The sequence below is a fragment of the Triturus cristatus genome, chromosome 4_1 (genome assembly GCF_964204655.1).
Source record: "Triturus cristatus chromosome 4_1, aTriCri1.1, whole genome shotgun sequence".
NCBI classification, from domain to species: domain Eukaryota; kingdom Metazoa; phylum Chordata; class Amphibia; order Caudata; family Salamandridae; genus Triturus; species Triturus cristatus.
In genome coordinates, this window is record NC_140585.1 from 445,266,162 (window position 1) to 445,338,250 (window position 72,089).

Genomic DNA, 72,089 nt, shown 5'->3' on the forward strand with positions numbered 1-72,089 from the left:
GGTGTAGGTACACGGGGGGTACGACACGTACTGGGGTGGGGGTGCGACTGGAACGTACTGGGGTGTACATAGACGGTGGTACGACACGTACAGGGGTGGGGGGGTGTACATTGACGGTGGTACGACACGTACTGGGGTGGGGGTACGACTGGAACGTACTGGGGTGTACATAGACGGTGGTACGACACGTACAGGGGTGGGGGGGTGTACATTGACGGTGGTACGACACGTACTGGGGTGGGGGTACGACTGGAACGTACTGGGGTGTACCTAGACGGGTGGGGGTATACATATACGGGGGGTACGTGTCGGACGTACGGGGGCTGGGGGGAGTGTTGGGCGCGTATGCGGGCACATGTCTCCATGGTTGCTATGGGTGTTCGGTGCGGACGGTGTTTTTTCCATACGGTTGTACGCTCGGACGCACGGGATGGATCGTGATTCCTCGGTCGGACTTGGATTTTTACATTTGTAAGGTAAATCGTCCGAGGACGTGTCGGACACATTTTCCGACCCGAGGACGTGTGGGGAATGATTCCCAGTGCGGTTCGTATGGACTTTTTACCATGCGAATCGTGATTGCCAGTTCGTACGGCACTTGTACGATTCGTACGGTAATAAGACCCGATACGAGTCGCACGGGGGAATTTTTTACCGGATCGTGATCGGCACCCTAATGTGTATGTTTAATGATAAAAATGCCCGCCTTCCGGTAAACTCTATGTCCCCATGGGGACTACCTTTCCCATATATATATATTTTATAAAGTGAGTGGCTGCCCAAAATGTCTTCCCAGCGTGAATGCACACAGAGTTGAGAGGGCAGCATCATATAACTAAAATAGCCAGGTCTTCATCTTCTTTAAAATGAGCCTAAGGAGGTGGCGGTTCTAACTCCGAGGGGAAGCAAGTTGCATTATTGGGAGCCGAAATATATGAAATAGTGAACTCCCGTTTCTTGCCAATTTCTAGGCCTGGGCGGCAAATTCCGTTCCGCTCTCGGAATTTGCGGAATTTCGCGTTCCGCGGAGAACGCGAAATTGCTCAAAAGTCTGCTTTCCGCGATTTCGCGAAATTTTTGCTTGTTCGCGTTCTCAAAATGCATGTTCGCGAGATATTTCTCCTCGAGCACGCAAACAGCAATTGCGAACAGAAAAAAAGCATCGCGAACAAGCAATTCCGCGTGTTCGCGGAATTTCTGTGTGTTCGCGGAGATTTTTTACCGTTTCGCGGAGATTTGTGTAACGCAATTACGCAAATTCCGCCCACCCCTACCAATTTCACTCAAGGGATGACCACAAAATCGAGACTTCATGAGAATAGGGAGCGCTTAGGGACACACGGGGTGACCAGTTTATTTATATAATTAGGAACCTTCTGAGCCATAGCCCTATACATAAAGCACAGTGCTTTGAACTGAACCCATTTCTCAATGGTCAGCCAGTGAAGCTCACTCAAATGGCTTGAAACTAAGTCATGCCAAGGGACATGGCATAGAAGTCTGGCAGCGGCGTTCTATAACATTTGCAGTCTATTCAACTACTCTCATGTATAGAGCGTCTCCAAAGTCGAGGTGTGATGTTACTAATGCATGCACAACATCGTGAGTTTACTATTCAAGCAAAATCCCAAGTCTTTTACAGCCTGCTTAGTAGGAAAAGGGCCTAAATCCTCAGGCCAGCCCAACAATCCCCACAACCGAGGTTGATTATCCATCACCGAACAATCGGCTGTGTTTCTATTCAACTTAAAGTAGTTGTCTTTTACCCAACGGGCCACTGCCGTTAGGCAGGATCCTATCTCGGAGCTACAATTACCCTCAGTATAGGGCAGCAAAAAAATTAATTCAGTGTCCTCAGCAGAAAAAAATAAGGTGATATTAAGCGCCTCTACCATGTCAGCTAGAGGTCGAATATAGACATGGAGAAGAAAGAACTAGAGGTCTCCTGAAAAGTAAGTTTGTCTACAAAAGAGCGGAAACATTGTAGGCCAATACCCAATGCCGTTGTCGGCTCCAGAAAGAAGGATGGAGTGAGACACAGTGTCAAAAGCTGCACTAAAATCCAAAAGAATGAGTACAGCAGTGCCTCCAGGGTCAGGCGCATTGGGGCTGCTAGCTGAAACTCTAGATGGCCAGGCTGGAAAATTACCCTATTCATGGTCCATAGGATTGCTGTACTCGTGATCACGGTCTGACCACCACCACCACACTGTGGGCCCATCTGCAGTATTACATGTGGGCAGTGGCGGCGCAGCGAGGGAGTTCTGCGGGGCGGTGAGGCAGGGCAGGGACCAGGCAGGGTGCGGTGTAGTAAACTCCGGAGTTGGGTAGAACGGAGTTGAGTAAAGAAATAAGTAAAATGATTTGGCGTTGCAGAGCGCGTAATGTAACAATTTCGCATCGTAAATATTTTGTTTTTGGATTTCTCAAGAGTTTTTAATATGTCCATGAACTGCACCAGCCGAATGTTGAGCATGAATGTCCGTGGATTTGATGATTCTATTGCTGCTGGCCTGCATGTCCTGATTCAGAAGCTCTTGAATTCACAGCAGCAAAGCTCCCCGCTGTGGACCTCAGCAGGGCAGATGCAGAGGATGTGCAGCAGCGCTTCCTTTGTCTGGTCACAGAAGCGGCGGGTAGCGCTCACAGCTCATTGACAGTAACTTCTTCTTAACTTTATGGGAATAGGCGGCCTCAAGGAAGGGCTGGTCCTTTGGATCGTGATATGGATTTAGCGCCAGCCTCCCACGCTCTCCTTTGGCTACTGCTCCTTTGTTCTCCACCCGGTTCTGCAGTCTCATAGTTTTGTTCACTATTCTTTTGAACACTTGCTTGCTTGTGTCCAAGTGCCAAAGCTCGCCCCAGGCCAACATTTTAAAGTCACCCTTGCTTCTTTGGAGTTTGATTTCAGACCGAACGTATTGAGCAAGCAATTCTTTGACTTCATTTTTCAGTTTCTGGCAGCATTATATGAATGCCCCGGGTCTGGCGAGTATTCGCCTTACAATGCTGATATCGGTAGTTGGATGTTTCGCTTGATTATAAGTTTGTCCAACAGGTTGGCATCTGATCCCAGCATTATCTCACCTCCATATGAAAGGGTTGGCATTAATTTTACCTTGATTACTGTGACCAGAGGTTTCAGATTATGACCCCGGATGGATTTCACTGGAGTTCGGAAAGCGAAGTTTAGGTCCATCGCTATTTCTTTAATAACTTCTTCCTGTGGTGCGAACGAGGCCCTCGAGTCTATCTTTACACCAAGGTAAACATAGCTTGATGTCTCACCTACTGTTGTCCTCTTAAGAAGCCACCTGCTCTTCTTAGAGATGTGGAGATTTAGTGGGATAACCTTAGTGTTCTTCAGGTTAATCTCTAAGTGATAATGGGCTGCATACAGTGCCAAGCAGTTTATTAGCCTTTGTAATACTACTTTGGTGTTGCTAAGAAGAAGCAGGGCATCTGCATAAAGGATATTTGACAGCGGGAGGCCACCAAGGCTATGGGCGGAGGATATCAGCTCATCCAAGGCAGGAGACAAGTCCGAAATTTACAAATTGAATAAAACAGAGGCATAACAAGGAGAAATATCATTATTTCTCTGTGTTTTTACCCTCTTTCTATGTGTACTGCACTCTGCAGCACAATTAGAAAGAGGAAAAAGCTTCTCAGGATTATTTTTGTGTAGGAAGGGACACCAATCCTGCCTACAACACAGGCACCTGTGCACCATAGTGCAAGGATGCCTGCATGAGTGCTAGGCTGCCAAAATGATTCCAGGCCAAGGGAAGAGCACAGGAATGTGCCATATTGAAGAAATACAATCCTGCCCTTTCTCTGTGATGCAGGTGACTTGCTGTGCTGCCTTGGACCACAATTTTCATAAATATGCCCCTAAGTGTCTCGCATTTTAACAAACCATATAGGTTTTATCTTCTCAAATATTTAAATTAACACTACCATTTCTTCATTCGAAATATTTTGTCTAGCGCTTTACCCTCGCTGTGCCTTTCATTTCAAATCCTATTTAAAAATCGATTTGAAAAATGAATATGAAACTTAAAATATTGCACGTTATACCCTACTTTGCTTTCTTTATTGAGTGAATGTGCATCAAACTGCACATTCACGTGATCAAATTTTCAACATTCTCTTTTTGTCTCCTCTTTTCTTCGGGTATGGCCTTCTCATGCATCCAAGTGGAAACAAAACTTATGTCAGAATCGCTTACCTTGTCAAATAAATATTGAGAAAATTTAATGGCCCTTTTCTTTTACTCCAAACTCTGGCTTGGAGTTCACAGATGCATCATTTCTCGTATGTCTTCCCTGGTACCAACCCCTCCATTCCATATTATGCACATATATGTATATACGCACGCGCATGCGCACACATAAACACACACACACTTGGACAAGCAAAAGATCATATCTTAATACCTAAAACATTTTGTGCCGCCCAGACAAATGCAATGATTACATTTTGTACATCCTTGTATGGATAAAATCATCAGCTAGAAATGCTTTTCTTGTCTGCCCCTCACACTTGAAATTACACCACTCTTCTCACTTTACACAGAAACAGCATTATCTAACCTGCTTAACAAGCAAGGATGCAACCTTGAGTCTCATTGACCGCCTTTTGTTAATTCGACCCTCTCATTTCAATCCTTTCCTACAATTACTGGTATATTGTCCATTTACAACCTAGCAGCATCCCAGAATTCTTGAAAGCACTACATTGAATCTTCTGTCCAATGGGCTTCCCAGCAGACCTTCAAGAAGACACACTGCAAGTGGACTTTAACATATGTTTATTGATGAGTCAATTATTGTTATTAAGCTTTGAAATTATTCAATGTAGTAATACAATACGACAACCTTTTTTGCACTATATACATTAAGAGATTAATTCAGCAGCTTTAAAAAAAAAATTGGTATTAAGTAGTTGGGTTCGTCTTTGGGAAGTCCAACTTGAAAAGGGTACAGGAAATAGGAATAGACAAGCAGAGAGCACGATCAGGCAAATGAGGGAATAGAGGAGATGCTAGTTAGGGGAGCATGAGTATATAGTGTGAGGCCAAATCCTAGTGTTGGGCCAGATCCACTGTATGTCTTGTTATGCGCTATCAGGAGAAGACACAGAAGGAGTAGACTGATGTGAGTTGATAGAGGGGCACTCTGCTATATGCTCTTTGAATTGCATTAGCATGGTGTCCCAGGCTGCTGCTATGAGACGTTTTCTTACTCTTTGGGCTTCCTCCCAATGCATTGCAGCACTTTCAGCTTCACCCCAATGGAGCAAAGCACAACCCCACTGAAGAAAGGACGGGGCTGTGTAGCACACAAATGCTAAGTTAGTATGCTCTTAGCCAAAAGAAGGGCTAAATTAGCAAAGCGTATCTGCACCTTAAAACTTTTCCTCCTTGGAAAAATGCCAAGAGGGGTAGCTTTCCATGAGTCGAGTGTTGTTAGCTCTGTAACTAGCTAATAATGCATTTATCAAATGGCAGAAACTGCCAATATCCATGCATGTGCAAAGCATGTGCCGAAGGTCAGCCTACGGCACTCAGCATCTAAGGCAGGCACGTTCATCTGATGCGAACATAAGGTTTATTCGAGAAGGTGTGAGATAAGCCCTATGAAGAATCATGAACAGAATGTTATTAAATTGCGCATTTCTAGAGATAGTATGAGGAGACTCAAATGCTAGCGTCCATTCAGTGTCATGTAAGGGCCGTGCTAAATCCTCCTCCCATTCCTGACGGAGTTAGCTCAGAGAGATTCCCAAGGTGTGTAGCGCATGCATCACTGTGTGTGTTGGTGGTTCTCTGTCCATCACACCCCACCGTGTCCTGAGGGCTCCTAATAACTGCTTATGTAGTAGAAATTGAGTTGGAGGAATGCTATCTTCCTGGCATATCTGATCAAATGTAAGCAAGTGGGCATTCTGAAACAAATCCCTCACTACATCAATTGCATGCTCATAGCAGGTTTCTAATTGATCAGCAGCAAAGTGCAACTGGGGTCCTGGTAGGCCTTGTAATGGCATAACTGGAGAGTAAGGATGGTGTGCTTTGTAAGCTGAAAGACTCGTGCCAAACACTTCCAAGCTATCAAAACATGTAGAGTCCATGTTCAATGCAGCTAACTAGAAGGATGAAGAATTGCCTGTGTTGCATGCTGGGGCAGAGGATCATCTCCCCTACTGATTTCAAAAAGATTATTACCAGATAGCCATCTGGCCACCCATCGGTAACTGAAGTTTATTTAGGGCCACCCTATGTCGCCCATTGTCCCAGAGTAAATCTCCAAGTGCCCGGTCTAAGTCAAGAAAGAATCGTCACTTAGGAAATACTCGAACGTTAACAAAGTAATATAGTAGACGGGAAATAACTATCTTTTTTGAAGGGGCAACTCTACCTGCTTGGGCCAATGGCAATCGTTGCCAAAACTGCAAGTTACCAACTAATACGTCTCGTTGAGAGTGATAAAGGTGATAACGGTGTACCTCAAGATACCAGACTGCACCTGTCTCCCATGTCAATGGCTCTCCACCTAGCTGAATTACCTGAGTTGGAGCATTACAGCTAAGCAAGACAACGTTAGATCCCCCAGTTCACCCATAGTTCCGCCAACTGTTCATATGTCTAGTATAAGACAAGCTGCTAGGTGGTAGCATAGAGGGGCCTGATCCATAACTTGGGAAAAATGCATGAAGTTATTAAATGTGTTGCGCCCAGGGACAAAGCCATTCTGATCATATAGGCCCAGAGTTGGTAATAACTGCTCATACCACTCTGCTAACACCTCACCAAGGATTTTATAATCTGCACTTAATTTAGCTAGAGGCCTATATGAGGAGAGTGGAGTCTCTGCCAGGCTTAAGCAAGTGAATGAGAAGAGACTCATGAGAAGCTGGGGGCAAACCAACATATGTTTATTCATGTTAGACTTCTTAACCAATAGCCATTGATAATAGACAGCTGGTACCATACCAAGCATACAAATCAGAACACACAGTGGACATAATTTACCTGACTTAGATACTGCCAAACCTTTAGCTTAATAATCACTTCAGGTAAACGAATATTCGATCAACCAAATGGTTAAGCAAAAATGGTGAGTGAAGCGAGGTATGTTACTGGTAGGAGTTAGTCTTATGAGCTTCCGTGCAGCAGGGTGGGATGGATTGAAGGACAGTCTGTATAATACAGCCTTATAGAAGGCTGGTGAGGGCTATACCAGTATTTAAATGCCTCAAATCTGAGTTTCAAACCAGAGCTGCAGGTGAACGCCTAAAAACGAGGGAGAGGGCCTTTTACAACCAGTATAGTGAGAGCCAGAAGGACTATAAAGCTTTTAGAACATTCCACCCACTGAGGGTAAAATTTTATAAATTAAAAAGGGAGCAACAGAAAGACAATCATTGGAATGTTTTTTTTAAACACATTTTATTTCCTTTTACATATATCTCTCACAACACATTATCACTGTGACAAGTGAACTTTTGCAATTTGGCTTATGTCGCAGCCATTACCTCTTACACATACACTCATTTTTTGCATTATGAATGTTTATGGTGTTGCAGCACAGATACAAGGCTAACATGCCTTCAAGTCCCCCCCCTCCCCTCCATCTCCCTAACCCTTAACCTTAACCTCTACCCCCTCCCCCGGCACTGCTGTCTCCTATAGCTACCGGGTGTCTCTCTGTAATCACTTCTCTTATTTCTCGCTGAGTGCATCTCTATCACTCGGTCACCCTAACCTCGCCAAAACCCCCTTGGTGCATGGGCTCCTACGGGTGCTCAACCCCTGGTGCTTGCTCACCCAACCCCTCCTGACTCTGTCTCTGGGGGCCTCCCTGCCTTGAGGGGGCTTCAGGAGTGGTGGCTTCAGATCCAGAGTCCTTGTTCTTCAACTCCTCCATCAGTACCTGTGTATGCTGGGCCCTCCGGAGCCTTCCATCTGCTAGTAATCTCCCGTTTTGCCAATAGAAAGGCGAGGTCCGGGAACTTATCTGTGACCTTAGTCTTAGCCGTATGGGGAAACAGGTTACCCTAGCTGTCTCCCTCATTACGTCTTGTGAATATTGTGTCAGGGCCTGGCATTGCCACACCATATGGATAGAGGTCGCCCCTCTCTCCCTACACCTTGGGCATTCTGCATCTTCTCTGTGGAAGAACCGGTTAACACTTTCCGGTGTTATGTACACTCGGTGCAACATGTAGAAACAAATTAGGCTGAAGCGTGCTTTTCTGGATACCTTAGTCATACATGATAGGATGTTCTCCCAATCTTTATCCTCCAATAGTTTGTCGATATCTGCCACCCAATGATTCATCAACCTTACCAGCAGTTGTACAGAGTCCCGCCCAATGGCCCTATACAGGCACGTGACAGCTTTTTTAGTCCCCCCCCACCAAACTTATATACTCACAGGTGGTGTGTCGCATTGGTTCCGCTATGCCCGTGCCCCAGTGCCACCTCATCGCCCCAGTAAAAGCTCCATAGAGTAGAAAGTGTCCCCGCGGGATGTCACAATGTGTACTGAACTCTGCAAAAGGGAGTAGCTCCCCATCCGGGTATAGGTTTCCACCTTGAATGCTCCGGCCTGTTACCAATCTTCTAATCCCCCCCCCCCAATGTCCCCTATGTGGGAGGGCTAATGGTAATTCCGGTGAGTATGGGTGGCGTGTCCTAGTCTTTTGTAGGCACCTGCCGCAGGATCAGCTTATTACTTTATGCTCATTGCTTTGAACCAGTCGGGCCTTCCCGGTCCCCAACAGGGTGCGGAGCATGACCATCTTCTCTGGGGTGAAGAGGGGCATCCCCCTGTCTGGCGTTAAACTTCCCGCCACCCACTGTGTAAATCTTTGCAACTGTCCCGCCAAGTAATATGTTTCTATGTTTGGCACGGCAAGTCCCCCCTCTGACTGTATCCTCTTTAGCATGGTTAGGGCTGCCCTCCTTCTGCCCGTTCCCCATATAAATGCAGAGATGTAGGAATTCAATTCCGGGAACCATGCGCCCGGTATCCACACCGGCAGTGTGGTAAAAAAGTATAGCAGTCTGGGGAGAGCCACCATTTTTAGTAGGGAAATCCGGCCTGCCATTGAGAATGCCATGCGATCCTTGAGTGCCCGCAGCACCCCCCTACATTTCCTTCCTGTACATCTGCCATGGAGTGGAAAACTCGAACCCACAAGTACCGGAAGCATTGAGGCTCCCATTGCAGCCCTCTCAGGTCCTCCGGCGGTGGAGTGTCCGCTTCCATTGGGAATAGCCGAGACTTCTGCCACTTAACTCGTAGACCCGATAATGCCCCCAAACTTCTCCATCATACTCTTTGCCCCTCGCAACTCCTCTCCTGTATTCTTAAGGAAGAGCAGGAGGTGGTTGGCATACAGCGCTATGTGGTGCCTTTGCCCTCCCAGTTGTAGGCCTTCGTATGATTACCCGGAACGTGCCTTACATGCCAGTGGCTTCACTGCCAGTGCAAACAGCAATGGAGAGAGGGGACACCCTTGTCGTGTACCCCTCTCTATCCTGTACTGCTCAAATATCGTATGTCATGTACATGCCCAAGCCACTGGGCCAGTATATAGAAGCCGCACCCATCGCAGAAAGACCTGCCTGACCCCCATTTTTGCTAAGACAATGCAGTGGAACTCCCACTCAAGGCTACCAAATGCCTTCTCTATGTCGATCTCGAATATCGCACCCTCCCGCTCCTCCACCACCCCCAGCTCCAAGATAGAAATCAACCGGTGCATGTTAATGGTTTTATTTCTGCTCCAGATGAAACCCGCCTGGTCCTGGTGTACCAGAGCCGTCATGTGGGGTAGCAGCCTCGTCGCCAGTAGCTTACTGAAGATCTTGAAGTTGAAGTTCAGCATCGACAGGAGCAAGTACACCACACATTCCAGGGGAGACTTATCAGGCTTAAAAAGAGGAATTACTACCGCTTCCCTAGTGGTGTTTGGTAGCTGGCCTCCCCCCCCAGCTTCTTTATACCTCTCTGCTAGCCTAGGGACCAGTTATTTTGCATATGCTGCATAGAACTCCTTAGGGAGCCCATCTGTGCCCAGGATCTTCACTCTCGCCAGTTCTTTAAAGACTACTCTGATTTCGCGTTCCGATATTTCTGTCCCTAGTTGGTGTGCATCCTCCTCGGATAGAACATGGAGGGGAAGCTCTGATAAGTACTCCTCTATCTCCCCTTCCCTCTTAGGTTCCAAGCTCTCGTACAGCTGCTCATAGTAGCTATGAAATCTGGCATTTATGGTGTCTTGCCTGTATAATGGGAACCCATCCAGGTTTGCTATTTCAGTTATGGTGTTCTCCCTGCGAGTGGGGTTGGGGATCCATGCCAATAGCCTGCTCGCCTTTTTCCTCTTTGCATGTGTCCTATGTATATACACTTTATAATCAAAGAATCTTAATTGCGGGTGTTGGTGGCCTTCCAGGTGGGGGCGCACTTGCAGGGAATCTATGCGCTTGCTCCAGGGCAAAATATGGGGACAACCCTTCCTCCGCCACATCAGTATGGATACAATTTTCGAGGTATGCAACCATATTGTTTCCTTCTACTTTTTCCAGCAGGCCAATGACTCGAATATTATTGCGGCATGCCCTATTTTCTTAGTCCTCAGCTCTCAGCTCTAGCACCTGTACCCTTTTCTCAATGTCCGTAAGTTTGTGAGTAACAGTGCCCACTTGTGGCTTCAGCAGCCTTAGGTCTTCCTGAAGTGTATCAATCTTAGATTCAACCGCAATCTGAATGTTTCCATAGCATGTAGGATATCATAGGGGGACGGATCGTCGTGGGCTTCTTTCCACTCACTCTGGGTCCCTGCCCGTAATCTTGAGTCACTAGCCTCTTCTCCAGACTGCTCCTGCTGTTCCACATCTCGCCTTTTGGAGACTTTGCCCATGGTGGTGGATGTCTACTATCAGGGGGTTTCCTCCCACCCCATCTGCTCTATCTAGGCCTTGCCCACTGGTTCACCCACCTTTAGCGTCTTTCGTGTATCCTCCACAGGTGTTTTCCTGCGTTCTCGTCCTTGGCCACTGGATTTACCAGTCTCTCCATGCCCCTCCCGCTGCGATCCAGGAGTCATAAATCTGGGTCTCTTCTGGCGCTGTATAGTGCCTGTATGCTAGGGCGGTCCTCTTGTCAGCCGCCTGATTACCGCTGTCCTACGCCCAAAATGTCCCTCAGCTACTGGCCACACAGTCCATATATTACCGAGATGCTTCTCTGCCACGTAGTCCTCACTCGCAGCGCTTCCGGGCCCTGTCCTGCTGTTTGTAGGTTTGCCTCTCTTTTTCTTTGTGGACCACTTGGTCTCAGTCGTCGGGTGGGCCGTCCTGTTGCCACTCAATCTCTATGGGCCCCTTATTCCTTTCCGTGGATTATCCCCAATGCTCACCATGGAATCAGGACTCTCCACTTACTCGTGGGCCTCTGGCTTCCAGGACCTCAGCCACAGCCCTCTGGGCCCCTCCTATCACCTCCACTCCCTCGTGACCCCCCTTGCGCTACCTTCTCCTTGCTTCTCCGTCTCGCAGCATTTTTGGTGGTTATCGGGCAAAGGGCACTCTGGATCTCTGCCCCCGGTGGGCCGTGTCACAATGCAGTCTCCCTTGGGTACTTCTGGCTTCTGCAGCCTGTTCCAATTCAGGCCTCGACCGCCATCTTGCCCAGCCGGGGGGCTGCTTGCCTGCTATACGTTCTTCGCCCTCTGTGACAACTGGAGGAGTATCAGTGATGTCCCCGCAGCTGTTTGCCTCCCGTCCTCCCTCGCACTTTCCTCCGTGATGCTTCAGCCTTTCTAAATCTCCACCAGATAGACCGTGGCCGAAGTCGTCGTTCTGCCCAGCCCCACGGGCTGCTCTCAGGGCCGGACTGACAATGCCGGGCACCGGGCAATCCCCCGGTAGGCTGCCAGGGGTGGGGCCGGTTTTTGGGCCAGGGGCCGGTTTGGGGCGGGGGGACGATTTTTTGTACTGCACTCAGTACAATAGTCACTCACTGCTCATTGCTGCGCTGGCTGCAGCAATGAGCATTCATTATTAGACCCTCTGCTGCAGGCCAGCCGGCAAGGCATTCACGTGACGTGGTGGGGTCACGTGAGTGCAACTAACAGTGTATCCATTACTCTCGCTGAGTGAGCGGCACGCCAGTTATGTTGCTTTAGTTTGCGCTGCCCGCCACGCATTGCCGCAAAAATGATATTGGTGCCTCGATCATGGGCACCGGAGTTCACTGGACTTTGAAATAAGTCGCACGGAGGCAGGATCAGCAGGTAAACATTACGATAAGATCCGACTGCCTCTGGTCTGGTGCGTGCTGCAGCCCGTAAACCTCTATTTTTTAGGGTCGCGATCTGTACAGAAGTCCCTTTTCCATCTAAATTAATTCTTCCGTTTCGGTTTACCACCTGCTCTGACCAGGTAACACATGGAAGTGGGGGGCCCGTGCGTGGCGGGAGGGGAGGGGGTGGCGGTGTTAGGGATGGAGTGAATGTCAAGTCTGTGGCCCACGTGACGGAGCATTCTGCGCTCACTGTGACGTAGGAGAGGGTGGACCCGGGGCCTCCTACAGTCCGAGGACCCGGCCCATGTGATTTTACCTGCTCGATTTTCATCAGGTCTCCTTTTCCCGCACCCAGAACATCAGAGAACTGGAAAAACCTGGCCAGTTATGATAAGACAGAGTGATAATGCTCCTGGGAATATCTGTCCATCAGACTTTTAATCAGGGCCTTAGTATTAATGTATGCAAGGCCACAGCTTTCATGAGTGCAGCAGGAGCAGTGGCACCGGGATTCAGCGTGTGAGGAGGAGTCTATTGCCTCCTGGTTATGACTGCCTCCGTCTGCCTTGCCATGGACTTAAAAATGCACCAGGCTAGTTGGATTTCCTTCCAGCGTGGGTGCATTATGCCGTCCAATTTCAAAAACCCGAACTTTATGACTAGGGATGTGGACTTAGGAGCGGAAACAGCTTTTTGGTGCACTCAAATACCTCTTTGTTACACAAAACGTTTGTGAGCCAGATCCTGAATGGAAGGATATGTAATTCAACTCATCATTTCAAGGAAACAGTTTAAACACAGAAGAAAGCTAAACTGTGGATTATTTTTCGTATATCATTATATAGTATGAAGTAATGACATTTAGAACATTTCTGTAATGTCATATCCCACACTATAGAAGAGAATAGTCCTGCAGGACAGCTGGAGTAATGTGACATAAGCTTTCCTAATGCACTGTGATGCAGATGTGGTGGCCACTTTGTCGAGTAGCAACATGGCCGTCTAAGCCAATGATCGTTTGAATGCATTCTTGTCGATTTTAACTAATGACATTTGAATATCGACCATTCATTAATTAACAGTTTTTGACAACCTTAGAATGGCACTTTTTGCCATGACACACAAAAGGAAGGGTGATGCCTTAAGAATAGAAACAAATCATGACTGCCAGCAAGAAGAACAATAGTGACCAGAAGAGCAGGAGATTGATGGTGGACAAGGTCCCGCAATATGAGCGAATCAAAGAGACAGTGGATAATGCCTCTTGAGAGTGTGAGCAACGACAAAGAATAAAATAGTCACCTCAAACTGCTGGCAAGCTATCTCAGAATCCCGCACCATGGGATTTTGTAAGGGGACATTTAAAGCCTACTTGTCACATGCATAGTACAGGGCCTTATTTCCCTCTGCATTCTGGGACTTGTAGTCCCGATGTCAGACTAGGATAAACGCTAATACAAGTACCAGCATGCACAGGAATGCCTTGGCCCCGGAAGGGCCCTCACACACCCACGCTCCTCAGTGACCTTTGAAGAGGATTCTCATTACACATGGGTTTTTAGTAATAACATCTTTTAGGCATGTGCTTACTGGCCTGTGCCTAAATAGTTGTCTTGCACAGTTTCATAATGAAACATTACAGTTTAGAATTGGGTGGAGCGGGTCAGCGGGAGGTGGAATTTTGCAGGGCTGGGACAGTAGGTGGTGTGTGGAATTGAAGTGGGTCAGTGGGAGGTGGTATTGTGCAGGGCTGGGACTGTAGGTGGTATTGTAGAATTGTATGTTTTCTCTGCACCCCAAAGATGGCTGTATTTTTCTCACCACTTGGTGGCAGCTACTGGCTGGGGCCATTCCTTGCTTTCGAGCCCATGAGGCCATTGTTACGCCGCTGCTTGTGGTACATCAAGGACTCGGACATTCTATTTTTAGCAGACTTTTTTGCCTAAACACTTAGGTGGGCTGCGAACAATGATGAGGGGTTCACTTTACTGTAACAAAAGACTGGATTAGTGACATTTGTGTTAACATCCCTCTTACCCCACAGGAATTGTCTATGACATTCGGAAAATATTATTTTTATCAGCCAATAGTTCTGTATTAAAGGAATTTCAATAGATATTGGGCTGAAAAACATTTGCTCACCCTCAACAAGTTTGCACCTGGATTTATGACAGAAAGGAAAATGATGCTGTCCCACCATAGGCTAACAAAATGACAAAAGGGGGCCCCGTGAGCAGACTCAACAACAGGCTCCATTTTAAAAAGCGTGATACTAGCACTGGAGTGCTGAAACACATTGTGCAAACCAATATTATATGACTGGCCTCGGAGCGAGCACACATCTATTGACATTTTCTACTTAGACAATACCAGTAGGATATTAGTACTCACATCAGGCAGAGCAGCAGGAGGGAAATAAGGGATATAATACATGGGTAGACATTTTAAGTGTTGTCCGTGTGCAACTGAGAGGATTCATTGACTCTTGATATATTTTGGCCTAATAAAATGTAGACAGAGACTATATGATATAGTCTCTGTCTACATTTTATTAGGCCAAAAATATGATGAGAAGAAAAATATTTCAGCCATAATAAAAAAGACTGACCGTTTGATATTTGTGGATTTATTCTTCAAACATCTGCTACCGGGCCCATCTTGGACACCAAAACAAAATTGCCTGCCAGGTGAATTTATTTTCAACACGTTTCTATGACATGCTCGCTCCTGTGTCATGGTTACAAGAGGAACCAATACTGAATGGCTGGACCTCACCAATTAAAGGTTATTCAATTTACATGGAAAATTACTCAGCGCCATATATAAATATATAATTTCTAAGAATGACACCAGTCCTTCACTTGTCATTAAAGAAATCAGCACTGTTCTCTGTCCCGTTGCTGTGGCGCTGCAGGCAGCTCGAGGCAAAGTTGGAACTGTTGCATGCTTTCTGATTCAGGACGCCGATGAGAAATCATTTTCTAACCAGGCTGTTTATGCAGTTGAGAAGGAACATATCAGCAAGATCCATTGGAACTTAAATGCGTTTCATATGGTGAAATACTGAGAAACAGAAGGCTGGAGATGTAGAATTTGATTTTCTGGATGTTCACCCGGTGAAAAGTTTAACGATTCTAAGAAGCAACGTTATTTGGACTACTTTTCTAGCCACCCTTATGTCTATAGGGCCCTTATGCTCTCCCAGGCAAGATAGATTATACATTCAGCATCAAGCATTATCTACGTCATAGGCTTTCAAAGGATGTAATTGTCACACAGGAAGTTTATTCGCTCGAAGTCGACAGTTCGCCGTTTGCCCCATGTACCTGTTTCTATAATGCGTGCGTGTCCACCTGTGAGTGTGGGACTCTCGATGCTGGGAACAGGAATTGGGTGAGTGGAGCAGAGTGGTGCTCCAGATGTGTTTGGCGTCACTGATCGTTTCACTGGTTGAGAGACCTAGGACCAAGCTGGCCCCCGGATCTCTCACAATCTTGTTGGGCCTCTACGCGCCATTATTGGGTGTGCAGCGTGCAGGTGCATGTCAGGTCAAGCTGCCCTGGGCTGCCCTCTAGTCTTTCATGCAAGTTGGAGCATTGCCCCGCATACCTCAACTGCCCCCGGTTCAGACTCAGAACACAGACGTGTGGATATCCCTGCACCTCACACGCACTACTTTGTATGGGCCTGGGCCCGAACTGACCCTTGTGCCCCGGTCTCGTGCCTCTGCAGCAAATCTTAGGCCTCATCTAGCCCCGGCGTCCCATTCTGGCACCAACAATTGCCTTCAGAATCCTGGCACCCTCTCCATCTGGACACGCTACGATTAACTTGAGACCTCACCAGAGACTACTGCCCGGCCCTGCACACAAGCAGATTCACTCTGCTTATTGCACGGTATGACTTAATCCTCCCAGCGCCTCACATGTGCTCCACAGCAATTAACAAGGGATGCCAGATGCTTGACTTCAACTGCTAAATCATTACAGCAGCCATTTAGCACCGTTGTGTAACGTTCTACCTGTCTGTTCCTCTTCAGAAGCCTGTAGGGTCCTTTTTACACCTATAGGTAAGATTCTAACATTGGTAAATGTATTTTGTACCACCGGGTGCCACTACTTGTGATTCTTTTTCACACAACCTGTATCATAGCCTTCCAACTGAACGATGTTTCCTTCAAGTGTGTAAATCCTTAGCTCCTCGCCGATCTTCACAGGCAGCCCTCTGCTTTTAGTCTACGGTGCCATATTGACTGTTTGTGTACCACCCCACTATTTATCCATGAAAGTTGTTTCCGAGGGTTGAAATGCACAAATAAATAAATACATGCAATCCACTGACTTCCACTGTCCCACACCGAGGAAGATCCCTACAAACAGTCACTGGGAACAGAAAATGGATACTGGACAATAAATTAGCCTACTTTAAACCTACACCTATCTCCTAGGGATTAACTGACCAGACGTACTATATCATACACCAAGTACTCAAAGGACCACGGTGCAGTCTGGAAGTCTGAGCTTGTGTATGGCCATTACGAGCCCATGGTTCTAGCGTCTGTATCCTGTGTCCCTCTGCTCTTTCAACAATCTCAGTCTAAAGGGGGTGGTGTTATAAAAATTCAGAAGAGAGGGGCCCCGTGCCACAAAAGGGGTGGAGCACCACCAGACACAAGTCAAAACAACAATTCCCCTTTTGGAAGAACAGAATCTGTCAATACATTCACAACTTAATACACACGATCACCAGGACAAGACACCCAAAAATCATCTCCATAACAACATGTATGTTAAAAAGAATTTTTCATATATTTTTATTAGTTATAAAATTGATCAGATAAGAAAACACAAAAATTCATAAAAATACAATAAAACAATGAGACAAATGTTGTTGTTCAAAACAATGATGCACAGTGTCCTACCTATACATAGAACACACTACAACATAAATTAGTGCAAAATAAAGGGAGACTCAGTAAGTAACATATTTTGATCTCTTATCAACAGGCAAAAGGAGACATATGATCATGATCTGCTATTTTCCTAGTTGATTATGTCAACATTAGGGTAATTCGGAAACTAGGAGTCACAACAATCTATACTCTCCCTCCTATGAATGCGTCGACGCGTTTCGGTGGAGATTTGTGGATAACTGACCACCTTCTTCAGGACAAGTAATAATATTCTCCCATGTCGTCAGAAAACAGTCTAAATCAAATCATAAAGATTACATATTAAAACACTTATTACAATCATCAACTTAAAACACAGACAATACATTAAAACCTAAACAATGTTATAGATAAACCCTAGCTGAAATATACGGGTGTTGACAAATATTTTTAAGTTCACAATAAGGACAGAACAGGCCAAAATAGCATAGTGTTGTTCTCCTGGTGATCATCCATGCGTTTCTTCATACACACAACACACAATGATTTCACACTCATCGGGGATATAATAAAATCCCATCAAACCACAATTAAATACCTTATAGACCAGAGAAGAGTAGACAACGGCTACTGAAGGGATATTAGCCTCCTCCTTGTGCCTCATCCAGGCTACTCAATAGGCCAAATACTGTAATTAATAATAATTTCAGGCATTAGAGTGGTCTAAATCACTAGAATATATTCGCTAATCTAGCTATGCCCACAGCACCAAAGATTACCTGGTATAATCTTTTTCCGTTTTATTCTTTCGAAGCAGATGTGGGCGTTTAGTGGATAAAAGGTCTAAAAGTCTAAAAGAAAAGACAAAAAACTTCTATCTTATTTGTCTATTGTAGATTAGATTTTTTATAGGTATATCTCTAGGAATCAAACTCAAAAGTATATAGAGTTTACCTTAGCTGAATAAATGGGTCGAAACCTCAAAGATGATTTCAAAATATGTCGTAAACGGTGGAAGTATCTATTTTTTTCTCCTCATAGGTAAATACACGGTGGATACAATCCTATAGCCTAAAAACAGAAAACATATATTATAAGTACATTTATATCTTTCTCTGCCTGCTCGTTATATTAGATGAGACACAGTCCAGAAGCCCCAAGAAGCCCAGAGATTAGCGGTTTTACTTGGGCGAGGGACATAATTATAGGCATATTGGCAGACTCCTCGTTTCAAGTCAACTCCAATATTAGCCACCATATAGTCCGCGGAAAGCAAGACAATCCTATTACAGGACTCACCTAGTATGTGCTCGCCACCACAGGGAGCCCTATTTGAATTAAAAGTCTAACCTATTATTAACAGAACACTCAAGACAGCCTGAGCTAAGAACTCTAACCTTTAAGCCCATTGCAAATATTTAAAGGTACAAACAACGAGTACCTAAACCCTATCAGCAAGAATGCAATCAGACATTCAGACTATTTCAGGACTCAGCTAATGTGTGCTTACCACCCAAGGGAGACCTATTTAAACTAAAAGTGTAGTCTATTATTGTCAGACCAATAAAGACAGCCTGAGCTACGAACTCTAACTTTTAAGCCCATTGCAAATATTTAGAGTTACAGTCAACGAGTACCTAAACCCTGTCAGCAAGAATGCATTCGAACATGAAAAAGCACGAACGAACAATCCTCGTCGCTCTCACCGTGTCTCAGCGCGTACGCGTCAGGAAATGGTTCTACGGGTCCCACCAGCACGACTACGCAAAACCCATGGCTCGTGATTTATACTCGATAACCATGAGTTGATTGAAATCAGCTGTAATGTGTTAAGGCTGCACCGTGGCGGCCATGATGGATACCCTTGACACTGAAACACAGGGGCTGACGGGCCCTACAAATGCACCGTCTGGTATCGAGTCGAGACGATCAATGAGGCGGCCATCTTTGACTGCCCTATAATTTATTACCTACGGCCATCCATTCAATCTAATAGAAGGATTGATGCTCAATACCTCTGGAGAGTAGATGCAAAACTGCATATAATCCTATAAGAATAAATTAGGTAACTCTGCAAATGCTTGTACAAAATAACGGTCATTTTCATACACAGCATGTATCGTTTAGACTATAGGAAAGTACAGAGAATAGCTGAAGCATGTTAAAGTGAACATGTCCATAAACAAGCGAGCTAGAAACAGCACCGTAATTTGTCATATAGAGAATAGGGGAATGAAACATTTCGGCATACAACCGCATTAAGCATTATGGACTACATCGTCTGGTTGCAGGTAGAGACGACCAATGTGGCAGCCATCTTTGACTGCCCTATAATTTATTAACTGCGGCCATCCATCCGTTCAAAGAGCGGGATTGATGCTCGATACCTCTAGAGAGTAGATGCAAAACTGCATGTAATCCTATAAAAATTAAATTAGGTAACTCTGCAAATGCTTAAACAAAATGACGATCATTTTCATACACAGCACGTATTGTTTAGACTAAAGGACAATACAGAGAATAGCTAAAGCATGTTCAAGTAAACATGTCCAAAAACGTGCGAGCTAGGAACAGCACCGTGATTTATCATATACAGAATAAGGGAGATTGAAACACTTACGGCATACCACCGCATTAAGCAGTATAGACTACACAATCTGATGACAGCCAGGAATAAATAGCCTACTAACCCTCTATTCTCAAATATTCTATAGATTGGTGCTGTATAGAATATATTTACTGATCTGATGACCATGGGTGGTATTTAATCCAGAGTGTCACTAGAATTTCCTAGTATTGCAGTGACCACGGGTTCATTGATTGATAAGACGTTCCCATTCCTCCTTCGAGTTCAGACCATTACGTACTGTATCAAACAATGAAATGTACCACTGTTCTCTAGCCTTCCTTTTTTGTTCCATGTTGCCGCCCCGACGGCCAATCCAGATTTTCTCTAAAATGAACCACTGAATATCAGAGTCACTATGGCCCACTTCGGTGTAGTGAGCAACTAGAGGGGCATTTGGTTTTCTCGTACGTATTGCTGAGCGATGCTCCTGTAGTCTAATGCGTAACTCTCTCCCCGTTTCCCCAACATATCCTTTCCCACAGGGACACCTGAGGAAGTACACAATATTCTTGCTCCTACAGTTATTTAGCGATCTGGAGAACACCTGACGGCCATTATATTCAAGGGTATTGGATACCTGGGATAATGGGCAAACGTTGCAAGAACCACATCTCACATTTCCGAGAGCATGAGTTCCCTCCAGCGTACATTGGACATTGCCCTGGTTCTCTCTGTATGTATGGACTAGCTCATTTCTAAGATTCCTGTTTCTTTTAAATGCAAAAATAGGTCTATTCAGCTTTATGTCCTCATCATTATTGAGAATGTGCCAGTTGCTGTTGATCACATTTTTTATTCGATTGCTTATGTGTGAGAATTGACTCACAAACACAAGCTTCTCGAAATCATCTTTATCCTTTCTCGTCTTTGTCAGCATAGCCTCTCTGTTGTAGAATCTAGCTCGCTTAAGTGAGTGCGTTATCAATTTCCTGGGATATCCTCTCTCTAAAAATTTCTTTCTCATTATGTCAGCATGTTTATAGAAATCACCCAAATCAGAGCAATTTCTCCGCAATCGGAGAAACTGACTAAAAGGTATATTGTCTCGTTGTGATTTAGGGTGAAAACTGGAGTAGTGCAGTAGGGTATTTTTAGCGGTTGGCTTGGTGAAGAGTTCCACTGCCAAACAGCCCTCTACATCTTTAATAACAATGTCAAGAAACTCAATCTTGTCCTTACTCCAGTGAGATGTAAATTTAAGGTTGGGATCTCCAAGGTTGAGCCACAACAAAAATTCCTCTAGGGCTTGGGTTGGACCGTCCCAGATAAAGAAGATATCATCTATATAACGATACCAGCCCACCACATTCTCAAAAAAGGGGGCTAGTTCATTATAGATGTGTTTCTTCTCGAATTCACCAACATAGAGGCAAGCCAAGCTCGGCGCACAGGTAGCCCCCATGCTGGTGCCTTTCGTTTGTTTATACAATTGATCCTTAAAAAGAAAGATGTTATTCATTAGAACCATCCTGGCACAGTCAACAATGAAGTTCATCTCTGCACCTTCCAGATTAATATTTTCAATGGCTCTACGTACCACCTCGACCGTTTCACACTGGGGAATATTTGTGTAAAGGGACTCAATGTCGAGAGTGACAAGACACTGAGTCTCACCACAGAATGGTTTCCCCTCTAATAGAGATATCATATGTGCCGAGTCCCTAACATAGGAGCTCAGACCCATGACAACAGGGCGGAGAAAGTGATCAACATATTTGCTAAGTGGCTCTGTGAGAGAATTAATACTGCTAACTATGGGTCTCATCGGAGGGTAAACTGAATCTTTGTGGATTTTAGGGAGACCATACAATGCCGGAATCCTAGGTTCCTCATTGTTTAAAAACTTATACTCATCCTCACAAATCCATTTCATAAGGCCACCACCAGGGGGTGGTGGCCTTATAGTCCAGTTTTTGTGTCACTGATGTCGATGCGGTCAATCTTACAGAAGTAATGAGAAGAGTCGTTGGCACGTGTACGCCATGCCTGGACCTAAAGCAAGTGTGCGTTCCGCCGGCGGATGGCATGGTGGTGGAATGTCACGCCCCTTGGCCAATGGTGCACTTTTGCCCTACAGTTAGCCCAGTCCAAGTTGTGCTCTGCTGTTGTGTACGGGTGCTCCGTTGCAGAACCACCATGTGCAAGCTTCCCACCATCAGACTGCCGGCCTCAGCTCCCACAGGACCAATGAGTTGCTGCTGCTAAGAGGAACAACCCCACACCATGTGGCTTCCCTGTGAATGTGCTAGTAAGTTTGCGTAACATGACGTAGGTAATGCTATACTTGCTGGTTTGAAGAGGGACGCAGCTCTACAGAGGGTAGGTGTTAGATATCGTGGATAAGAAATGAGGAAGGATCATTGGGTAAGGAGTGTCCTAAACTGCACAGAGACAGGAGGGATGCGCTGTTGCAAGTGAGTGGTTATCGCCCGTCTATAGTAACCGAGTTCCCTTCCTTGCATCATGTGGTGAGAAGTTTCTCCAGTGAATCAGTGTACAAGCAAACCCACACCCTTAGTGTGATGAGGTGAGGTTGGTTGAAGGGAAGGCCTTAAAATATTGCAACATCCAAAGTAGCTTGCACCAAAGGGAAAGTTTTTACTAGTGCTCAAAATGGAAATATAGAATCGTAGGTTCTCCTCGTCTCAGACTGCCTGTTTGCTGCTGAGATGTGCTGGTACTCTTCCATTAAAAGAATTGAGGGCAGTGCTGAGAAGTGCCCGTACTACTCCTTCATAATTAAAGTGCAGGTAGCGAGTACCTGATAGTCCCTGCCCAATTAAAGCACTCTTGTTTAGGTCTAGCTACAGAAAAAGTCCCAGCGCCATTAGCACATGTAAAATGTTTTTTAGATACATATAGTTCATACTGACTGCTGAGACAAGGTTAGATAAGTCCCTGTTGTCCTCAGATTCCTCCAAATTAAAATCCGGTTTCATCTGTTTTATTACATCAAAAAAGGCCATTTTTGTTGGCTCTTAGGGCTCAGTGCACTTTACCACCACTAACCAGTGCTAAAGTGCTTGCGCTCTTTCCTTTCAAACATGGTAAAATTGGCTTACACCGAATTGGAAATTTGAATTTACCTGAAATGTGGTTCTACATGTACCCAGGGACTGTACATTAAATGCTGCTAGTGGGCCTGCAACACTTATTGTGCCACCCACTTAAGAAGGCTATTTAAAGATGTGTCATGTCAAGGCCAGGGCCTTTGTGTTAATTTTTCATGCTTTCTGGCCAGGGTGCCATTTGAAACATTTCCATTCTGTCTGTCAGCCTGGGTGTTTGTGTGACGTTTCCATGCTTTCTGGCCTGGGTGCTTAATTATGTGTGCTATTTCCATAGTTTCTGGCCTCAGTGACCTGGAGTTGGAGGCTCATGTGTGACATTTCCATGCTTACTGGCCTGGGTGCTTATGTGTGACGTTTGCATGCTTACTGGCCTGGTGGTGTGACCAGGTCTGGGTCAGTTCCTAGGTGCTTATGTGTGACATTTCCACAGTATTCTAGTCTCAGTCAGTGGCTTGTGTGCTCATGTGTGACATCACGTCAGTGCTTAATGTGTGACAACAGGAGTGACAATTTACTATGCTTTAAAAGTTAATACAATCTAATATGTAATGAAAAATGTGTTGGAAAATGCTTTGTTTTGGCCTGTCTCTCAAATTTTCTTGGGGGGGACACTACTTGTGTCTATTTTTGGTGCTCTCTGAAAGAATGTCTATGGGTACATATGACTGGGTGGATAACCTGGTGCTCTTTAAGGTCATCATCTACTATTTACAGTCCTTTGAAAGTTGATACAATTGAATATGTAATGAAAAATGTGCTGTAAAATTCCCCATTTTGGTCTGTCGTTTTCCAAAATTTTCTTGGGGGGAGAACCCCCCCAAACCACCCCAGTAGCGGTCGTGCTCGCTCGCTGCGCTCGCTATGCACCGGATGGGGGCTGGTCTGCAGAAATTTGCCAGGGCTGCTTTCAGTTCCCAGTCCGGCCCTGGCTGCTCTACCGCTTCCAGCCACCCGCTCACTATATCAACGGGAGGGGTGTCCCGCAATCGCAGAGCAGCACAGGAGCCCGTGCCAGCCCATAGCCACTTGCTGCCCTCCGCTCTCTTGTCCCCGGGCTCGGCTCCCCTGCCGCAAGGCTCCCTCTACTTTGGAGCACCGGCCTGCTGCCGTGCCTCCACCGCTGTCCCCTCGCTGTCTTTGCCCATGCCCTCCTCCCTAGGGCCTCCTTACTGTTCATTCATGGAGGGCACCAGCTCTTCGTCCTTCTGTGCACTTGCGGCAGTTGCCTGCAGTGCCCCCTCGTACTAAGGGTCTCCCTGTTCCTTTCCAATATCTCCAGTTAGCCCGCGGCCGCTATTTTGCCTGGCCTCGCGGTCCTGCCGCTCAGTTAGTTTTTACCCCAAAAATCGTCCATCTGCGGTTTCCTCCGCTACGCTGTACTGTACTTCGGAGGTTGGGGGAGATATTGCCTGTGTCGGTGGCCCTCTTATATCGGGCAGGATGGCACTGGATGGGGGATCACCGGTGGGAGCTCCGGTCTAGGCTGCTAGCTCCATCGGCGTCCGGTCATGTCCCCCGACAGTCATTGGAATGTTGGAGCAGAAGTGCTGCCAACATTCCAAATATCTAATACTGATTTGGAAAGCTGTACTTAACAAACAGGGGCTATCCCAGGATCATTTGAAATTATGAATGTCTATTTGTTCGAATTAACATTACATAATATGTGGATTTGTAAAGCACATGTTTACTTCTTTGGACCTAACTCAATGGTTCTCTATGGCAGGGGAGATGAAAGAAAACTCCTGAAATGTGTTGTCCTTTTCCTTCCTTTCTCTTTTAGCATTTTAGTATTAAATCTGTTTTCTTTTATCTTTTCCATGCATATTATATGTTTTTATTTTGTGTTGGTTGCTAACCAAAACAATGTTAAATTCTGGGTATTTGCCTTTTCTACTTCTTATTATCAGAAGCCTCTCAACTAAAATTAATCTATTTTGACTTGAAGAATGTGAAATGAAGAAATAAAAGTCCAGTTCTTTAGCTGTTAAGTGTTCCTCACAGTATTTCCCTGTTGTGATGAAAAGTAGGTTGTCATGCCAGATGCCAGTTCCTGCACCAACCCAGGGAAATAGGCTGCATTTGTCTTGATGACACAATTCGGAAATACATGCATGTTGTCTGCATTCCGTTTAGAACAGCAACCTGCAGGCAGATAGGGGGCTTTCTTATTTTCACTTCCCGCTGGGCACAAAGGACTGATTGAAAAGTCCTTCTGTCCTTTTGTTCAAGTATCATCCTGGAGACACCTGATGGCTAACACCTAGAAGCCAATGCAATGGAAGGATAAAAGGCACAAAGCTTGTTACATCACAAATACTTTAGAGAAATTATGGCTTTGAGACAGGTTTTTTACTTTGTTCACCTCCCCCTATGTAAGAGATATATGCAATGTAAGAATGCAAAATGTATCTGTGCGTATGAGCAATTACTCTAATAATGATTTAAATGGCACTGACTAATTTATTTTTTATTTAGTTATTTTATAGTCCTACTCATCCCAGTGTACTGTGTTAGATCACTTTACATCACACACAGAGACACAATAAATCATACTAGTGTGTAAATCAGTGTACAAGAAATGTTACTTAAGACGAGGAGGATTATAAGGTGCAGGAATCCCATATCATTCTTACTTGTGGACATTATTTGTTAGGAGTGAACACTCGAGAGAAACTCAAAGTCAGGTCATAAAACACAATGCAGTAGTTGGGGTTTTCTGTACTAACAGGACTTTAGTCATTCCCAGAGAAGCCCTTCTTTGTAATCTTAGAATAACAGCTTAAGTAAACAAATAAAGAGCTAAACCCATGACTTACAGTTTACATGCAGCTACTTGATGCTGGTAAATAGATAGGTAGTGTTATATTAAAAAGAATGCAACTTATGAACTGGAAGTAACAACATGATTTCAGTGGAAAAGCAGTAGCCCACTGACTTATCTACATAAAATACAAATCTGTGATCTGCATGTTAAACGGTGAGCTTTGCATCAGGCACATTAGACCTCTATGCTACTTCATGAGTCAAAACTGTGATTAGACAAAACACAGAACTTCATTAACCACTGAAATTATTTCACCACTATTGTAATCCCCTCAACGTTTATGGGCACACAAAGATCTCTGTAGAGGGTGTCTTAACCCTGTAAGATATTTTAAAATGCAGCCTTTTTGTGACCTAGTTTGTAAGCCACAACTGTTTTGCTGTCACATTTTTCCTGGTTGCAAATTATTTGCAGCAAATTATTTTAATATAAATGTATAAGTTGACTGTCAGACTTTTCTTTCATGACTCGTGACTCCACCCTCTTTCCTCTGCCACAACCTGACCCTCAATTTATGTGTTCCCTGAGTAAATGTTTTCTAAGTTCAGCACAGCGCATAATAGTCAAGTCCTTCTTTCTGTTCCTTTCTTAAGGTGCACCTTGGCTTCCTAGTTCCCTGTAGGGTACCACCCCCAATCTTCACCCTACCCTAGAAGGTTTTTAGTTACTTGATGAGAAAAGGTATTGCACATTCCTTATAGCAGCATTCTCGGTTTTTGTTCTTCATTTTCCTTTATTTCAACTTAAAAAGAAAAGGCATTAAACCCCCCTTATTACACCTCTTGCTGCTCTTTTTTTGTTTAACTAGTGGGATTGAGGTTAAAAAGTTATTAGAGTTCAAGTGTAAACTTTATCAGATGTTGGGTTTATCTACATTTCACTCTATCAAATTGTCATTAATGTGGTGGCACCCCAAGCCCCATACTGGTACTCACCAGCAGTCATTCTACATCAACTGAGCTGTGAGGAGGGCAGCAGTCCTAACTTCTCATTTGTATTGTCCCTCTCTTTCTTGCTGGCTTCAGTAGTGTGAGCTCCTCCCACCACACAAAGGTTATTTCCCAACAGTGTCTTTTCTCGCTGCCTTCAACCATAAGATCTCCATCGCTTGTTGTCTTGCCTACCCTCTCATTCACTGAACCATGCTGTATTTTTCTTCATCCCACTTAGGGGTATTTGTTTCCCTCATATAGGTATGTTCTGTTCTCTAATTTGATTTGATTTGATTAAAAAGTTTATAGAGTTCACGATTGCCCGAAGGCGTCTTAGCGCTTGCGTGATCCTGAACCACCAACCATCAAAGTGAGAGCAGAAAAGGATTATTAGGAAGCTGAAAAGAACTCTCTATATTCCATACCTCCTCCTCAGAATTCTGTTAGTGAGGCAAAAAAATTGAATTGTAGCTAAGATGCACATGTTAGTTTGCAGATTAACTACTCTCTGCATGGTCTTAAAAAACAGAAAGGTTGTAAAAAGACACATCCATGTCAAGCGGGAATGTTCGGTATAGTGACACAAAGGCCCTCCTAATAAATAATAATAATTTTAACCGACCATTTTAAAGCCAAGCATGCCTTCTTGATGGTTAAATATATAATCTCTTTTTGGACCATTATCCTGTTATTAAAGACAAAGGACATGTCTATTCTACCTCATCCGGTTTGTGAAACTACGTACCTATTCTGACTTCAGATGCGCCTGTCTGTACATGGAATGTCTTAGAAATATCTGATCAACTTAATCCGAGATGAGAAAAAATAGTCTCTTTTAGGGATTCCAAAGCCTGAATGTTGGTTACGGTGCAAATCATGATCTTCTTTAGACCTGATTGCCCCCAAAAGTCAGATCCACTGTGATGGTAGCAAAATCGTGGTACGAATCAACTATAACTAACCAGTCTGAAGAAACATAGGTGGGCTTTCTTTGAATCTAGGAATGTTACTTGTTGGATAGCTGCTATGTTCTCCACATGGGGGCGAATCATCCAATTTCTTCCCCAACTTATTTCACCTGGGTAACAGCTCAAATGCTTTATTTTGGATTTACATTCAAGCCATTTTTCAGGAGTGATGAGGTAACATAATTTAAGTGTTTGATGTCAATCCTTACTTTATATTACATAGTTGCTGAGATATCCTGCAGCATTTCCTTTATGGAGCAATAATGAGTGACTCGTCAAGCATTGCAAGTTGCCAGGCATATCCTTTATGGAACATTAAGAGATGATTCCTCAAGCATTGTAAGGTGGCAGGCACCCCATGTAAGCCAAACGGTAGGACCCTTAAGTGCTACAATCTGTTTGACATAGAAATATGTAGGGAATACTCTCTGGACCTGTGGAGCCACAGAAGAAGACTAGACCTGCTGTATGTGACGTGAGAGGAGACCTAAAGGATTGGACCTGCTCCTCCTTGTACCCAGGACAAAGAAGTAGTCCACAAGGGTCAGGTGGCTGACCTCCTTTGAGGGGCAAAGCTACCAAAAGCTACAAGAGGCTGTTGGACTAGGCCCTCTCTGCAAGGTCATCCCCAAACATTCTGCCTTCACCCCCTCCTCTTTTGCTTAATTCATTTGTGTTTGCTTTAGGAATTTGTGCACTTTAGCAATGCTAACCCGTTCTAAAGTGCTTGTGCATGCTTACTCTATATAAAATGGTAACATTGGCTTACACCTGATTGGTATATTTAATTTACCTATAAGTCCTTTGTAAAAATTAAATGCTACTCTTTGTGACACCTTCTTAAGTAGCCCCTTAAACATGTCCCAGGCGTGCTATTGCAGCCTGGGAGCAGTTTTAAACTGCCAATTCGACTTGGCTAATCAAACCCCTTACCAGGCCTAAAACTCCCTTTTTAATACATTTAAGTCAACCCTAGGGTAAGCCCTAGGCAGCCCACAGGGCAGAGTTTATTGTAATTGAAACATTGAACATGTACTTTTAGGTTTTACCTGTTCTGGTACTGGAAAACTCACATATTTGCTTTTCACTACTGTGAGGCCTATGCCACTCATAGGATTATATTGGGTCACCTTATTACATTTAAGAAGTGGTAACTATTGTTTGGGAGCAGGTAGAAATATCATGTTGGTGTCTATGGAATTGCACTACAAAATCCTCTTTAATGGTAAAGTCGGATATCAAGTAACAATTCTAAAAAATCCACTTTTAGAAAGTTGCCATCTTACTATCCTAACCATTTGATGCCTTCTGCCTGTTCCCTTGGTCACAGCTAGTAATAGTTGGCAGTTGTCATTTGTATATTCCTTCCAGACAGCCACAAATTTAAGGGACTGAGTGTTGGCAGGATGGGGCCAGAGTTGTGCCCAGCCCTACTTGCACCTCAAAGACTCTGCCTATTGTGCCTTTAGACACACTGGGACCATGGTAGGGAGGCAGGAAATTCCAGACACTTCTGTAGAGAGAACACTCCAGAAATTTCTTCCACCTCAAAGAGCACGAGGTATGAAAATAGGACTCTCCGGCCCACTCTTCAGTTCACTTCTAGGCTAGCAGATAGTCTCTCACTGGATTGGCCTGCTGCCTGTGGCTTTCTGTGTATTTCAGAGGACTGCCTTGCTGCAAGAAGAGGACTGCCCTGCTGCCTAAAACCTGCCCAGTGCCCTTGGAGGACTGCCCTGCTGCTTGAGACCCGATTTTCTGCTTGAACGCAGGACTTCCGGAGTAACTCCTAGAGGTAGTTGGTGGGCTCCAGATCAGAGAGTCTTAGGGACAGAAATGGCTCCAACTATCTTGAACCTGCACCTGGTCCCAGCCTAAGTGAGTCCTGAGCCTTCAAGTGGTGCCCCTCCAGCCCTGAACCCTTGAAAGTGGTGCTAAAGGTGCCCAGATAATCCAAACTTTGATAACTGAGTAGAGACCGGGACCTACCTGCTCTGCGGATCTGCCCAATGTGCAACACTGGTTTGCTTGACTTTGTTGCAGCTCCTGCTACGTTCTTCTCCACAGAGGCAAATCCTGTTCAGCGGCTCCTTGCAGAAGTAGTATCCAGCCTCATACAGCCCTCATCCGCTGCAAACTGCAGCTTTGTCCCACTCGAGATTTTTGTCTTCCATAAAAGAGACTAAGGGGCAAGTTTATATCTTGGGGGATCCATGTGGACCGTCACACATTGACGCACTCCCATCCGATTTATATGTTGGCAGTATGAAGTACAAAAGTCTGTCAGGGCCCGGCAGTCACCGTCGCTTGCAGACTCCTCCATTGACATAGTTAAGAGCAGAAAGCAGCTAACAGTGAAATAGCTGCCACAGCTCTTCCCTCAGAATCATGTTTTTGTTTACTGTCGGCATCTCTAAGGTGGCTAAATCTCCACACCTGAGTTGGGGGTTTCCATCCGATAAAAGAGGGTTATCTACAACTACAAATAACTGTACTGTTCAAATTACAAATAATCTGTTTTTGGGATGTGCGGGATATCTACTCTTCCATCAGAATTATGACCCACCACGTCAGCACTGTCATTAGAGGTATGTGTATATAAATATATTTAATGCTAGAAATCATCATAATAGTAGTCATAAATATAAGAAACATACTCTTTTGATTTTTCACCAAAACCTCATCAGAGCATGTAAAAATATTATTTCAATTGTGATATCTAAGCATAACATTTTATATGTGCAAATGAACTATCAATTAAATGTATTGTGCACATGTTAAGAGACAGGACATATCAAGAGTATGCTAAATCATGTCCATGGTGTCAATGTCCACCATCATGAAGTTAACACACGAAAAAAGAATATTGTAGCCACCTAAACTAACACATCATTATAGCAATAACTACATCAAAGAATCTCCAAAATCTGCGCAACTCGTGCAATTTTAAGTGTATGTCACATATACCAGATTTCACATTTGCTCAAACGACTATCACATAAAAAACGATATAATACAATTTTACACACATATGTAAGGATGCAGCTTATTCTATGTTAGATATTGTTGTTCATATCATAAATGCCTTCACCCTTTTAAAGGGTAAGCACAAGAAATGCTCTCCATCACCTCAACATGCCTGTGATATGTTACTGATATTTTCTCTTTACCTATGCAATTCTAGTATAAAATAATATGTTAAATTATTTTGGCTTACACCTATCGTGAAGATCACATTGACACTTACATGTACTTGATAAGTTACAAAAAATGTAGGCAAGACATATGCATCTAATCTGACATGTGTCACAATTACATTGGGAACTACGGGGTGAATGTAAAACCGTGGTTATTATGCCTGTCAATACAGGATAAGATAACCCAAGGGATTCAATATGTAAGAATAGAAGTGTCATCAAATAATGTGGTCTAAACCACATAGGAGCAAAATGCAAGAACAAAATATCCTAGTGTACCTTACATACCAAATAATATGATTAGTCACACCTACTTATGAATGTTATTTAGACAAACAAAGAAGAAAAAACAAGTTCAAGTTAGGCAGAAAATAAATTTATTACAGAATGAGATGCGTCTCTTAATTTAAAGATAAACAGTACAAAACTAATACAAACATAAAATCTGAAAAGAAAATACACTGTTTCAGAGAGATGTTGTGTCACATGTTCCAATATAGAAATCTTGCCTCAAAAATCAATGACACACAAATGACCTCCTGCAAAAAGAGCATATGTCACTCATGATTGATTCCAGGCACATCAGTTTACCCATCGGGAGGAGGGATGATCTTTTTTTGAGGGGTTTGGGAGGAGTAAGGGTGGCAGGAAAGGATTGGGAAGGTTAGACGGGGTGTGTGTAGGAGGCGTGTGGGAAGTAGAGTATGTAGGAGAAGTTGCAGAGGTGGTGGATGTGTGTTGTTGTATGGGTGAGTGTGTGTCAAAGGTGCCATGGAGATCTGTGGTTGTGCATTTAGGTGTGTGTTGTGTTTGCTACTATGTAGGTGAGGTTTTTTAGTGTGATAAAAGTGCTGGTGGTATGTGTTTGTCTAAGGATTTGTGTTTCTGTGGTGTTAGTTTTGCTGATGCTGTGTGCTTTTCTGCAGGTTTGGCCTTTTGTGGTGTACATGTTGCAGATGATGCATGATGCTTAGTGGATTTGTGTTTCTGTGGTGTTTATGGTTTAGGTGATGTGTATTTTGAAGAAGTAGTGTGTTTGGATGAGGGTGTGGTTGTGGTGGGTGTGGTAGTGGTGGTGGGTGTGATGGTGGTTGTGGCTTGATGGATGTGGTGGTAGGTATAGTGGTGGTGGCAGTGGTTGTGGCTGTGGTTGTGATGGGTGTGGTGGTGGCTACGGGTGTGGTAGGTGTGTTTGTGGGTATGGTTGTGGTTATGGGTATAGTGGGTGTGGTTGTGGGTATGGTGGTGATTATGGGTGTGGTGGGAGTGTTCGTGGGTGTGGTAGTGGCTCTGATTGGGAGTGTGATCGTGGGTGTGGTAGTGGTTAAAGCTGTGATGGTAGTGTTGTATCTGTCTTTTTTGTGTGTGTGTGTGTGTGTGTTATCTGTTTAATATGAATGTTTGTGTGGGTGCTTGTATCTTTGAGCGAGCCAGAGTTGTGAATGTATTGTTTGAAGGTCAAACACAGGAGGTTGCTGGTTTGGTGGAGTAGGTGGATGGTCTATTTAAGAGAAATTACCTCAAAATGAAGAGGCAGGTGGTTGTAGGTTGGGCCATTTAAGTCTGAGGGGTCTCTCAAACAACCTATGCCCATTTGTATGGCATATTCTACACTGTGGATGCCATATTGGAAGGCCTGTAATTGTGTCAACTGTTGACTCACCACCTGGATGGCAACCAACAGTGCAGTCTGGCCAACAGAAACACTGCACAGCACATCAAAAACCTCCAAAGATATCACTGCTGAATGGACTGGGGCAGGAGCAGAGGCGACTGGGGCAAAGGAAACGCAGCCCTTTTAGGGGCTGAGTGTTGGCCAACATAGGGGAAGAACAGTTGAGAGTGTGTTAATCTTCTTGGTGGTGTGGACAATGATATAAGTACGGGAGATATGGTTAGGTCCACCACCATTTGAGGCTGGTTTGCTGTAGGGGCCACTGATTCCAAGGATGTTGAGGCTTCCTCTCCACCCTCATCACCCTCAGTGCCATTGGGTCCTTTTGTTTTGGTCTTGACACCTAGAGACTCCCAGCAGACATCTGTTTTCCCACCTTCTTGGCCAACGCCTCCCTCGTTTGTTCTGGAGGAAGGTACTAATTAAAATAGGACATGATGAGCCTACATGTACTCGATGTTCATATGCTTACACCATTTTAATGCAAATTTTAAAGTTTTTTCATTTATCTGCTGGGCATAACACTAATGTACCTTGATAACATGTGTCTTTGAACTGTATAACCACTAACCATTGCTACGGTCTTATGCTAATGTGTTTGACACCTGAGAATATAGCTAAACATGCTTGCCGCATTATGAAAACTAATTAATCTGTCAAAGTTGCTGAATTGCAAATGCATTTACCCAACCCCTAACTTCAAGTCAGAAAAACACTCCAACACTTCAGATGGGTCACACCTCAAATGATTTGCTGGCAATGTGTTAGGGCCAATAAGGCATAGGCTCTGTGGTAATCTTAAAAATGGAGACATATTTCAACTGCTACCAATATTCCAATCCTTTAATTAATACAGTACTTATCATAAGTAACATATAATAAATGAAATATTCAGGCCATAGTCAATTGTTAGACTTGTCAGCCTTAGGGTGGTCTTTCCTCAAATGTTTTGCCTTCCTGCTCCATTTTGTTTTGCTGATCTCATTTTAGCTGACCTTAGGACTCTGTGCACTTTACCACTGCTAACCAATGCTAAAGTGCATGCACTCACTCTTTAAATCATGGCAACATGGACTTATCCAAAACTGGGATATTTAATACACTTATAAGTACCTAGTAAAGTGGTACTGCATGTACCCAAGGAATGTAAATTAAATGCTACCAAGGCCCTGCAGCACTGATTGTGCCACCCGCTTAAGTAGCTCTTCAAACACATCTCAGGCCTGCTATTGCAGCCTGTTTTAAGCAGCAATTTCAACGTTGCAAAATAAACCTTTTGCCAGGCCGAAACCTTCCTTTTTAAAACATATAATTCACCCGTAGGGAAGGTCCTGGACAGCCCAGAGGGCAGGGTGCCATTTAGTTAAAAAGTCGGACATGTGATCTAAAGATTAACATGTCCTGGTAGCATAAAACTCTTAAATTCACTTTTTACTACTGCAAAGCCTATCTCTCCCATAAGCTAACACTGGAGTAGCCTTAGTACATTTAATACGCTATAATTCCGAAATGGGAACAGGTAAGCAGTTCATGATTGGTGTCTTTGGAATTGTGATGAAACATCCTCTCTAATGGCAAAGTTGGATTTTAAATTACATTTTTGAAAATGTTACTTTTCAGAAAGTTGGCATTTTCCTCCATTAGCTATTTAGTGCCTGTATCCTGTCCCTGGATCACACGACTGAGTGTAGCTGACAGTTGGCTTTGTGTAGTCCTCCTAGACAGCCACAAACAATAGAGAGCTTATATAATAGGCTGTGTCCTGCATCCACACAATGGGCTGCATAGCCCCTGTAGTCGGTCTGGTCTAATGCCGGGACAGGAAAGGCAGGAAATCTGTAAACTCCAAAGGAAAACCTCTAAAAAGCTTCTACCACTTCAAAGGTGGAATTGTGTATAAATGTTGGACCTCAGACACCAACTCTTCAGTACACTTCTGGACCTGTGGTTACTCTGCCAGGCAGAAGGATTCCTGTGCTGCCTGAAATGACTGACATTTGGCTGGACTGCTGCTCTGAAGGACTTCTGACCTGATGACCTTCTGCCCTCCTGACTAAAGCCTCACGGACAAAAGTCTCCAACAACCTTAATCCCAGCACCTGGATGGTGCCATCTCTGAGTCCTACCCTGCTAAGTGGTGCCACACCAGGCTGGACCCTTGGAAGTAGGCCTAAAGGTGCTCTGCCAGCCCATCTATGGACTCAGCAGAATAGACACTCCTCTTTCTGCTGCGTGGTGCAATCCCAAGCAAAACCGAAGCATCACCTCCACTGTGTGAGTTTTCTCAGTGCAAGGATCCCGCATCAACCTTGCTGCCCGCATCAGAGCCACCGCCTGTGAGAAGCTTTCCTGACGCTGGACCTCACATGGCAAATCTCTAGTCAACAGCAGTCTCGATGACAATGCAGTTTCCTGCATTGCAGCCTCACAGCTCCTCACGACTGATGCATTGCTTCGACTCTGCAATGCATACTCGATGTCAGATTTTGCATCGCAAGCCCTCATTGACGGGATCCTCGATGATGATGCCGGACCTCGCATCACAGCTTTGCAAAACCTCTGAACTGACGCATCCTTGGGGCAGAATCTCGCAAAGATCTGCAACCAGGATTGAAGGTCCTCTTGTTCAGTGGGCCTAACTGGGTCCATGTTGCTAGCCCACGCTCCATCGCATTTGGCCTGAACTTATGACTTTATCCCGGCCCGGCGCTACCAGATATCCACAGTTGCACTTTGTGCTTTTTGACACTATTTTTACTAAAATCTTTAAACCTGCATATCTCTGGTTCTACTGATTGGATTTTGTCATTTTGATCTTGGTTTATTATTTTTAAATGACTCTTTTTTTCTAATATAGGGTGGTATATTTTTGTGGTATGTTTTCACTGTGTTACTGTTTGAAGTGCTGCACAACTACTTTACACATTGCCTCTGAGTTAAGCCTGACTGCTCTATGCCAAGCTATCAGAGGGTTGAGCACAGATTAATCTAGGATGTGCTTGTGACTTCACCCTGACAAGGATCGTGTTTACTTCTTGAGCAGAGTTTCACCCCCCCAACCAGTAACTCAGTTTCTTCAATATTGATCAGCATTCATGCAAGTTGATCAATATTTACAGTTCTGGAAGATTGTAAGCTACAGCTGATATTACACTAATAAAATGGTTATGTCTATTACAACTATAAACAGAGGAGAGACGTGACCAATTGTCACCTGCAGGGATTGGCCTCTATAACAGCTGACTCACTTACAGCAGTAGGATAGCTCAGAATCCTTCATTATTTACATCACGTTTGGGATCATTGTTAATGGATAAGAGTAAAATGCTATCCTGGCTGTGTGTGTTAGGTATTTATATGGCATATTATTTTTCACATATAGTAAGGTCACATACTGAGGATCACCATCTCGATAGTAACCTTACACCAGAGCGGTGAATCACATATGGAGGTATGGAGAGTATAATTTCAAAACAACTTTAATAATGACCGTGGATTGTATCTGAGTGTTGAAATCAATCTGCACATATGAGACAATGAATGACATACATTGCATTTGTGACTATGTGACCACACATGCGGATACTCCATAGTCTTATTCTTGACAGTGTAAATAATAGTGCTTTCATTATGATCAATCCTATACTTAGCAAAAACCATAATGTGTTTTTAGTAAAAGGTTCTCTTAGGGGAGATATAAGTCAAACATGACAGTCAAGCAAACTAAATTAAGAGGCTACCTAGATGTTGCACAACATATGTTACTTCGATATTTCATCCTTTTACATATGAAAATGTTGTGTTTATTTTGCAAGTATACACTTAAATTCAAACATGTTTTTTGTTACATGTATTTCAGAAGCTTTACCATGTTACACCCCATTTAGACATAGTGACCATTCTACTAATCTGTTTATCAACTGGCCAACCATGGTCATGTTTCCATACTGAGGTGAATATGTGAAAAAATGGAAGTATCAATCATATATATGTGGATGACAATGCTATGTTGTCTGATATACACCATATTCACAATTGTTTATCTCTTAGGTCCATGTAACCAAACAAATACTGACTGAGGTTCATCTTTTTTAAATGAGTGAAAACTCAGAAATAGCTATACACACACACAACATACTCACATATTACATACTTACTTCTACATAACTATCTCCAATATCAATGTTGCTGTCCAACAACACAAATTACTACTTATGTAGTTCACTTAAAACAGAAAGTGTCAAAACATACAACAGCTCATACACTGAACAGTATACTTAACTTCCTGTTGCTGATCTCTGGCCTTCAGCTACCCATCAAGGAGCAGATAGGCCACCAGTAGTATGCAGGCCATGGAGGGAGGGGGTGGGGGTCAGGGTGCTTTGCACCCGCTTTCATTGCTGAGAGGACTTCACCAGCCAGGTCTCTGCCACCATCTTGGTACAGCAACATAGCTCCTCACAGCTCTTGCAGTGGTGCAGGCTATTGTACATAAGGACCCCAAAGATCCACACTTTAGCGGCGGTGGCCCTCCACGTTTCCTTCTTCATATGGGGGTTGACCTTAGAAATGGGGAAAATAAAATAATTACAAAAATGGTTAGTTCTCTCACCATTTGAACATTTCTAACTTCTAAACATCAGATAACAAGATACTACATTTACATTTTGAATGTAGCAAATTGAATTGCTCAGAAAGCATGCATTCTCCATACTCTGCAACGTGATGTTTATAACAATTTCAGATTGTTATAAACTTGATCATATCTATTTATTTAGTTTGGAATCATAGACATAATTTATGAATTATTTTAGACAAAGGCTATCCTTCATGATCCGTTTATAAACACACAAACACACACATATATATATTTACATTTTTAGCAAAATAATCTCTTACAAGAAGTTATATATATACATAATTGCATTGAAGGACATTCTCCGAAAAATCACAATTCATAAATATAACTTGTTGCTGATCACCTGTGAAAGTTACAAACTATATATACATAAATATACAAAAATACTCCGTCGTTCCTGGCTTCACTAGCACAGACGGAAACGGACCACTGTATTGTGCTTAAAAGTAAGTTTTTATTACTGCTTCGGCCTGACGCGTTTCGGCTCCAAGGTGAGCCTTGATCACATGACACGGAGGAAAGCATTTTGCTCGTTTTTAAAATGACAGTGCTTCGTAACACATGACACGTGATATTTACAAATTCATAGACATAAAAGAAATTTCCCATGAATAAGCACATTTTGTAATTAGTGTTTATCAAAGTCCATTATTCGAATTAAATAGGATATGATGTATTAAATACATTTTAAAACACGATAAATGAATTTAAAATCATCTGTGTATAAATATTACATCAGTCACAGTATCCATATTATTCACTTCTTGATCCCAAATAGGTATATGAATTTTGTCTTGTATGTAAATATGTGACCTTTCTCATTATAATTACGAATAATGATGAATAATGAGTATGGTATTTAACCCTGTTGTTGGTATATCCCCTAAGTTCTGGTGGGTACTCCATGGTTAATGTCTAATATATTGTAAATTATTTGTTATGTGTTGGTGATTAGCATGTGCAAAATATAAATAGTGGTTACGTGCATAGTGAATAAAGTGCTAGTGCATTCATAATGCATTGCTCAGTTGCTAGTCAGAAAAGACGTAAGTGTCCTGGCATAATGCTTGTTTTAGCCTTGTTATGGTAAAATACCCAGATAAAAAAACCTATTATAGGCAATGTATAGTATGGTGTTATAGAATTGATCAATTTCCACTCCTCTCATAATAATCTTGTGATACTCCAATTAGGATTCACCGACAACTGATAATCATTGGGCCGACCTTTTTTTGATTGCATTTATAATTATAGTTGTAATTATATTTTATAACTATAAAGTCCTGGATATTGAGTTCAATGTAATATCGAATATTTCCTAATTTTGTGGATGTATATAATGTTTCCAGGATAGTTATGCTATGTGCAAATATGCCAATGAAGTAGATGTATTCATATAATGTCAGTGTCCTAAGTTATGTATATTTATGTATATGTCCCTGTCCATAAAAAAGATAAAATATGTCACAGACATTTCCTCCTAAGATGTAGATAATAACAACCATGAAAACTTACACTTGCAATCAAATAAATAAATAAATAAATAAATATATATATATATATATATACATAATTAAATATAGACTGTTTAAATAAATAATATAAATATTAATATACAATATATCACTGTATGAGCTTATGTGAGACAAAAATTACATTTATATGTACATATAGGGGATGAGAATCCTATTGTATCTAATATCATATAATCACCATTACATTGCAATATCTGGTATCTTATTAATTATTTCTTCGACTAATGTTACTCTTTTGAAATTTAAGAAATGCTTGCAGTTCCAATTCTTATATTACTCTCTGCTGTTGTTTCTCTAATGGTGATGCTTTCACATATATCCTTGTTAATCTATATGGATTCATAAATCTAGGGTTCAGCTCAAAATCATGCTTCAATCTACCTCAGATAACGTTTGTTTATTTTCAATTATCTGATGATGTTAACCGATAACTGTAGAGCTCCTTTCATGTAAGGTATTACAGACAAGTGTATAGGTCCTCAGATATATTGAGGCCATTTGGATGTTTGGTATCAAGTGCAATAATGTAGCAAGTTTCCAGCTTTCTCAGGGCACTTTCTCTGTCTCCACCACGTCTACTCTGTGGGATAGCGTCAATTACATAATATTTTAGATCTTTATTATTAGAGTTGTGATTTTCTTTAAAATGACGTGCCACTGGGTAGGTGTTGTCCTGATTGCTGATAGCCCTGAGATGTTGGAGTATACGCTTATGCACTGCTAGTTTGGTGCTTCCTACATATAGAAGGTTGCACGGACATGAGAGGACATAAACTGCATGGTCTGTCTTGCATGTGAGCAGTTTATTGATGGTATGTTTTTTACTGCTGAATGGAGTACAAAATTCTGTCTTATTATCTCCGTGCTGACATGCCTTCTAGGTTTTACACCGGATAAAACCTTTCCTGTTCTGAAGCCAGTTAGTCGTGTCAATAGTCTTGGGGCTTGTTGTAACCAGTTGATCCCTCATGGAGGGACCCCGACTGTAAGTTAATGACACTTCTGTGGTAAATCTGGACCAATTATAGGGTCACTAAGCACTAATGGCCAGTTTTTTTGTATAATAGCCTGTAATTGATTGTGTTGATTATTGTACTAGACTATAAGTCTGAAGCTCTTATCTTTGGCTGTCATGTTTGCACTGCAAGGGTCAATATCTTGTACATTGTTTGAGTCTGTACTCTTAAGTAACTTCTCTCTAGTTTTACTCATAGACGTACTTATGGCAGACTCTATAACCTTATCAGAGTATCCTCTTTGTCTGGATCTCTTCTTACATTCTGTCTGTGCCTTGATGAGGTCCTCATGATTACTGTGAAGCCGCCTCATCCGCAGCATCTCGCTGTAAGGAATACTATTGACAAGGTGCCATGGATGTGCACTGTCTGCATGTAGGGTGGAGTTCCCTGAAGTGGGTTTCCTAAAATAGTTTGGTTTCAATTTTGTTATCAATGATATAGATTTCTATATCTAGGAAAGATAAATATATATATATATATTCACTGAAAAAGCCATAGGTTTCAGGCCTGATATAGTTAGGAATTAGCATTTAAAAAACCTTTGAAATTCACTGAAAAAACCATAGGTTTCAGGCCTGATATAGTTAGGAATTAGCATTTAAAAAACCTTAGAAATTCACTGAAAAAACCATAGGTTTTAGGGGTGTTATAGTTAGCTGGACATTTCATTCGAACAAAACCATTGAAATTCCTTCGATATAGTTAGTTGTACTAACTACATCTCGCGTGCCCGCAATCTACTGCTGATGATGTCACATATTACATCATTCATGACATGGTCAGTGACATCACTGATGACATCTCAAATGACATCACTGATGACATCACTGATAGCATCATCCACGTGACAATCAGATACACCTCATCATACACTAGTGTAACCTTTCATCACTCACTGTAAAATACAGAGTGCCAGATTTAAAACCATTGACACACCAATACAAGTTTCTAAACACCCACTCAGTGATTCCTAGATCTATACAGACATCTAATCTCTAACCTATAGATTCACTCATACATTCTGTCAATGATCAATAGAACATGTATTTTCAGTGAAATTCTAAGGTTTTTTAAATGCTAATTCCAAACTATATCAGGCCTGAAACCTATGGTTTTTTCAATGAATTTCAAAGGTTTTTTAAATGCTAATTCCTAACTATATCAGGCCTGAAATTTATGGGATTTTCAGTGAATTTCAAGGGTTTTTTAAATGCTAATTCCTAACTATATCAGGCCAGAAACCTATGGTTTTTTCAGTGAATTTCAAAGGTTTTTTAAATGCTAATTCCTAACTATATCAGGCCTGAAACCTATGTTTTTTTCAGTGAATTTCAAAGGTTTTGTTAATGACAATTTTTAATGTATTAATTATTATACTGATTTTTTTAATACTCATTTACTACATTTTTTAAACTGTTTATTTTTAGATATTTTATTTTTCTAATTACATTATACGTTTACAATACAAAATATACTTTCTCAGAATGAATTACTTTAGTTTAAATACTTTGCAAATAGGCAATAGACTTTTAAGTACAGTAGTTACAGTTGTTGCAATGGGCAACACAATTTCAAACACAATGCAACATTGAGCTCAATGTGAATTTCTATTCAAATGCAAGTAGTTACTTTATGGATTACTTTTCTAACCACAGGACTGGATCCTAGATTTAGTCCTTGGACATCTCCTGTAAACAGTTGAGTAAAGCGTTTTGGTTACAGTAGTTATTTTTAAGGAATATTATTGTATTTTAAAAGTTGACAGAAAATTTTTCACATAGAATCACCAATGTTATCCTATGGCAGAAATTCACTTAGCAGGTAAGTAGTGTTATCGTTACTTTTTCTTACTCAGTGGTGGATCCTGGATCCAGCACTGGCCAATCTCCTGTAAACAGTTGAAAGAATTTGTTTAAGTCAACAGACGATTTTTTAGGAATATTTTTAGTTTGTGAAAATAGACACTTAGAAACTTTTCTGGTGAAAACTACACAATGGATTCCTATAGAAGGAAATACAAGTTACTGGTAAGTACGCTTAGAATTACTTTTCAGAGTCAGTGCTGGGCTAAAAGATGCAGCCCTGGGTTCTCTCCTGATAACAGGTGAGTAAATCGGAATTCGTAGTTTGGCTGATTTTAGAGGAATATTTGTACGTTTCAAAAATGGACACTTAGAAACTTTTCTGGTGAAAACCACACAATGGATTCCTATGGAAGGAAATACAAGTTACTGGTAAGTACGCTTAGAATTACTTTCCAGTGTCAGTGCTGGGCTAAAAGATGCAGCCCTGGGTTCTCTCCTGATAACAGGTGAGTAAATCGGAATTCGTAGTTCCGCTGATTTTAGAGGAATATTTGTACGTTTCAAAAATGGACACTTTAAAAAACTTTTCTGCTGAAAACCACACAATGGATTCCTATGGAAGGAAATACAAGTTACTGGTAAGTACGCTTAGACTTACTTTTCAGGGTCAGTGTTGGGCTAAAAGATGCAGCACTGGGTTCTCTCCTGATAACAGGTGAGTAAATCGGAATTCGTAAATCGGCTGATTTTAGAGGGATATTTGTACGTTTCAAAAATGGACACTTAGAAACTTTTCTGCTGTAAACCACACAATGGATTCCTATGGAAGGAAATACAAGTTACTGGTAAGTACGCTTAGGCTTACTTTTCAGGGTCAGTGCTGGGCTAAAAGATTCAGCACTGGGTTCTCTCCTGATAACAGGTGAGTAAATCGGAATACGTAGTTCGGCTGATTTTAGAGGAATATTTGTACGTTTCAAAAATGGACACTTTGAAACATTTCTGCTGAAAACCACACAATGGATTCCTATGGAAGGAAATACAAGTTACTGGTAAGTACGCTTAGGCTTACTTTTCAGGGACAGTGCTGGGCTAAAAGATTCAGCACTAGGTTCTCTCCTGATAACAGGTGACTAAATCGGAATTCATAGTTCAGCTGATTTTAGAGGAATATTTGACCGTTTCAAAATTGGACACAGAAACATTTCTGGTGAAAACCACACAATAGATTCCTATGGAAGGAAATACAAGTTACTGGTAAGTACGCTTAGAATCACTTTTCAGGGTCAGTGCTGGGCTAAAAGATGCTGCACTGGGTTGTCTCCTGATAACAGGTGAGTAAATCAGAATTCGTAGTTCGGTTGATTTTAGATGAATATTTGTACGTTTCAAAAATGGACACTTAGAAACTTTTCTGCTGAAACCCACACAATGGATTCCTATGGAAGGAAATACAAGTTACTGGTAAGTACGCTTAGGCTTACTTTTCAGTGTCAGTGCTGGGCTAAAAGATTCAGCACTGGGTTCCCTCCTGATAACAGGTGACTAAATCGGAATTCATAGTTCAGCTGATTTTAGAGGAATATTTGTACGTTTCAAAATTGGACACAGAAACTTTTCTGGTGAAAACCACACAATGGATTCCTATGGAAGGAAATACAAGTTACTGGTAAGTATGCTTAGAATTACTTTTCAGGGTCAGTGCTGGTCTAAAAGATGCAGCCCTGTGTTCTCTCCTGATAACAGGTGAGTAAATCGGAATTCGTAGTTCGGCTGATATTAGAGGAATATTTGTACAATGGTGAAGAAAGGGGGCGGGCCTGAGGTGACTTGTGCAAACACGCCCTGTGGTGCGTTTTACGTTGGGGAATTAATTCCTCTTCAATGCTGAGGTCCCTCTGCAATGCGCCAGGGAGCTGCATTGCAGAGAGGTGTTCAGAGGCCATTCCCCTTTTTACAACACTCTGCAAAGCAGCTCCGTGGCGCTTACTGGAGGTACCTGGTGGGCTAGTTGGCCCCTAGGGGACCTCTGGATTGAAGAGGAATTAATTCCCCAACTTAAAACGTGCCACAAGGCGTGTTTGCACAGTATCACCTCAGGCCCCGCCCCCTACCTTCACCACTGTGCAAACGCACCCCGTGGCGCGTTTTAAGTTGGGAGATTAAGTCCCCTTGAATCCTGAGGTCCCCTGGCGGCCAACTAGCCCACCAGGTAGCTCCAGTAAGCGCCACGGAGCTGCGTTGCAGAGAGGTGTAAAAAGGGGCGTGGTCTCATTACACCTCTCTGCGCATACTCGAGGTTCCTGGTGGGCTAGTGTGCCCCCAGGGACCCCCAGTATTCAAGGGGATTTAGATCCCCCTCTGCAAACGCGCCAGGGGGCGCGTTTGCGGAGTTTTGCAAGGAGGGGGCGTGGCCTCCAGGCCCGATCCCGTCTTATTTTTTTTTTGTTTTTTTGGAAGGGGGCTGTGTAGCCCCCTCTTCTTTTTCTACTTTATTGGCCCTGGGGACCCCATCCCCCAGGGCCTGCACCCATTTTTTAAACAGTTTTTTTTAAACAAAAATCGGGAAGGGGGCCGCGTGGCCCCCTTCCCGAGGCCCTAATTTGCCATGGGGATCCCATCCCCCTGGGCATGGCCTTTGTTTTTTTAATTTTTGTATTGTGGAGGGGGGCTGCCTTTCCCCCCTCCTGTGGCCTCTTTTGGTATTTTTTAGGAGGGGGGCCGCGTGGCCCCACTCCTGGGCCACTACTGGCCCCAGGGACCCCATCCCCTGGGACCTGGCCACCTTGTTGGGGACCATGGGGGGGTCCCCAATCCCCCCACGGTCCCAGCCGGCTCCCCGCTTCCTGTGGGAGCCGGCATTGCTTTTCCACATGGGGAGCAGCTAACATGCTGCTCCCCATGTGGAAAAGCAATCTGCTTTGCTTCATTGAAGCGAGAGCAGGTTTCCCTGCTCTCGCTTCAATGAAGCAAAGCAGTTTGCAATGGTAGGGTGGGAGCCGCGAGGCTCCCGCTCTGCCATTGCAAACAGCAGTGTCCCGGGGGTGGGCACCCCGGGACACTGCAGGAGCCGGCCCTGGGGGTGGTGGTCCCCAGGGACATCATTGGCTCCAGGAGGGGGGCCGCGCGGCCCCCCTCCCACTTAATTTAAAGCCCGGGAGGTGATGGTCCCCGGGGCTTGGGGGTCCGTAACGGACCCCCTATGTTAAATAATTAGTGCGCCGGAGAGGTGGCAGTCCCCGGGCGTGTCAGGGGGGCTTGAGCCCCCCCCCCCCCCACACTGGGATTTTAGTTTTTTTTTTTAAAACAAGCCCCGGGGGGTGGCGGTCCCTGGGGCTGTGGGGGGGCCATGAGCCCCCCGCATACATTGCCATAAAGCCCCGGGGGTGGCAGCCCCTGGGGCTTGGGGGCAGCCTTTAAGCCCCCCCACCCATGTGTAAAAATGCCCTGGGGGGTGGCGGTCCCCGGGGCTGGGGGGGGTTGAGAGCCCCCCCATAATTCAGATAAGCCAGATAATTCAGATAAGCCAGATAATTCAGATTTTTTTAAAAACAAGCCCCGGGGGGTGGCGGTCCCCGGGGCCCCTTTGGGTCCCCCATTATAATATACATATTGCCCCTGGGACTTGGCCCCCCCGGGGGATAAATAAAAACAAAGCGCGGGAGGCCGCGCTTCGTTTTTTTTTCGGCAACAGGATGCGCAGATCCTAAGTGCATCCCGTGATTTTTAAAAAAAATCAACAAACAAATTTGGGCCTTCTGGGACCCCCTGAGCATGCCTAGGGGGTCAGGGTGTTTCTACCCTGCCCCCTTGTCACGTTTGGTGCCTTTTTTGGGGGGTTGTCTTAGATGGCTGCCAACACGTCCTGATTCAGAGTGTTGGCAGCCAATTAGCATTCAGCTCGTGCTCGGGACGGTGCGGGGAGGGTGCGCAGATCCTCCGAGGCCATAGATATATCTATCTTTTTAACTCTAATTTTCTCAGGAACTACTGAACGGATTTACACCATTTAAGCCAAAGGCACGAGTCTAAACTGAGGACTACCTCTTTGCCAAATTGGCTGTAATTCCATTCAGCAGTTCGGGCTGTAGCTGCGTCAACAGGTCCTATGGGAAAATGCATGGGGAAAATGCATTTTGGGACCACCCTTTTTTCTCAGCCCCTGCTTGACGAATCACTGTGAAATTTTCAGGATACGAGCGGACCGGAGCTGGCCAAAAGTTTGGAAAATTTCGCGAAGATTTGTCAATCGGCGTCAACTTTATTCCAAATAGAATGTTGCGGATTTCCTATGGAAAATAGGTCCTAACTATATCATGGATTCACTGAAAAAACCATAGGTTTCAGGGGCGTTATAGTTAGCTGGACATTTCCCTCGTACAAAACCCTAGAAATTCCCCATTTATAGTTAGTTCAGCTAACTATAACTCGCGCCCCCGCAATGCACTGCTGATGACGTCACATATTACATCACTCATGACATGGTCAGTGACATCACTGATTACATCATCCAGTGAGTATGTGTTTCTGTACAGTTTTAATATGTTTAATATATATAGGGAAAGGTCTGTTGAAGAATGAGTGGGTGTACAAGTGTGTGTATGGATGATTTTCTAGGTGCGTAACTGACTCTATAAGTGAGTGATTAAATGTATCTTACTGCAGACTAGTGACTAAACTGTGTGAATGTCTGTATGTGTCTGTGTATAGAGAGAGAGAAAGAAAGCAAGAGTGAGTGAGTGAGAGGAAGAGAAAGAGAGAAAGAGTGAGAGAGACGAAGCGAGAGAGAAACAGTGAGAGATAGGAAGAGAGAGAAAGAGTGTGAGAACCAGGAAGAAAGAGAGAAAGAGAGAAACAGTGTGAGAAGGAGAGAGAGAAAGAGTATGAAGGAGAGAAAGGAAGAGATGAAGAGGACAGTGAGTGCCCATACTGTTGACAAAACCCTCACAGCTCACCTTTACGCCACCGCTGTGTCTCCAGTCACGTGCCGGGACCTAGTGGAGCCCTCAAGCTTCCACATCTGAAACATAGTACAGATTTAGTAATGGGAGAGTATATACAACTGTGTATGCCTAAATCGCTGTGCCGCCTTTGTGTTTCCACTCCCGCCGCCCAGACGTATTTGCCCACCGCTGCGCACCCAGGCCTCACTGCGCACCTTTTCGCGGACAGGGCACCCTCCACATCATGCAGTCCCGCACCGCAGGCCAACATGTTTCACATTTGGGGATGCGTCTTGATTTTGCCATGGCAGAGGACATACTAGTGCACCGATCATCATTGCAGGTTGCACACCCGCTCAGTCCTTGCGGTGCCACTAACTCAGTGACCAGTGAGGCTTTCCTGTTCGGTGGCTCAGGCCTACATGAGTTGTCCGGAACACCGGGACGGGCCATGACTGTGCATGCGGTGGGAGCAACTCTAAAATGGCGTAGAGCACGTGTGCCCGGTCTTTTTTATTGGTAGGGTCACGTGTCCTGTGATGCCTGTGCTGGATGGGTGTGGTGTGGGTGTATACCAGCCATGAGGGAATGCCTGTGGCATAATGACAATTAGACCTGTGACCAGGCGATCACTACAATGAAAATCTGGGCCGTGTAGCATTGTTGTCCTTCCTCGTAAGCGTAAGCAAAGTGGGCTGGCCTGGCGTATGCCAGTCCTGTGTGAGGCTGTGAAGAGTGACTCCGGAGCTATGGGCGTGGCTCCATCGTGAGCTGTATGAGGAATCAACTGATGCGGCACTGTTGCCAGATTGAGCTAGATCACGCACAATTGGGCTATATTTTTCCCGGTTGTGCAGTAAAATTTTGGTTTGTGCTAGTTGCCAGATTATAAATATATATACAGCGCTCCAGCAAACTAGTATCTTAAAGCGCTTTATTAGACAAATATTTACTTGGAATTCTGCTGCAACATCAATTCCAATGCATTCACCGCCTGCTTGACGATGTCCCTGCCCCTCCTTCCTTAAAGTAACAGTATAGGGTACTTTGGGCTACTTTTTGGTTGTCTTTGGGGTAGAGAATGCTTAAAAAATCTGGCAACACTGGCATGTGGGTGTTCTTGTTGTAGTGCTGCCGTCACCCGGGTCGCAAGCATCAATGTGTCGCTCTGTGAGCCAAGACCCACAACATGGCCAACATGGAAGGTACGGGGAATAACTGTGTTGTAATCACAACATGACACAGAGACAGGAAGTCAGTTCCACAGGTTTATTGGTCACGACACACACAGCATCAGCGCACCGCATCCTTCAGTCAGCAGCCGCTCAACTGACAGGACGCGAGCGCACCGTCAACCAATTAGAACATTAGCATTCTCAACATTCGGTTGAGAAGCAAGATCATAACATACCCCCCTTTCCTCTACACGCAGGCAGAGCAAATGAATTGACTGAAAAAGGGGAAAGGAGAGAGCAAGGGAAGGGCCGGGGCAGGGAGACAAAGAAGCAAGGCAGGAGGCAGTGAGCAAAACAACACAACCACCTCACTGACAACAAGAGAAAGAGATAATACAGGTGGCAAATCACCCCACCAGTGTTAGACCCTTCAATGATGTCATTGACGAATTATCCACTGTCGCTGGACAGGTTATCATGCGCGGTGATGAGATAATTCCCCCTTTTGGCATTCGCAAAAGACTCTTCAACTTAGCCCACAAAGGACACTTAGACCAGACTATTACTAAAAAACGCTTGAGGAATGAATTCTGGTGGCCAGGTATGGATAATGAAGTGGTCGATTGGGTTGAGAGATGCAGTGAATGTTGTGAGTGTGAGAAGAGACTTAAGGTTGGACCACAATCTGTCCCGAGTTCGATCCATGATCCCGGGGTGGTTTGGCATAGCATTTGCCCTGCTTTTATTGACCTATGCCAGGTGTTCACCACAGTAAGAGATTTGGCACGGTCATAATGGATGTCCACTCTAGATGGCTTATTGTATATCTGCTTTCTGAAATTACCACTAGAATTACCATTAGAGTACTGCGCACCATTTTCAAAGAGGAAGGTTTTCCCACTGTCCTTATTACGGATAACAGCACCCAATTAACTTCAAATGAAATGGGGAAGTTTCTTCGTGAGTGTGGTATTAGACATTCACTCACCACATTGTACAACCCTCAATCCAATGGGATCGTAGAAAGAGCCAACCGTATGGTTAAAGGAGCCATAAGTCTGGCTCTCACCAATAATCTTAACATTGATGAAACCTTAAGCGAATTAGTGTGGGCCTACCGCACCACTGAGAATTCCACCACCGGGGTAGTTCCCTTCATTGCCATGCGAGGTAGAAAACCATCTTTTAAATTAGTACCTCCATGGGTCAGAGAGTTGGTAGAAGGGAAGAATGTGAGTGGAAGTGGGAAGAGTACTCCCATGCACCCATCCTCACTAGGACACACCCAAGAGAAGACTTCGGTTAACATTCAAGTGGGTGACTGGGTCAAAGTTAGATCCGGATGTTGGGTCAAAGGTCTATGCAAGTTTCGTGGTCCTTTCAAAGTTCAGGAAGTGCATCCTTTCTATGTTGTGTTGGCCAATGGAGAAAAATGGAACTTATGGAGAGTAGCTAAGTATCGCTCACGAGACCAATCTCCTAATGCCATTGTCAGAAGGAATTCATGTTCAGGTTACATGTTGGCTCATGATCATCAATTACTCAACAGTGCTCACTCCGGTGCTGAGACGAGAGTGCCAGGTCCCGGTGGTGACAATTTGAGTACTAGCCAAAGGTCCAATGCAGAAGATACAGAGTCTCATGGTCCTCAAGACACTCTACCGTGTCAGAGACCCTTGCGGGTCAGGAGACTTCCCCAACATCCCATCCTCGTCGCCAAGAACATGTTGTAATCACAACATGACACAGAGACAGGAAGTCGCTTCCACAGGTTTATTGGTCACGACACACACAGCATCAGCGCACCGCATCCTCCAGCCAGCAGCCGCTCAACTGACAGGATGCAAGCGCACCGTCAACCTATTAGAACGTTAGCATTCTCAACATTCCACTGTGGTGCGAGAAGTGTGGCCACGGTGACAGCAAGATCATAACACACTGACCCTACATTCATCCATAGTTCCACACAAGAAAGATGGTGGAGATGACACATCTGTGTGGATGTGAATGTGTATTGTACATTCAGTAGAGTATTGCGGCTGTAGCAATACTGGGCCATGCAAAGTCCAAAATCCAGTTTCTGGGACATGGAGGGCAGCCAATTAGAGAGAAGCTTGTTGTCGGAGTTAGGCTGTGCCAACATATGTACTTATTCAATCACTCCGCCAATCCCCACGCACTTATAAATTCCCTATACACTCTCCTTGCAGTACTCTAATCATCCAGTCTCTACGCACGTACTTGTACCGAGACAAAGTTACATAACCAAAGTTTTCTCCCACTGTCAAAGGTAAGTTGGTTGCATACGCTGTCCAGAGCACAATGTAATGTGGTAGGGCCCAGGGGCAGCATGTTGCATACATAATGAACACACGGACACAGATAGATAGTGGAACTGGGTACGGGCACATGCGCTCACCTCCTTTTTATTACCAGGGTCACATGTCCAGTGACGTCTGTGCTGGATGCTTGTGGTGTGAGTGTAAGCCAGCCCTCCGGGAATAGTTGGTGCTGGCAACAAGTAGAACAGTAATCATTGGATCAGACGCAGAGATTCAATTATAAAGGGTGAATGATTTGTGGGGCACCAGATGACTTGTGGCACACTGAGGTAGGGGCACCAGATGTGAAATTATACACAAAAAATGGTATCATAAAGAGTCCATGATTTGTGGTGCACTGAGATAGGGGCATTAGAAGCATTCAGCTTGTGCGCAGCCAGCGATGATGTATGGTCCGGGCGGGCCGAACTGGGAGCAATGACTCTTGCCTACTGGACTCCGTCATCTGCAATTGCGACACAATGTGAATTTTGAGCCCTGCTATCCGCAATGTAGATGGAAGGCAGTAGTCAGCACAGAAATTTAGGAATGCTTTTTGTCACTTCCTCTTGACAAAATCCGAGGACATAGAGTACAATTCTGTCTGCAATTAATAAATCATGCCAAAATGTAAATTGTGAGCTCTGCTGACCGCAGTGTAGGTAACAAAAGATGAAATATGTATGGAATACATTGTCGAAATGTGTAGGTTTCGGGGACGTTCTAGTTAGTTGCCTACTGGACTCTGAAATTCATGAATCAAGAATGAATTCGAACTGTGAGCTCTGCTGGCCGCAGTGTAGACTGCCATTCAGTGTTCTTTTGGATTTTCAAGATGAATTTCGTGATTGTACTAAGGCTATAATTGATATCAAAAAAGTTCTTGAATCATGGATACTAAAAGGATATTATTTAGGTTTCAAAGATGTTGTAGTTAGTTGCCTACTGGAGCCTGCAATTAATGAATAAACACTCAATTTTAATTGTGAGCCGTGCTGACCGCAGTGTAGGCCAGAGGCAGAGGTCAGCAAGGGCCCACAGCCACGTGACGTTCAGTAGAGCTGTAGAGTTATTGGCAATTCAGCGTGTGTGCAGCCAGCGATAATAAGTGGTGCACTGAGTTAGTGATACCTGAAGCAACCAGCGTGTGCGCACCCTGCGATGATGCGTGGTCCGAGTGGACCGCACTAGTAGCAATGTCTTTTGTCTAATGAATTCTGCCTCAGTAAGGCCACGTGACGTGACTTGTGGAGCACTGAGTTAGTGGCATCAGAAGGATTCAGCGTGTGCGCACCCTACGGTGATGCGTGGTTCGGGGCGGGCTGCACTCGTAGCAATTTCTTTTGTCTAATGAATTCTGCCTTAATAAGGCTACGTGGCGATGACTTGTGGTGCAGTGAGTTAGTGGCACCTGAAGCACTCAGTGTGTGTGCACCCTGCGATAATGCATGGTCCGGGCGGGCCGCACTGGTAGCAATGTCTTTTGTCTAATTAATTCTGCCACAGTAAGGCCACGTGGCGGTGACTTGTGGTGCACTGAGTTAGTGGCACCTGAAGCACTCAGTGTGTGCTCACCCTGGGATGATGCGTGGTCCGGGTGGGCAGCACTGGTAGCAATGTCTTTTGTTGAAGGAATTCTGCCTTAATAAGGCCACGTGGCATTGAGTTGTGGTGCACTGAGTTAGTGGTACCTCTGGCGCTCAGAATGTACACAGCCTGCGATGATGCGTGGTCTGGGCGGGCTGCACTGGGAGGAATGTGTATTGCCTACTGGACTGCGTCATCTGCAATCACCACTCCATCTGAATTGTGAGCCCTGCTGTCCGCAGTGTAGTTTGAAGGCAGTAGTCTGTACAGACATAAGTCTGCCGTGCTGTGCCGCTGTGTTCGCAGGGGGCGTGTGTCGAGGAGGCCAGTAGATATGGCGGCAGCTACCTGGCTTGGCTTTCATACAAGTAAACCACACCCAGAGTCCCGGCCTATTTATTAACACTTCTATGCTAGAATGGCATATGTTGGACCAGCCCACTGTGCCTCCACTTACAGGGGACAACGATACAGGTACATGACCGAGATCTTACACACTGCCTTATGTAACATGGTTGCGTCCACTGTCCACAACACTACAAGCACCAGCAGTATATGTAAACATGGAGAGGTTTGTGCTCTGCATAGTGAGGTCTGTCCAGCACATCACCGCTACACTTGGTATTGTGTGCATTATTATTGGTGGGTGATTTGCGTCCTTCACCCATGTTTGGTTGCTACATCTCGCAACATTCAGCTATTGTGTGGCTGGGGAGCCATGCTGTTTTTGGAAGGTCCACTGTCCTGTTGTGCGCTGTCTCGGTGGTAGTGGGGGTGTGGTCTGGGGGGAGGTCCTGAGGGTGGTGGCAGTGGGTTTTGTGGCCTTCTTGGGTGTGGGAGGTGCATGATCAGTAGCTCTATGACATGTGTTGGTCTTCAGATGTAATGCTGGGCTGGGCTCCCTTTCACACTGTAGGTAGTCATCCTACTTTACACCAGTAAAAGGCAGATGGTACATTCCTACTGTTATCGCACCTTATTGCCTGTTTTTGGATCGCACGGCAGATTTGGCTGTTCGTTGAAGATATCGGGAAGTGGTGTTTTCATGTTATTTTTGTACAGGAACGCCAACTCTGCATATAATTTGTGTTAGTTGTTGGTCTCATTTGTGGCAAATTTTTTGGGCGGAAACTATTGCTGGAAAACTGGCGATATTGCCTGTTTTCACCAGGTTGAAAATGGAATGATAATTTAAAATCACTGAAAAAAACATAGGTTTAATGAATATTATAATTAGGAATTACCATTTAAAAAACCTTTGAAATTCACTAAAAAAAAACTATAGGTTTCAGGGACGTTTTAGTTACAAATTAGCATTTAAAAATCCTTTGAAATTAGCTGAAAAACAATAGGTTTCTGGGACGTTATAGTTAGTTGCACGTTTCACTCGTACAAAACCATAGAAATTCGGCCGTTATAGTTAGTAGAGCTAACTATAACTCACGCCCCCGCAATGCACTGCTGATGACGTCACACATTACATCATTCATGACATGGTCAATGACATTACTGATGACATCACTGATGACATCTCAAATGACATTACTGATGACATCACTGATGACATCATCCACGTGATAATTTGACGCACCTCTTCACACCCTAATATAACCTTTGATACACCCACTCTAAAATACTGACTCCCATTTTCTAAGCCATAGACAAATCAATAGCAGTTGCTATATACCCACTGACTACTTCCTAGTTATATACACACATTCATTCATTCACTCATACAGTAACTCATACATGCAGTCACTCATCAATAGAGCACTATTATATGTACTCATACACCTATACAAACACTCATACACCATCACTCATCAATCGAGTTATTGACACACGTAGCTAGTCATGTAAAGAATCTATAACACTGTTGTTTACTCATCTATACAGTTATACATTCAGTATCTAACCTATTCATACAAATAGTAACATAGACTGACTCTCTTATACAATCACTGACACAAGCACACACTCATTTATACAGCCACTCTCACAATTACTCACAATCACATAAAGTCATTTATATACTCCAAAACTCACACATACTGCCTTTCACATATGTAGTTACTCACACATATACCAGTGAAATATACATTCACTCTCCAACACAGTGATACACACACACACACTCACTGAAACAGCTATTTCCACATGCACTATTGAACCCATACACCTAGTAAATTAGCCACTCACACATGTTGGCAGAAAGTTACAGACCACCCACCTACCTACACACACAAACACTGAGCCACCCATACTAATAATTATGCTACCAATAAGTAAGCCAGATAAACAGTCATGCACCTAATCATCAATCCATGCAGCAGCTTATACAACAACTGAGAGACTGATACAGACATTCCCACAGTTTAGTCACTAACCCATGCATTCAGTAAGAGACATTTAATCACTAACATATACAGTCAGTCACACATCTATTAAATCTTCCACCCAGACACTTATACACCAACTCATTCTTCAATACACCTTGGCATTAACATATATAAAATATATTTAAAGTTTAAAAAACACACATTCACTGGATGATGTCATCAGTGATGTCATTTGAGATGTCATCAGTGATGTCAGTGACCATGTCATGAATGATGTAATATGTGATGTCATCAGCAGTGCATTGCGGGGGCGTGTGTGTGTGTGTGTGTGTGTATATATTTATATACATGTGTATATATATATATATATTCACTGAAAAAACCATAGGTTTCAGGTGCGTTATAGTTAGTTGGATATTTCTCTCGTACAAAACCATTGAAATTCCCCCGTTATGGTTAGCTCAGCTAACTGTAACTCGTGCGCCCGCAATACACTGCTGATGACATACAACTAACTATAACGCACCTCAAACCTATGGTTTTTTCAGTGAATTTCTAAGGTTTATTAAATGCTAATTCCCAACTATAATGTGCCTGAAACCTATGGTTTTTTCAGTGAATTTCAAGGGTTTTGTAAATGACAAATTTTAAATGTATTAATTGTTATATTGATTTTTTTAATACTGATTTCCTACATTTTTTTATCTATTTATTTTTAGATATTTTATTTTTTAAATTACATTATAATTACATTATACATTACATTACAAAATATACTTTCTCAGAATGAATTACTTTAGTTTAAATACGTTGCAAATAGGCAATAGACTTTTAAGTACAGTAGTTACAGTTGTTGCAATGGGCAACACAATTTCGAACACAATGCACCATTGAGCTCAATCTGAATTTCTAGTTAAATGCAATTAGTTACTTTATGGATTACTTTTCTAATCACAGGACTGGATCCGAGATTCAGTCCTTGGACATCTCCTGTAAACAGTTGAGTAAAAGCGTTTTGGTTACAGTAGTGATTTTTAAGGAATATTATTGTATTTTAAAAGTTGACACAGAAATTTTTTCACATATAATCACCAATGTTATCCTATGGCAGGAACTTCACTTAAGCAGGTAAGAAGTGTTATCGTTACTTCTTCTTACTCAGTGGTGGATCCTGGATCCAGCACTAGTGCATCTCCTGTAAACAGTTGAAAGAATGCATTTAAGTCATATAGCCGACTTTTAAGGAATATTTTAAGTTTGTGACCACTGCGCCTTCCGGCCTGGTCACCCCCACGCTCCTGTGCCTGTGCCTGCTCCCGCAGCCCCAGCCACCCGAGGGCCGCCAAGCCCGCTCCAGCTTTCCCGCCGCCCCAGCCCGTGGCCCCGCCCCCCCGCCAGCCGATTGGCTCGCGCTCCCGCCTCCCCGCAGACCCTCCCGACCGGCTCCCTTCTTAAGGGGAGCCTGACCAGAACCAGGGAGTGACCACTGCGCCTTCCGGCCTGGTCACCCCCACGCTCCTGTGCCTGTGCCTGCTCCCGCAGTCCCAGCCTCCCGAGGGCCGCCGAGCCCACACCAGCCTCCCGCAGCCCCAGCCACCCGAGGGCCGCCAAGCCCGCTCCAGCTTTCCCGCCGCCCCAGCCCGTGGCCCCACCCCCCCGCCAGCCGATTGGCTCGCGCTCCCGCCTCCCCGCAGACCCTCCCGACCGGCTCCCTTCTTATGATGTCCCCAGACTGACCGCGCAGCGGACGCGCGCAGCGGGAGCACCGATTGAGCGCCGAAGGTGCGCCAAAGGTAAGCCCGTCTACGCCCGTCCGCGCCTGGACCCCTGGCCCCCGCAGACCCCAGCCCACCCACCGGACGTACGACGCCGCCACCCTCAACGCACTCAACGCCGGCCGAAGCCCAGGATGCTACCAAGCCACCCCGAGACGCACCCACGGACCCTTCTGCTGCAACTCCAGCAAGTTCACCTGCATCCGGACCTGCACTACTCCAGCACCAACCAAGACCAAGACGAGCAACAGCAGCAGCCACCTGAAATGCATCCTGCTCAACACCCGCTCCGTCCACAGACACGCCGTCGAGCTCTGGAACCTGCTCGACACCACAGCCCCAGACGTCGCCTTCCTCACGGAAACCTGGATGAACGCCTCCTCAACGCCCGACATTGCCATCGCCATCCCAGACGGCTACAAGATCATCCGAAGGGACCGCATCAACCACACCGGAGGAGGCCTCGCCATCATCCACAGGAACACCATCCGCATCATGACCAACACCGACGACACCCTCGCACCCGCCGAGCACCTGCACTTCCAGGTCCACATCAACCCCAAGACCACCCTCAGAGGCACCCTCATCTACACACCCCCGGGACCACGCACACAATTCAGCCGACTTCATCAGCCCGCACGCCCTCCTCTCCGCTGACTACATCCTCCTCGGGGACATCAACTTCCACCTGGAGAACAACAACAACCGCAACACCACCACCCTGCTGGACAACCTCGCCAACCTCGGACTCAAGCAGCTGGTCACCACCCCCACCCACTACGCCGGACACACACTTGACCCCGTCTTCTCATCCAGCAAGGACATCGCCTTCAGCCACACCACCGGACTCCACTGGACGGACCACAGCTGCGTCCACTTCAGCTTCAGAAGGACCACGATCCACCACCACCAGCAACAGGTTGCACGCAGAAGCTGGAACAAGATGACAGCCGACCAGCTCGCGACCGCCCTGAGCAAGAACCCACCCAGCAGCGCAACGAACCCCAGCCAAGCGGCCACCAACCTCACGAAGTGGATCAGCGACTGCGCAGACGACCTCACCCCTCTGAAGACCCCGACTAGCAGACCCGGTAGCAAGAAAGCCCCATGGTTCACCGACGAACTCAAGAGCTCCAAGAATAACTGCCGAGCCCTCGAGAGAACCTGGCACAGTGACCCAACACCGGACAACATGACTGCCCTCAAGCTCGCCACCCGAAAACACCACCAACTCATCCACGCCACCAAGAAAACCGCATTCAAGGAACGACTGGACAACAACGCACACAACAGCAAGGAACTCTTCAACATCGTCAAAGAGCTCTCCAACCCCATCGCCGGTAACAATGACATCACCCCTTCACAAGACCTCTGCAACTCCCTCGCCTCCTACTTCCACAACAAGATCGCGGACATACACAGCAGCTTCAGCACTCAACCGACGCACGCCACGACCGAACTACCACCCCCCACCACCACCCTCCGCGCCTGGACCCCGATCAGCACCGAAGACACCGTCCGCACGATGAACTCCATCCACTCCGGATCTCCTACCGACCCCTGCCCTCACCACGTCTTCAACAAGGCCGACGCTGTCATCGCACCCCACCTGCGGGACATCATCAACACCTCCTTCGACACCGCTACCTTCCCGGAGAGCTGGCAGCACGCTGAACTCAGCGCTCTACTAAAGAAGCCATCAGCCGACCCCACCGACCTCAAGAACTACCGCCCCATCTCGCTGCTCCCGTTTCCTGCAAAAGTCATCGAGAAGACCGTCAACATGCAGCTGGCTGCCTTCCTCGAGACGAACTGATCACTCGACCTCTCGCAGTCTGGCTTCCGGGCCAACCACAGCACCGAGACCGCCTTGATCGCAGCCACCGATGACATCCGAGCTCTGCTTGACAACGGAGAAACAGCGGCCCTCATCCTCCTAGACCTCTCCGCGGCCTTCGACACTGTCTGCCACCGTACACTAGTGCAGCGACTCAGCAACTTCGGAATCCAGGAGAAGGCACTGGAGTGGATCATCTCCTTCCTTGCCGGAAGGACACAGAGAGTCCGCCTCCCCCCGTTCAGATCTGAAGCCACCAAAGTCATCTGCGGCGTTCCTCAAGGCTCCTCGCTCAGTCCAACCCTCTTCAACATGTACATGAGCCCCCTCGCAGACATCGCACGCCAGCACAACCTCAACATCATCTCCTACGCCGACGACACCAAGCTGATTCTCTCCCTCACCAACGACCCCGCCACCGCCAGAGCCAACCTCCACGAGGGGATGGAAGAGGTAGCTGAATGGATGAAGAACAGCCGCCCGAAACTGAACTCGGACAAGACGGAAGTCCTCATCCTGGGATCCTCACCCTCCGCCTGGGACGACTCCTGGTGGCCCCCCGCCCTAGGCAGCGCACCCAAACCAACAGACCACGCACGCAACCTGGGCTTCATCCTGGACTCCACCCTCTCCATGACCAGACAAGTCAACGCAGTCTCCTCGTCGTGCTTCAACATCCTGCGCATGCTACGAAAGATCTTCCGGTGGATCCCCACCGAGACCAGGAAGACGGTCACCCAGGCCCTCGTCACCAGCCGTCTGGACTACGGCAACTCCCTCTACGCCGGAACCACCGCTAAGTGGATGACTGACAATCACCTCAAATGTAATGCTGATAAGACCGAAATTTTGCCATTTGGAAAGCACAATCTATTTTCCCCGAAGATCTGTTGGCCTGAGGATGCAGTAGCCCCCCTAATACCATCACCTCAGCTCGGAATTTAGGCATTAAATTTGACAACCAACTGTCTTTTAAACAGCAAGCGGTTGCCGTAGCTGGCACCTGTTTCCACATAATAAAAGCGTTGAGAAAATTCTTTGATCTCCTGCCTCTGTCAGCTAGGAAAACAGTCGCTGTGGCATTAATCACCTCCAGGTTGGATTATTGCAATAGTCTATATGCTGGAGTAAACAAATCGGTTCTCCACAGATTGCAAATAGTCCAACATGCAGCGGCCCGCCTAGTATTACGTCTGCCGCGTAGGTCATCAGCCTCAGAAGCATTGAATGCACTTCACTGGCTTCCCATTGTCAAGAGGATTCTTTTTAAGATCCTCTTAATTACTTTTAGGGCCTTCCACCACCAAGGACCCAAATACCTACAGAGTGGATTTAAACGTTATCATCCGGTACGCTGCTTAAGGTCTGTGGGGCAGAATTTGCTTGTAACCCCCAGATTCAAGCTAACAACTAAAGGTGGTAAATCCCTTTTTGTGCTGGGTACCAAGGCGTGGAACAAACTTCCCCTCGTTTTACTCTCTATGTCTCACGAAACCCAATACAGGAAGGCATTAAAAACTTGGCTATTCTCGATGACTGATGCTGCATGCATGGCAATGGTTTAAGTATGTAGTATTTAGCGTGAAGTGTGTCTTCTCCCACCAACCCCGTCCATCTGGGTTGGGTGAGCGCCATGATACTCCTTGGAGTGATAATAGCTCTATAGAAATACATTTTACATTACATTACATTACATTACAACTCCAGAAAAGACTTCAGCGGATCCAGAATGCCTCAGCACGACTCATCCTGGACATCCCCCGTCGCAGCCACATCTCCGGACACCTGAGAGACCTGCACTGGCTCCCGGTCACCAAGAGAATCACCTTCCGTCTCCTCACCCACGCACACAAAGCCCTACACAACCAAGGCCCAGGATACCTCAACAGCCGCCTCAACTTCTACGCTCCCAAACGCCAGCTTCGATTGACCGGCCACGCCCTCGCCACCGTCCCCCGCATCCGAAGAGCCACCACAGGGGGACGGTCCTTCTCCTTCCTCGCCGCCAGGACGTGGAACTCCCTCCCGACCCACCTCCGCCTGACCCAGGACCACCTCGCCTTCAGGAAGCAACTCAAGACCTGGCTGTTCGAACAGTAGCGGACCCCCCTCCCCTAGCGCCTTGAGACCCTCTGGGTGAGTAGTGCGCTATATAAATGCTTTGATTGATTGATTGAAAATCGACAGAAACTTTTCTCCTGAAAACCAGACAATGGATTCCTATGGAAGAAAATACAGGTTACTGGTAAGTACGGTTAGAATTACTTTTCAGGGTCAGTGCTGGGCTAAAAGATGCAGCACTGAGGTCTCTTCTTATAACAGGTGAGTAAATCGGAATTCGTAGTTCTGCTGATTTTATAGGAATATTTTAAAGTTCCAAAACTCCACACTTGGAAGAATTTTCAAGTGAAACCAGTCAATGTTACCCTATGGAAGGAAATTCACTTAGCAGGTAAGTAGTGTTATCGTTACTTTTTCTTACTCAGTGGTAGATCCTGGATTCAGCACTGGTGCATCTCCTGTAAACAGTTGAAAGAATGCGTTTAAGTCATACAGGCAATTTTTTAGTTTTTTTTAGTTTGTGAAAATAGACACTTAGAAACTTTTCTGCTGAAAACCAGACAATGGATTCCTATCGAAGGAAATACAAGTTACTGGTAAGTACGGTTAGAATTACTTTTCAGGGTCAGTGCTGGGCTAAAGGATGCTTGTTTCCAGTCCAGGGAGGACCTGGCTTGGCAGTTCGGGCTGGACTGTTCCCATGGGGCACAGGGTCAAGACTGATTTGCATATGGCTGGGTTCAAACTGGAATGGCATGGTGAGCAAAAAAACGATGGATTTAGGCCCAGATCTCTGTACTGGGGTGAATGTATGACATTGTTCTGCATTCTGTCCATCAATTGTTGTTTTTGCCTTTGTCACCCCGAGTGGGAAGGGTATGCTCAGACGTGAGTCCCGTGCTCTCCATGCCACTGGAATCAAGCTATCCTGGCTGACGAGGGCTGAAAGCCCGAAACCGGTCCTAGGATGCTTGTTTCCAGTCCAGGGAGGACCTGGCTTGGCAGTTCGGGCTGGACTGTTCCCATGGGGCACAGGGTCAAGACTGATTTGCATTTGGCTGGGTTCAAACTGGAATGGCATGGTGAGCAAAAAAATGATGGATTTAAGCCCAGATCTCTGTACTGGGGTGAATGTATGACATTGTTCTGCATTCTGTCCATCAATTGCTGTTTTTGCATTTGTCACCCCGAGTCGGAAGGGTATGCTAAGACGTGAGTCCCGTGCTCTCCATGCCACTGGAATCAAGCTATCCTGGCTGACGAGGGCTGAAAGCCCGAAACCGGTCCTAGGATGCTTGTTTCCAGTCCAGGGAGGACCTGGCTTGGCAGTTCGGGCTGGACTGTTCCCATGGGGCACAGGGTCAAGACTGATTTGCATATGGCTGGGTTCAAACTGGAATTGCATGGTGAGCAAAAAAACGATGGATTTAGGCCCAGATCTCGGTACTGGGGTGAATGTATGACATTGTTCTGCATTCTGTCCATCAATTGTTGTTTTTGCATTTGTCACCCCGAGTGGGAAGGGTATGCTCAGACGTGAGTCCCGTGCTCTCCATGCCACTGGAATCAAGCTATCCTGGCTGACGAGGGCTGAAAGCCCGAAACCGGTCCTAGGATGCTTGTTTCCAGTCCAGGGAGGACCTGGCTCGCAGTTCGGGCTGGACTGTTCCCATGGAGCAAAGGGTCAAGACTTTTTTGCATATGGCTAGGTTCAAACTGGAATGGCATGGTGAGCAAAAAAACGATGGATTTAGGCCTAGATCTCTGTACTGGGGTGAATGTATGACATTGTTCTGCATTCTGTCCATCAATTGTTGTTTTTGCATTTGTCACCCCGAGTGGGAAGGGTATGCTCAGACGTGAGTCCCGTGCTCTCCATGCCACTGGAATCAAGCTATCCTGGCTGACTAGGGCTGAAAGCCCGAAACCGGTCCTAGGATGCTTGTTTCCAGTCCAGGGAGGACCTGGCTTGGCAGTTCGGGCTGGACTGTTCCCATGGGGCACAGGGTCAAGACTGATTTGCATATGGCTGGGTTCAAACTGGAATGGCATGGTGAGCAAAAAAACGATGGATTTAGGCCCAGATCTCTGTACTGGGGTGAATGTATGACATTGTTCTGCATTCTGTCCATCAATTGTTGTTTTTGCATTGGCCTAAAAGATGCAGCACTGGGTTCTCTCCTGATAACAGGTGAGTAAATCGGAATTCGTAGTACATCCAGTAAGCGCCACAGAGCTGCGTAGCAGAGAGATGTCAAAAGGGGCACGGCCTGCACCACTTCTCTGCAACGCAGTGCAGTGGCGCCTCCTGGAAGCACCTGGTGGGCTACTTGGCCCCCATAGTCCCTCAGGTTTGAAGTGGAATTTTTTCCCTAACTTAAAACGCGCCACAGGGTGTGTTTGCACACATCATGTAAGACCCCGTCCCCTCGCTTCACCACTATGTAAACACGCCCTGTCACCGTTCTAAGTTGAGAGATTAAGTCCCCTTCAATCCTAAGGGTCCCTAGGGTCAAACTAGCCCACTAGGTACCTCCAGTAAGCGCCACAGAGCTGTGTTGCAGAGAGGTGTAAAAAGGGGCGTGGCCTCTGAACACCTGTCTGCAACGCATCTCCCTGGTGCATACTGGCGGTACCTGGTGGGCTAGTTGGCCCCCAGGGACCCCTCAAGATTAAAGAGGAATTAATTCCTCAACTTAAAACGCACCACAGGGCACGTTTGCACAATGGTAAAGGAAGCAGGCGGGGCCTGAGGTGACATGTGTGCAAACACGCCCTGTGGCATGTTTTTAAATGGGGAATTAATACCTCTTTAATCCTGAGGTGCCCTGGGGGCCAACAAGCCCAGCAGGTACCTCCAGTATGCACCAGGGAGCTGCGTTTCAGAGAGGTGTAAAAAGGGGCATGGCCTCTGAACACCTGTCTGCAACGCAGCTCCCTGGCGCATACTGGAGATACCTGTTGGGCTATTTAGCCCTCAGGGACCCTCAGTATTGAAAGAGTATTAATTCCCCAACTTAAAACGTGCCACGGGGCGCGTTTGCTCAGTGGTGAAGGGAGGGGGTGGGGCCTGAGTTCACATGTGTGCAAACACGCCCTCTGGCGCGTTTTAAGTTAAAGAATTAATTCCTCCTCGATCCTGTGGGTCCCTGGGGGCCAACTAGCCCACCAGGTACCTCCAGTATGTGCCAAGAGGCTGCGTTGCAGACAGGTGTTCAGAGGCCACGCCCCTTTTACAACGCTCTGCAACTCAGCTCCGTGGCACTTACTGGAGGTACCTCTTTTTCAAATTTTTTGGCCCTGGGGACCCCATACCCCAGGGCCTCCTCCAATTTTTTTAAAAATAATAATAACATCGGGAATGGGGCCGCGTGGCCCCCCTCCCGAGGCCATAATCTGCCCCGGGAACCCATCTCCCGAGGCATGGGCCTTTTTTTATTTTATTTTTTATTTGAAGGGGGGCTGCCTTGGCCCCCTCCTGTGGCCACTTACGGCCCCGGGGACCCCATCCCCCAGGGCTGGCCCTTTTTTATTTAAAATAAAAAAAATCATTTTGGGGAGGGGGGTCCTCCTCCCAGGCCACTTATGGCCCCTGGGACCCCATCCCCTGGGGCTGGCCCACTCCGTTGGGGACCGTGGGGGGATCCCCAATCCCCCCACGGTCCCAGCCGGCTCCCCGCATCCTGCGGGAGCCGGCATTGCTTTTCCACATGGGGAGCAGCTAACATGCTGCTCCCCATGTGGAAAAGCAATCTGCTTTGCTATTTGGAAGAGAGAGCAGGTTTCCTGCTCTCTCTTCCAAATAGCAAAGCAGTTTACAATGACAGGGTGGGAGCCGCCCTGTCATTGCAAACGGCAGTGTCCCGGGGGTGGGCCCCCCGGGACACTGCAGGAGCTGGCCCTGGGGGGGGTGGCGGTCCCCAGGGCCATCAAGGGCTCCAGGAGGGGGTTGTGGTCCCTGGGGTTTGGGGGTCCATAACAGACCCCCAGATTAAAAATGTAGTGCCCCAGGGAGGTGGTGGTTCCCAGGGCTGGGGGGGGCTATAGCCCCCCACGCAATTTATAATAAAGCCCCAGGGGGTGGCGGGTCCCGGGGCCGGGGCTGGGGGGCCCCTCTGGGCCCCCCACTTAAACTGTTATTGCCCCCAGGATTTGGCCCCCCGGGGGCTAATAAGTAATATAGCGCAGGAGCCCGTGCTTCGTTTTTGTTTTCATCGGCAAGATCCGCGCACCCTGAGCGGATTTTGCTGATTTTTTTTTAAAAAACGACCCTGCCCCCTTTTCACGTTTTGCGTGTTTGTTTTTTAGGTTTCTTGTGCCTCGGTTCTACCGAGGCACAAGATGGCTGCCAATACTTCCTGATTTGGAGTGCTGACAGCCAATTAGAATACAGCTGTCAGCACTTGGCAGGGTGCGCGCTGGGTGCTCTTATGGTACGCGGATCCTCTGAAGCCATAGATATATATGTACTTTTAAATGTCATTTTCTCAGGAACTACTGGGCGGATTTACACCATTTAAGCAAAAGGCACGAGTCTAAACTGAGGAGTACCTCTTTGCCAAATTTGGTGTAATTCCGTTTAGCAGTTCGGGCTGTAGCTGCGGCTAATGGTCCTATGGGAAATTGCATGGGGAAAACATGTTTTGGGACCCCCTCTTTTTTCCCAGCCGCCGCTACACAAATCATCCCGAGACTTTCAGGATAGGAGCGGACCGGAGCTGGCCAAAAGGTTTGAAAAATTTGCGACGATTCATCAACGGGCGCCAAAGTTATTCCAAATAGAATGTTGCGGATTTCCTATGGAAAATAGGTCCTAACTATAACTACCTACTGGCGACTGCCAGTAGGTAATATATATATATATATATATATATATATTATTCACTGAAAAAACCATAGGTTTCACACATGTTATAGTTAGCGGAAATTTTACTGATAAAAAACCAATGAAATTCCCCCGTTATAGTTAGTGCAGGCAACTATAACTCACGCGACCGCAATCCTCTGCTGATGCTAATACTGTATTTAGACACTTATTTGCCCATGTCTTCTTCCATAAATTTTTAGCTATACATATATTACAAATATTTTTTTTTCATAAAGACACATATGTCATCAGCAGAAGATTGCGGTCGCGTGAGTTATAGTTGCCTGCACTAACTATAACGGGGGAATTTCATTGGTTTTTTATCAGTAAAATTTCCGCTAACTATAACATGTGTGAAACCTATGGTTTTTTCAGTGAATTTGCAAGGTTTTTTAAATGCTAATTCCTAACTATAACTATAACGTGTGTGAAACCTATGGTTTTTTCAGTGAATTTGTACGTTTTTTTAAATGCTAAGTTACTTTACGCCATTCGTGGCATGCGCGCCCACTTAACGCAGTTCGTTCCGTGCGCGCCCACTTTACGCAGTTAGTGCCGTGCACGCACGGTGGGAACGCGGTGCGCTACGCGCACCGCGTGCCCACGTTACGCTAGATGGGCCATGTACGCACGATGCGCTTCGTGGCGTGCGCGCCCATTCGTGGCGTGCGCGCCCACTTAACGCAGTTCGTTCCGTGCTCGCACAGTGAGCACGCGGTGCGCTTCACGCACCGCGCGCCCACTTTACGCAGTTAGTGCCGTGCACGCACGGTGGGCACGCGGTGCGCTAGATGGGCCATGTACGCACGATGCGCTTCGCGGCGTGCGCGCCCACTTAACGCAGTTCGTTCCGTGCGCGCACTGTGCGCTTCGCGCAACGGGCGCGCACAGTGAGCACGCGGTGCGCTTCGCGCACCGCGCGCCCACTTTACGCAGTAAGTGCCGTGCACGCACGGTGGGCACGCGGTGCGCTACGCATGCACCGCGTGCCCACGTTATGCTAGATGGGCCATGTACGCACGATGCGCTTCACGCACCGTGCACATATGGAGGACATATGATGTGCTTCGTTGTAAAAGGTAATATTTTAATTTTTCACATCTGTGATATGCCATGCGCAAATGGTGCCCTTCGGGCACCATATGCACATGGGGTGGGGAGAGTATGGATAATTTTTTTTTTTTTTTGAATTTTTTACCGTACGCGTACGGTAAGCGTAATCGGCGAAATTATCGAAAAAATTAAAATTGCGTTTTTGGCCTTGGGGGATCTTTGGGGACTCCCCCAACATGGCTAGGTGCTTAGGAGCTGTCTAAACAGCCCCTTTACATGTTTTGGTCCTTTGTTTTTTAATCCCCACTCAGAGTGCGAGAGAGAAAATGGTGGCCGCCGCTTCCTGGTTTCGACCGATTCGAATGTTTACTAAGATCTAACAGCCAATCAGAATCGCGCTCGTGCACATCACCGTACGCGTACGGTAAGCGCACCGTAAGCGCACCGTAAGCTGGCTCAGATATATATATTGATTTAAAGGCTATTTTCTCAGAATCTACTGAACAGATTTACACCAAACCTACAAAAGGCACTTCCTTGACCTGTAGACTACCTCTCTGCCAAATTTCAAGGAACTCTGTTCAGCCGTTCGGGCTGTAGCTGTGTCTAAAGGTCCTATGGAAAAATGCATGGGAAAAACGCGTTTTGGGACCCCCCTTTTATCTCAGCCCCCGCTTGACGAATCCCCCCGAGACTTTCAGGGTAGGAGCGGAGCACAGCGCCCCACCTATTTTGAAAATTTCGCGAGGATTCATCGACCGGCGCCAAAGTTATTCAAAATAGAATGTTGCGGTTTTCCTATGGAAACAGGGTCCTAACTATAACTACCTACTGGCGACCGCCAGTAGGTAATATATATATATATATTCACTTAAAAAACCATAGGTTTCACACATGTTATAGTTAGGTGGATATTTCACTCGTAAAAAACTAATGAAATTCCCCCGTTATAGTTAGTTCAGATAACTATAACTCGCGCGCCCGCAATCCTGCTCATGACGTCACATATTACATCACTCATGACATGGTCAGTGGCATCACTCATAACATCACTGATGACATCATCCTTGTGATAGAGTGGCGGTCGCGCGAGTTATAGTTATCTGAACTAACTATAACGGGGGAATTTCATTGGTTTTTTACGAGTGAAATATCCACCTAACTATAACATGTGTGAAACCTATGGTTTTTTAAGTGAATTTGCAAGGTTTTTTAAATGCTAATTCCTAACTATAACGTGTGTGAAACCTATGGTTTTTTCAGTGAATTTGTACGGTTTTTTAAATGCTAAGAGATGTATGTATTTTTTTTATATATTTATTTTACAATAAACTACGTATTAAAAATGTTTTGTTTTTTACCGTGCGCGCATGGTGCGCGCACCCCCGTGATTTTTTTTTTAAAATTTTTTTTTAAAAATTCTGCCTTCGGGGTCCTTCAGGGACCCCCTGACAAAGGCTAGGGGGTCAGGAACTCTCTACCCTGCCCCCTTTTCACGTTCGCCACCTTCCTTTTCACTCTCGCACTGAAAACAAACAAAATGGCGGCCGACACTTCCTGATTTCGACCGATTCGAATGTTGACTGACATGTAACCACCAATCAGAATTACGCTCGCGCACGTTAGGGTGCGCGCACGGTGCGTGGCTATAGATATGTATGTGCTTTTAACTGCAATTTTCTCAGGAACTACTGAACAGATTGACACCGTATGTCCAAAAGGCACATGCCTGACCTGAGGACTACCTCTCTGCCAAATTTCAAGTAATTCTGTCCAGCCGTTCAGGCTGTACCTTCGACTAAAGGTCCTATGGGAAAATGCATGGGGAAAATGTGTTTTTGGACCCCCCCTTTTTTCTCGGCCCCCGCTTGACGAATCCCCCCGAGACTTTCAGGGTAGGAGCTGAGCGGAGTGCCCCATTAGTTTTGAAAATTTTGCGAAGATTCGTCTACCGGCGCCAAAGTTATTCAAAATAGAATTTTGAGATTTCCTATGGAAACACAGTCCTAACTATAACTATCTACTGGCGACCGCCAGTAGATAATATATGTGTGTGTATATATATATATATGTGTGTGTATATATACATGTGTGTGTATATATCTGTGTGTGTATATTTATGTATATGCATATGTGTGTATATATTTATTATCTACCGGCGGTCGCCAGTAGATAGTTATAGTTAGGACCGTGTTTCCATAGGAAATCAGCACCATTCTATTTGGAATAACTTTTGCGTCGATTGACGAATCCTCGCAAAATTTTCAAAATAGGTGGGGCGCTCCGCTCCGCTCCTTCCCTGAAAGTCTCGGGGGATTCGTCAAGCGGGGGCTGAGAAAAAGGGGGGGTCCCAAAACGCGTTTTCCCCATGCATTTTCCCATAGGACCTTTAGTCCGCGCTACAGCCCGAACGGCTGAACAGAAAACCTTGAAATTTGGCAGAGAGGTAGTCCTCAGGTCAGGAATGTGCCTTTTGCAGGTCTGGTGTAAATCTGTTCAGTATTTTCTGAGAAAATAGCATTTAAAAGCATATATATATCTATAGGTGCGCACCATGCGCGTACGGTAAGCGCACCCTGCCGTGCACGAGGGCAATTCTGATTGGTTGTTAGATCTTAGTAAACATTCGAATCGATCAAAACCAGGAAGTGTCGGCCGCCATTTTGTCTCTCGCAGTCCGAGGGAGGTGAAAAATAAAGGTGGAGAATATGAAAAGGGGGCAGGGTGGACAGTTCCTGACCCCCTAGCCATTGTCAGGGGGTCCCCAAAGGACCCCCAAGGGCCATAAATGTTTATAATATTTTTACGAAAAATCGCGGAGTGCACTTACCGTGCGCGCACGGTAGAAACGTGAAAATTACGTGAACGGCGTAAGGTGGGCGCGAGGTGCGTGAAGCGCAGCGTGCGCCCACAGAGCGCGCACGGTGCGCGAAGTGCAGCGTGCGCGCACGGTACACGCACGGTGAAAAACCTTAAAAAAAAAATTAAATAATAAATACATAACTTAGCATTTAAAAAACCGTACAAATTCACTGAAAAAACCATAGGTTTCACACACGTTATAGTTAGGAATTAGCATTTAAAAAACCTTGCAAATTCACTTAAAAAACCATAGGTTTCACACACATGTTATAGTTAGCTGGACATTTCCCTCATAAAAAACCAATGAAATTCCCCTGTTATAGTTAGTAAAGGGAACTATAACTCACGCGACCGCAATCCACTGCTGATGACGTCAGATATTACATCACTGATGACATATGTGTCTTTCTGTAAAATAAATATTTATTAAATATGTATAGCTAAAGGTTAAAGGAAAGAAAAATGGGTAAATAAGTGAATAAATACAGTGATGTAATATCTGACGTCATCAGCAGTGGATTGCGGTCGCGTGAGTTATAGTTCCCTTTACTAACTATAACGGGGGAATTTCATTGGTTTTTTACGAGGGAAATGTCCAGCTAACTATAACATGTGTGAAACCTATGGTTTTTTAAGTGAATGTATATATGTGTGTATATAAGTGTGTGTATATATGTATGTATATATGTATGTATACATGTATGTATGTATGTATGTATATATGTATATATATCATATGTATATATATATATAGTATTCTATGGGTCAGGAACCATTTCTGAATCTCAAAATACCTGCAAACCTTATTAACCATTGGAAATGGCATCATCATACTTCATTTTTAAAAATCTAATTAATTTTACCATCAATAAATTTGAAAGTCTGCTAGCCATGCACAACATAACTACTTTATAAAGAATAATATTTTGATATGTTACAATAAAAAGGAATATTCCTAGTAGGCATTGCCTGTGTTTGCCTTAATCTCTGCCAATGTGTGCTTAGATTAAATGTTGTGTGGATAGTATCAGGAGATACCATGTCGAGAGTTGAGAACTATAGCATATTATTGACAGCTTGGTATGGTTCCCTGTATGGTTAAAGCATATATGGCTTCTGGTTAAACACATTTGCATGTATATGCCAGGTTACCGAAGCAATGCCCTCCATTCCAGCATGTAAGTACATTGCATATGCAACGTAATCAGAACTATGTTTGTCTGACTGGCATGTTTTAAAAACCATATAATACTCCTTAATGGAAGCAAGTACCGAGGACAAAGTGAAATTAACAGAGAAAAGGGAACACACAATAACACAAACCACTTGAATTTCACCCTAAGTACTTTTTACCTGTCTGAAATAACCTCTATGTTTAAAGAAGTAGAGTATAGGGGTATCTGTGAAACGTCGCAAATGTTAGACTACTCAAAACATAAGAGCTATCCTATGCTTACCTATTGCTGTAGAGCTGGGTGTACTGGGACGGGACCTCATCAGTTAGAATTTATTTCCAGTTGATCTGGATTAAAGTTTGGGAACCTGTCACCAATAGTTCCATCATGGATGCCAACAATTCAGGTGGAGCAGCAAAGTAAGATGAGTTCTAAAATGTACCACAGCTAGCAGGTGAGAGATAATCCATTGGAAAATGTGAACTTCGCTGAGACATGTACATGCGTCAACGGACGTATTCCAAAACCATTGGCCATTTTCAAGGAATTCACCCCACCTTAACCAATGGGTTGTGCGGTACGTTGCTAGAGGTAACATCTATGAGATGGATTATGTCCGTTTGTCATGATGCAGTCTTTACTAACTTAATATTCAAAGTGAAAATACTTGAAAAGAAAATCCCAACTAGGTAGCAACAATTGAAATGCTTATTTCTGTAAATAAAACACTGTAATTTAATTTCAAATATATTTGATATACAACAACTTTTTATCTGTGGAATGGTGTCAGTGATCTGTATACCTGTGCTGTATGCGATACAAATTAAACCTCCATTGCCGGATCTCAAATTTGAAATACAAAAAATAAATAAAAACAATTTATAGAAGTCTTATGAAAATGATGTCATTTTTTTATTTTTATATTCTGCAACTTCATGCCAGATGTACATTTACAGTTTTAAAAAACACATTGAATTTTGTGAGTGTTAGTTTATATACTCTTGGCACTCACGATATATATGCTAATTGATTTGTCAATTGGCCATTGAGAGCAGAGTTTGTTGTACGTTTAACACACATCTACAGGACAACTGTGTTGACATATATGTTGTAATGTACGGTAATGTGTATAGGTTATCATTATGTCTTATATTCCAGAAATGTATGCTAAATGTTCTGTTGTTGATATGGAAAACACTGTCCCTTTATACATAGATTTTCACATATTGTCTTTCAAGGACAGCCCCCAACGTCAAGACAAAAACCTTGCAAGGGTGAATAGATGTAAACCTAGGATGTTCCATCCTCTTCCAGGCATGACCACCATGCAAGAACAAGAGATTATTCAAAATAAATACTGGATAAGCCGACAGATAATAGAGAATTTATGCCATCAACATGATCTACAACTTCGGTCACAGAACCAAAATCCAACTTCTATAACACCAATTGTGAAAAACATGTCCTTTATCAATTTTAGTCACTGGATCATTTCAGCACACTGTAGGTGATTGCAATGGAATGTTGAAAACTACTTTTCGTTGTGTGCTATGGGAATACATTGAAGTAATGCTGAGCCATGGTAAACCACAGATTCAATTGTAACTGATGCCATTATTGCAATGGTTGTTCGTAGTAAGGGCTGCTTGAGTATATTTATGTTATGTCGAAAAAACAGTACCCACCTACCATGACTTGTCTACATATATAATATGATGTGACGAACATAACAGGATGATTTCTTAACATGTAATAAAGTGATATTTCTTTAAACAGAATCTGAGTTTATTGCATTTTGTTAAATTTACTGTGCTCATTTTGTTCTATTGGAGTATTTGAGCATGTTTATTGACATAATATGTTGCAGGATTTTCAGCCAGTCATTGAAGATATAATTAGATGTCTATTTACACGACATATTTTCAAAAACTATAAAGGAGTATTTACAAATGACATGAAGGGACTTAAAAAAGAATATGCATAGAAGAAATATATTTTTGATTTACGCTGGTAAATGGTGAACAAAATAAACTGTGTTTTCAATCACAAATATGATCAACATTAGTTCCAAAACAGAATTTACAATCATGGGGGCTTATTTACAAGTCCTTTGCACCGCCGGTACGTCACTTTTTCCCATTGTAAAAGTAACGCTCCAATGGAGCACGGGGATTGTAAATAAGCTTCACGTGTATGAGATGTTGTGAGTTCAAGGCCCAATTGTTTGGGCTAAATGTCCATTTTACAAATAGACTGCATATTTTCAAAGTCCAAGTTAGGGTATGATGACAGTGAGACATCACATGAAGGTATCTATTTGAATGCATTGTGATATGTGGAATAATTGATCACTGAGGGGATAGCTATTGTTGTTTACTGCAACAATGATGACTCCATGTAGTTTTATTTTATTTCCGAAATACTCAACTAACGGTACACCTATAGACTGCTATGAAAGGGCAGAAGAATGGTTCTATGGCTACTTAAGTGTGTGGCAAAATGAATCCTCCTGGCACACTAGACGCTTTTGTTGTACAGGCTATTGGGGCATCCAGGATAAATATACTGGGTAAACGCAAAGTA